Source organism: Anguilla anguilla, chromosome 12 (genome assembly GCF_013347855.1).
Source record: "Anguilla anguilla isolate fAngAng1 chromosome 12, fAngAng1.pri, whole genome shotgun sequence".
Taxonomy (NCBI): domain Eukaryota; kingdom Metazoa; phylum Chordata; class Actinopteri; order Anguilliformes; family Anguillidae; genus Anguilla; species Anguilla anguilla.
In genome coordinates this window covers 18,028,450-18,100,538 of record NC_049212.1, presented here as the reverse complement: position 1 = coordinate 18,100,538, position 72,089 = coordinate 18,028,450, and the positions used below count along the sequence as shown (strand labels likewise).

Sequence of the window (72,089 nt, the reverse complement as noted above, 5' to 3'; positions counted from 1 at the left end):
CCAGAATTACGCATGTCATTCAATCCAGGCACATGCAGTGCTACTCAGCATGCAGTGACCCACCTGACCCCTTTCTCTGCACCACCCACTAACCAGTCAACAACCACCTTTTCTCCAGTATTAAACAAGGCAGCTGTAACAGAGTCTGAAAGTTTTTCTTGTTGTCCTTTATTGTTAAAACATCATACAACAAACTGCTGAATCATAAGTGCTAGAATTTAATGTAAGTGAAGCACCAAACAAAGCACTATACATGCTTACTGTAGTGATACAAAAAGTGAAATGACAAGTGATCCAATAGTCTTTATATAGCACTAGTGTACTACTAATGTACAAATAAGTAAGGTAAGTCAGGAATTTATGGCACAGCTATTTAATCTGTTTTCCACTTGTTTAAAGTGGAGAATTAAAAAATCATGATGCAGTTATAAATAGTTATAAATAGTTATAGACAGGAATTCAGAATTTGTTGATCAATTTTATTTGAGTATAGGCAATTTAATGAATGCAGCAGTCTTGAATTAAATTTTTTAATAGTTTAATTGCATATTTCAATGACTGCACATGAGATTTTATGACATTTGCCGTGTCTTTATAGCATATGTGAACATACAGATGTCAATGATAGACCTGTATGAGGCTCATACGCTAGATGTCTGGTTATGATGGTTGAAATAAATCATTATAATGGACCACTGCATCTGTTACCACTTGCTGTGTCGTGTTCCAATTAGGAACAATCCTGTACTAAACCAACACCTATAGCTTAAAAGGCGATTTGCTGCCATTATTAATTCAGAAAGGTGCCACATCATAAATAGTGTCAAACAGGAAAATGGTATGGTTGAACAAGTTCTCCAATTGGCAGATGGGATTTTTTTTTTTTAAATAGTTGAGAAATGATGCATGACATGTTAAAATCTGAAAGAACGAAAACAGAATGTTTATCAGAGACCATGCAGAACTGAGATAAACTCAGCTGGATCCTTTTATAATTAATTAGACTGATTCTATTGTGTGGCAGGAGATAAAGAGGATGAGTCATGAATACTTTCTTACAAACAAGAACACAGGCACATGCAGAGTAGTATGGTTCACATTAGCGTACTTCAACAAGGGGGAAAAAAACAACTTTTAGCACCACAATCCCCCTTTTTTCTTTGTGGGCCTCTTGTTCTTTACACTGGTAAGACATATCAAGTGTGTTACATGCAGCACGAGTAAGAACATTACACTGATGTTATGTTCTGTAAGGATTATGTCATAGCCGCCATATGATAGTTAATTCATTAGTTCATCAGTTCAAAGGGGGTAAAGCGCTATTTCTCTGAAAATATCTGGGATAGGTCACAGCTAAACTTCATTTAGTGATGATACTCTCAATACCAGTAGTGCGGTGTGGGTTTTAGGGACTTACTACATGGTTATAGGGTCCAGGAGGGACTACTGCTCAGGTAAGTGTACTCTTGAGCAAGACTCACCAAAATCCCTTTTGCAGAATGAGTGGTATATTGAAAAAATATTTAAATAAATTAATTATTTAATTTGGTGTACAATAAGTGTACAGCAAAGTGTCATTGGTTGTTGGTTGATTTATATTCCAGATAACAGGCCAAGTCAGGGTTGGGATGCGGTCAATGAAAAATATCCTGCATTTTCCTCCATTTCCCACTCTTATACAGTGTAAACAGTGAAGGATGTTTAAGTGTTAAATTCAAAATACATTGTTTAGGAACGTTTATGGATGTTTATGGGCAAGCCAACTAAACTTTTTTGTGTTCATCTTAGGGGATGGGGGGATTCTGATTGGTCGGAAGAACATCCCCACCAAAGTGTTAGCATTAGCACGCTATTACAACTGTGACTCGCATTTTACATAATATTTGTGAAACCATTTACATATTTATGAAACCATTTAGATATTTGTGAAACCTCATTTACATAGTTGTGAAACCGTTTAGATATTTGTGAAACCCTATTTACATATTTGTAAAACTGTTTAGATATTTGTGAAACCATTTACATATTTGTGAAACTGTTTAGATATTTGTGAAACCATTTACATATTTGTGAAACCATTTAGAGATTTGTGACTTGCTACAAAAATACCTCCATACGTTTATTGCCCAACGTGGCAAGGATGCTGTGCCACCTTCTCTGGTCACTGAGTTTCAGTCGCCGACAGCTCTGGGGAGAGCTCTGGTACTTCTGCCCGCTTATGGACATAATCTCTCTCGCCTCAAGACCCGTGTAGTGAGATTTGGTCAGGTTAATTCAAAACAAATTAAGTTCAACCAATCAGAATTCTGTATGTCTATAGAACCAAACTTAGAGTGAAATAATGTAGACATGACAATGGTTTGGAAAAATTATATATATTTTATTGGTTATGATAATGAATATATGAATAAGACAATTGAAAACAATAATTTGCATAATATGAGAAATAATATTATAGGATTATTAATCAGAGGAAGTGATCAAATGCATTTCAATACTTAACAGCAATAAAAGGGGAGGCCAGTCCTTAATTCCATTAGGTGATGTATCAGCTGGTCCAAGGTCATGACAGGTGCATGAACTCCTGGGAAACTTCTCTGTTTCCCACCTTGGGTTATTTTGCAGATGGTAGCAGGCTAACTCTGTCTCACTGATCAAGCAAGATGTGGGTTGGGGCACACAGCGAAGTCTGTCAAGGTCGTTAAGGGGTGTGTCTGGTCAGTTAGACTAAACTATCTTTAACCTCAGAGCTGTTTTTGGTGAGTTTTATGCTCACAAAGTCACTGACTCGCCGGAACCTCACATGCATTGGTAGATGATTTTGGGCACCTGAATATTTGATTGGCTCATTGTATTGGGGCTGTCAATCAAATATTTATTACTGCTTTAATGTTTAAAGCATATTGGATTCTCCAATTTGTTCTCAAAGAGTTCCTGCCCCAAACTGGTGCCCAATTTATCAAGCATTGAGTTTAATGCAGGGTCACAAGAGGAAGGGGACAGGCACTTAAATATGCCTTGGTTGACCAGGGATGTTAATTGTGAATGTGACTTAGAGGAGAGTCGGTCCCGTGGTCAGGAAGCCAGAGGTCCTATGTATTGTTACATCATTACACCCGCAGATAGTTTCAAATGTTTCCATTTTGTGAGTGATGATGATCGTTACATGGTTTTTTTTTATTTTGACTTGAAAGTCTGCTTAGCCACAGCGTGATAATTCAAATAAAACTGTAAAGCATTAGACGTCATAGCTGTGGTATACGATTAGTATATTATGGCTATTAACCAATCAGATTGTAAGATTTGCCCTACCCGTTTTATAACATAGTAATATAGAACACTGGGTGAAAAGGACCAGTTTCTGAGTAACTTCACAGCTCAGGTTTGCACACAATGCTTGGTCATCATATTCAATATTTTGCTAAAAAATGGATGGGTCAAATTCAGAGGACAAATTACCCCACGGGGTTCAATAAAGTATATCTTATCTTATCTCTTACCATCTCATCAGTTAACCAAAAATAACTATGGCCAGTCAAATTTTTAAAGAGGTTTTGGCATTGATGGCTTTTCATACGATACATAGGCGCTCAACTGAATGAAGACAGCTTTACTATGATTTTGCTAAGACTGGAGATAGAGGCTGCAATGTTGAAGTAAATGGAGTAGGTGGCTAGCTAGCTATCCATGGCAGAATGGCAAGGCTATTTTGATCCTACATTGAATTGTAATACTAAGTTACACGGGTAAGAGTGGACCTATCATTGCTGGCTTGCTCTTATGAATGAATGGGAGATTCTCGTCTGGCTAGCTAGCTAATTAAAAAAAAAAAACTTGAATCTGTTTGAGAGAATTTTCCAAGTGATTACATATATTTCCTTTGAAAGCTATTTGCCTTTTAGATTTTATAAATATATAAAACTACTGGTAGTGCAGCAGGGCTGCAGCGAACTACTATTGCACAAAAGTGCTGCCTTTTTTCACGACAAACCCCTCTCTTTCATCTCTCCTAATAGCCCTTATCCACAACTTTCTTTGGTGTTTGTCCTTAGGGAACAAATGAAAGGCCAAATAGGGTTGCTTCCGCTTGAGGTGGAGCAATGAATGCTTCTGAACTCAGCCATCTGTGATGTGAAGTTGAGAGGACATTTTTAAATGTTCAATCTTTATTGTGCATTTAAATGTTAATGAAAATAAATCAAAACAAAAGTTTAAAAATATGTCATTTTTGGATGGGCCATTGGTAAAAGTGGGCGGGCCCAGGCCTGTTAGGCCCACCCACATCACCGCACCAATATACCTCTCGTTTTATTCTGAAAATGAAAATTACCCTTTAATCTGACTCAGAATGTAAAAAAAACACTGTTCTGTCTACGGTTTAAATTTACGTTTGAACAAAGTCTGATTTGGCCCAAACGAACTGGACCCAGTCCAGAAAATGTGGCCTACATTTTGAATGTGGAGGTTTTTCTTACACAACAATGCGTCTCTGTAAAAAACCACAAGGGGGAGAAAATAGAAATGAAAAAGTGTTCCTAAATAGAAGCCATATGGCTTTTTTACATTTACATTCTTCCATTTTCTACCCTTTCCCATTTCATTTGTGGAAAAACCTATCTCAGAGGAGTTGTTATTAAACTGTGCATACGCTCTTACCCTATCAAATATCACTCTTCATTGGCTCACAATAAGGCTTAAGGTAGGAGACAGTTCTCCGCTTTCTCAACATGGAGTATACTCTAGAATCCCATGTGTTCCACAGTGACATCGTTAACATAAGCAGTAGCACATTTAATCAAGCTGACTAAAGTTAACCAGGATGTGCTCAAACAGTTGATAATGTGATGATGACAACCTCTTCACGATGAATTAGTTGAATGACTAAAATGTTTTTAAATGTCATGCCACGTCAGAAGGGAACATGCCTTCTGTTGAACACTTATAAATCCAGTCTACCTTAAACTCCTAATTGTCTCAGGATCTGTGACTGATTAAGATAGTTGCACACCTGCTGGTGATTGTAATCAATAGGAGTTAAAAGCAGGTGTGTGAGGCAAGGCTGTTTTGTAAGAAACAGGATTGAAGACTTGTCTGTGAAAAACATGCAGGTTTTTTTTTATTGTTAAATTATTTTGTTGTGCTCTGTATCTGAGTTTTTTTTAATCATTCTGTAAGGGAAAGTAATGGCCAGGTTTGTCACAGAATGGCAGTCATTTTCTTGAGCTGAGGCTCCAATTTAAGTGCCTCTTTTAAGGTGTTTGCCTCTGGGAATCTGAACCATATTGAAAAAAGGTAAAAGGGTGTATTAGGGGAAATGAAATGATTGTTTTAAATGGATTTATAAAATATATAGCTATGTATCCCATGAGCATACCTTTGTGTGCTGCCCATGAATATTTATACTGTAGCCTAAACACCAGCCATGCCCAGAGGGATGTGGGGACTTTTGCCTTAAGTAACGACGTCTGATGAACATGGCACTTCTGTGAAGTTCCCTTGTTCTATAATTGTATTGCAAACACAATAGCAAAAATCCATCTGGCATCTCCATGTTACTCAATGACATCATGAACAAATGAACCTCTGTGTTCCAGTGACATCACAAACACACCTTCTTTTTTTTTTCTTTTGTTTTTTGTACAAACAATGAAAATATTTCTTGGGTGCTGTTTGACATATAGAGGTTATTAATCTCCATAAAGCCTAGTGAGGAAGGAAAGAATGGGTTAAAGTATACATAGTTCCTTTCAGAATAATGTGTAGTAACATATGTGCTGTCTGAGAGTGAAACTAGTGGGCTGGTTGTGAACTCCTTACTTGTGTGAAGATGTCTCATAGACCACATGTTTACATTTCCTTTGTGGTTTCCATTTGCATTTTCCAGATTTATCCCATCTGCCTTCTCTTCTTTCCAGAACAATCAAGATCTTTTGAAACTAAATCATCAAAGCTATTCTCAATTAAGCAATGTGTGATGAATGGGTCTTCTAGGTGGTTCTGAGTGGTTGTGCAAACTCCTTAAACTGTTGATGCAGTATTTTCCCAGAAACAGACTCTCTGAAACCTGCTTGTTTAAATGTTCATGGTTAGAGTTCCTCTGATTTGTTTCAAGGAGTAAAATAAACATTTGACTATTACTATCACCTGTAGCAATTCTATCCTTTATACAAACAGCTACTGACGGATCATGAATAATTACCTCACGCTCTTCATTCATACCAGTCATACTGACTGCCATTTTCCAGTGGTTTGACAGAATTCCCAGCTGTGGTTTCCTCTTTGTTTTTTGCTTTTTTTGGGCTGCGCCCCCCTACCCCCATTTCCTCATAAGTTCCCAGCTCCCATAATTACCTAAATGTACTGCCCAGATGTGGGATCCAGGAACAGGACTTTCATGTTGTTTCCCTGCTGCAGGTAGAAATTACCACTAATGACCCTGAGCACTGCTGTGTTATGCACCCTACAGGCACATCAATAACCACACATGTACGCACACACACACACACAACACACACACACGCACCCACAACACACACACACACACACACACACACACACACACACACACACACACACACACATCTCTCATAGCACAATGATGGGTCCTTCTCTCTCAATATCAAAGACACTCTGGTGGAATTGGGAAGATAGAGTTATAGACCTTCCTATGTGTCTTCCACATTCAGATTCAGATTTAGAGTTGCAAGCATACCCATACCCATAATGCCAAGAATCAGTTCTGTTAGTCAGTGAGCTGACCTTAAACAGGAGACAGATGGGATCCTCCACTCGCGGCCAGAGAGCCACGTGTCTCCAACAGATTTCCTGTTTGCACTCACACTGAGATAATTAAGGGGAAAAATGAATTATGTCTTTAGCTGTAATGTTAACATTAGTCTGTATGCTCATTATCACAGTCGGATACTTCATCCAATAAATTTAAATAATATGCACTGTGGCTGTGAAAACTCTGTATTGTGTGAACTCTGTATACATTCATACGCAGCTTTAAAAAAAATAGTGGAAAACGTCTGACAATTTATGTTCCACATCTTGCCCCCATAAATATACACTTTATAATCCCTTTGTGTATCTATGTATTTCTGATTCTCAACAGTCAAGAACAGCGCTTGGATCTGCTTAACAAAATAACATCCGAGATGTTTTCCAGCTCCTTCATGTACAGTAAACCATGCATTGTAAAGCATAAAAAGGAGGGGGAGTCAAACCTGCCCCAGTGAACATTTTTGTGAAGAAAAGTTGGTGAAAAGTCAGTGTAACACCATCTAGGCATTCATATGAAATCCCAGCTACATTTGGTTGCAAACTGAATGTTTTCTAGCCAACAAGGTTGTAACCTGGTGAAACCTGAGCTATTGACCTAGTTTGTTTATGTCAAAACAACGCTAAATCCAAATAAAACTCAAAATGAAAGTTTAACTTTTTAAATCACACAGCAGGGATTGATAATGCTTGCCTTTGTTGTGGGGTGCTGTTTGTAAAAAGTTACACTCGCTGAAACCCTGCTCAATTTCTCCACATTTGGCATCGCCAAGTGTAAAATAATGCACTACAATTTTTAAATGTCACTTTTTAAAACATTTAGAGAGAAATTGGCGCAAAAAAAATTGCAATTGCTTTTTCGGGTGTAGTGTTTTTCATTAAGTCAAAGTTCAGGGCAAACAGCAACAGTTTAATAGGCTCCACAAATATAAATTTTCCAGGTAAGGTACTGTAAAAGCACAATAAAATATTCTATTGTGGATTCAGATGTCTGTCTTGTTAAACCCCTGAAATATACAGCCTACCCCTGAACAGGATGCCATTTGCATTCTCCCTGGTCTACCAGTTTTTCAGGACAACAAAATATTAACTTTAGAACCCAGCAATACCTGTGGATTTCTCATAAGACAAAGGTTTTCAGTTTAGCCTCATGGGACAGAAACCTATATCAGCATCCAACCAATCCCCTCCCTCGACCTGGTCAGGGCAGACTGTGAAAGGGAAGAACAATCATAAATATTTATGTTGATAGCAATGCCAATGACACTACAAAGACACAGGAGGACAAGAATGCTGATTCCTAATCATATTCCTTTAATTAATTCATAATCAAGGAGCATGGACACCCTAAGCAGTGAAGCTGAGCCTTTAGCTTTGATTATGGCACGCACTCTTTGTGGCATTGTTTCGACAACCTTGTGCAACGTCACAACATTTATTTCCATCCAGAATAGCATTAATTTTTGGCCGAGATCTTGTATTGACGGGAGAGTCTAACCACTCCATAAAGTCTTCTCCAGCACATCCCAAAGACTTTCAATGGGGTTAGGACTCTGGTGGCCAATTCATGTGTGAAAATGATTCCTCATGCTCCCAGAACCACTCTTTCACAATTTGAGCCTGATGAATCTTGGCATTGTCGTCCTGGAATATGCCCGTGCTGTCAGGGAAGAAAAAATCCATTGATGGGATAACCTGGTCATTCAATACATTCAGGTACTCAACTGACTTCATTTTATTGCCGCATAACATTGCTGAGCCTAGACCTGACCAATTGAAGCAACCCCAGATCATAAGCCTCCAGAGGCTTGTACAGTGGGCACTGTCCAAAAAAATCCAAACAGCAACTTTTTTTTTTGGCCAGGCAGTGTATAATTATAATTATGGCTCAAATGTGGGGATGGAAACGCACATATGCAAATATAATCACAACTGTGCTCCTAATGAGCCAGACCAGGGTGTTCAACCACCAATCCAATCTCTCTACGATGGTATACGATGTCGAAATTATTACAGTAATTAGATGGTAATTTACACATGACAGTAAACGTATAACACAGCAGAGGAACACACTATAAAACATAATGTGTAATAACTCAATAGACATAAATTGCTCAAATGGAACCATGGCAGCCTGCGTTTGCAGAGGTCCTACATCCACATCAGTGGTATAGAGTAGTATAGAAGGGTATAGAGTTCCTCTAAGTTTTCTCCATGTAAAAAAAAATGTGTGCACATACAGTACTCCCTCAGGCCGTGTCCTGAATACACACAAAAACTCCAGGTTCAGGCCATCTGGGTTTAATGAACCCATTGAAATCGGAACCAAAATAGTGCTCTCTTTTCCCTTCTTCAGTGCCTGGTACTTCCAGGCAGTCCTGTACAGAGATCATTGCTGATCTCTGTGGTGATCTTCTTTCACTTCCTGTTTTTCTTTACTCTTTCCTTCAGCTCACTTCCTTCTGAAAGAGTTACTTATTTTCATATGTCCAATTGTTTTACAAACATCCTGCCCTGCTGAGAAACATTGTTTACCTAAGAGTTACTTATTGATAGTTTCTCTTTCCACATGTTCTGAAGATCGAATTTTCATATGGGCATTTTTGGGCTGTCCCAATGCACGCAAAGAGCTTCCTGGAATCTGGTGACAATGCTATGAAAGCAAAATCCCAGGAGCCTCTCCTGCTGACATGCATGGGATCTGTGAGATGAAGTGACCCCAGAATGTCAAAGGTCACCCAAGGGATTCAGACCACTGACAGCTTCTGATGGGCATGAGTCAAACAGCCCTGTTCAGGAGTTTGGCTTTGCCAATCTTGCCTTATGAACCCAAACAGAAGGTAAAAGTAGAGTCTACATATACAAGTCAACCATGCCCATACATGCATGCACATTTTAATGTATTTCTAATATTTTTTTTCATCCATATTTCACCATTCACAATGACACATTTAATACTTCCTTACTCCTTGTCTTAGCATGCAGTGCTAACTACAGAAAAGCAGACACTGCATTACCCTATTTATTTTGCCTAAGGCCCACATGAGATAACCTTTAGCCCGGTTTTTCTGTTTAGTTCCTGTAGAAGCACAAAAGTAACCTGTGCAGTGTTGGAAGAGATGAAGACTGATTATGGTAGAATTTTGCAGCATACTGTAAAGCAAATTTATGTTCCTTTGGCCACTAATCCTCAAGAAATAAGTAAGTAGTAAGTGGCACTTGCATGCCAAGACTCTTATTGCTATCACTGATCAGATAAAAAGTGTGTGAAGCACCGGTGACAGCAGGTGGCCTATTGGTGCCTGGCACGTTGTGAAGGAGAATTCACATTGTGGTATCTCAAGAATCCCTGGCTGCCTTAAATCCACACTACCTACTAGCGTAGACTACCAGTCATTGCTGATGACTCTGTTGAGTGTTCTACTCAAATCTGCATTCACAGGGCCCCGTCTGCTCCCCTGGCTGAGAGCCTTTAATAACTGAGCCATTTCAGAGCCCATAAAGTCTGTTTATTGTGAATGAATATTTAGCGCTATGTAGGGAATGATGTTAAGAGTCTCAGAAAAAGGTATCAAAGAACCAGCATGTACTGGAACACATCTCAAAGAGAAAAAAATGTCTGCGGGATCTCTCTTTGAAAGTATTCCCACTGATAAGTAAATACTGTCCAAATAAAAAATGGTGAAACGGCAAGTCCTCCACAACATTCTCCTCCTACACTACCCCACATCTCCCTCGCGCTCATCACTGCTTTTTCACACAGAACCCAGCCAATGCAGTGTGTGCTCACAGATTCCTCAAACCCTACCAGGGAGCTGTGACTTTTAGCATTGACCCAAACCTCCATGCTCTTCTCGCCCAGGCAAAGAAGGGGGTGAGAAGAAGAGAAGTACAGGAAGCTTCAGTTCTGCTCAGCGGACTGACTGGCCTTTCCTGGGTGGGGCACTGTGGTGTAACGTGGATATGAGGACACGCGTGGCGAACTGCCGATTATAAGGTTGGTGGCTACCTTCTTTAGCTACCATTTTTTGGGCCAGGTCAGGCGGTTGACTGCCTGTACTCTCGTTCACTGGAATAATTTGTTAACATGGAGGAGGGAGGCTGCTGAGGATATAGTTTGCGTAGCTTATATAAAACTGACATCAACAAGACGGCTTGACACAGTGTCTTCATTAGGGGTGACCTGTAGCTCAGCATCACACACACTGTGTTCTAAGCTACATCCCTCATGCCACATACACATCATCTCACTTGTTATAACAAAAGCAGAGGATGAGGATGCTCCCACCACAAGATTTCAGCAATGGGATTATATTCTCCATGGCTAAATTTGAGTTAATATTCTTGTTCATGGCTAGATATAATGCAATTAACAGCATTATAATACATATAAAAACACAGGTCACCAAGAAAGGGCTATGGCACATCTAATTGTTGTGCTTCTACAAATGAGCATCATTTAGCTGTTCAAACACAGGCACATGGAATTGTTTCAAGGACATTCTTGTTTAATTATTCTTATACATATTTGCTCATGGTGTATACCATTTTCTTATTGTTTTTAATAGTGACTTCTGTAATGGGAACCTAGAGTGACATTTTAAATAAAATAGATTTATAGTATTCCATCATCTGGATTAAATTAGACCTTAAAGGAAATTCTTTACCAAGTGGAAAAAGTCCAGGTCAGAGCTTTGTGATGAGGATAAAAAACAGCTTATTTCTCTCTTTATCTGTCTGCCTCTGTCATTCTGTCTCTATCTGTTTGCCTTTTGTAAAATTGTAGTTGTAAAGAATTAGAAAATTTAAATAAAGTCAAACATATCATCTAAGCAAAATAAAAGTGCACTGAGAACTGAGCTGTGAAATTGAAGATGTTGGAGGGAGGGAGGGAGGGAGGGAGAGAGAGAGAAAGAGAGGGGGAGGGAGAGAGAGAGCTTTTGAAAGCTCTTCATTCAGCAGTTGTCACTAAAAAGGACAGCGAATGGACTTTGATTTTGATTGCCAGATTGCATCCATCATTCTTTTCACATTCTATGCTTTAAGCCATACCCCTGTTTTGTGCACTCCCGGCTATAGCAGGGGTTTGTGGTTCTGACCCAGCTTCATTTGTGTGTAGTGCAGGCTTCATAGACACAGTATCCACCTTAGAGCCAGGAAACATTCCACAGATCATGAGGGATACATTATATCAAGCCACCATTGGCCATTAAAACCTTTCTCTAAACCAATCACAAGCAGGTTAAATATATTCTTTAGCTGCAAGATAAAACCACCTGTATAACAATAATTGGTTGCAAAGTATTTCACCAAAATAGTAAAAAGCAAATAAATATGTGTGCCATGTTGTTTTACTTTATTTTTGGAACCATCTACTGGAACTGCCGAGACCAAATAACTTTTTCATTTTGTGCCTTTTTACAAATGCAATATATTCATCACTTCTGAGAGTTTGTCTGAATGGTTTCAACAGAATAAAAAATGATTAAACTGTATGTTCTATAGTAAAGTTTGGAAAAGGGGAAGGTTCTTCTGTGGCATATACATATGGTTAAGGCATTAAATGTGTCTGAATTGTGATTGGGGGTAGCAGCTATTTACAAATTTCTTTCTCGAGAAATGATGACCAACTGCATTCCCTATAAATCGCTTTTAAGGCACTAATGTCTAACTGCTCTGTTGTCAAAATGTGTTTGGTCAAAATGCACTCAGATTACAACATACACTCTTTGCATGAAAAGGTATACAATTACAAAATAAAATTAACTTTGTCTACTGGTGATGGATTATGTTATCTACTCCAGATACCTTTTCATGTCTTTATTATTTTAATTTATGTACTTGCGAAACCGATCTGTGTTGCACCTGTGGATGCAGAAGAACTTTCTTATTTTACATCTCCGCTGCCATACATATACAATCACTAATAACACAACAACTGATACTTGCACAGGTCTTGTGTAAGACGCTACAGTCTGGCTGCTCTGTCATGCAATAATTTAATTGTTTTCTCAAAATGCACTTCGATTGCAACGGACACCCGATGTGCACAATTTTCGTATAAAAAGAAATTTCACAAAGTGAAAATACATTTTTCCTACTGCTGATGGACAACGTTATCAACTTCGAAGACATTTTTCCCGTCTTCACTGCCTTTATTTATATGCTTTCCAAACAGGTCTGCGTAGACTGGTCGACAATGACCAGTGTCAGCATTGCTTTCGATCGCTTTAGAAGGATATCTGAGCTACCTAACAGGACGCGCACAGACACACACAGACACACACACACAACAGCAGCAACAACACTTCTGCGTCACGCTTTATATCGTTCGGACTCGCACGTTTGCTATTTGCCATATTTGAATATGAGTGAGAGTGTGAGCTTGTATGCTCATAAGTAGTCTTGCCGACGCACGGGAGTCTTGTCCTGCAGGATTGAAAAAGACCGGCCACAAGGAATATCGGGTGGGTGGGAACAAGATTCTCGCGCTCTGAACATACACGCTACACGTCCTCCAGCATTCACGGTTGTCTGCAATTGAGATACAGCGACAGCGGAGCATATTGGATGGAACTTCTGACATAGTGGCGATTACTTTGTTTGCATCCCTACGGATTTTACAAGCAACTTTTTGAGGAACGAAAAAGTGGATTTATTATATTTTGCCATCTTTGCGTAACATCTTTTTTATGTAAAGATGCAAAGGTGGTGCGGACAGTTTATCTGATCAAGTAAGCCTAAGTATTCATTTTTGAGGAATTGTTATAAGTTATAGTTTAAATATTAATAATTAGGCCATGTCTAAAATTAATGGTGTCTAAATTGGTGTATGGACTTAATTAATGGTGTCCAGATGCACCGAGTCTGATAGCACTGTAACATAAACCTGTGCTGTTTCTATTCGAAGATACCAATGGTACTTTCACGTTAAAGGTTTTTTTTCTGTTGTGTGTCTGCGTGTGTGAGAGAGAGTCGGGTGGGGGGTGGTCTAGGAGGCGTATATGAGTGATGACATCAATGCGTTTTCATTGAAGACTTTGAAGTTAACTTTTAAGTTAATTGGTTGAGATCTCAGATATGCTGTATGCGTGGACACATTGTTTGATTAAGTTTCCATTGTAACGATGATATAGAGCATCTTTTTTTTTCATGGAGTTGAATGTAAGGGCGTTTTGTGGTCAAAAACAAAAAGATAAGACTAATGTGTGGAAATTGATATATGTACATATATCGTATGTGTTGACCTAGCATGTTTCATGTAGGCTATGTATATTACTCTTGAAAGCAGTTCATAATTTCATTATATTGTTTATGAAAGTATCGTTTGTTTTGTTTATTTAATGTAGTTTTATTGAGCAGCAATATTTATTCTGAAGCTGTCTTTATTATATCTAGAAGGTAGAAATTCTCTCGGTTGATTTTTTTTTTTTTTTCTTCAGATTTGCGGTGTTTCGCTTCCTTCTTTGAAATCAACTTAATAATTAGCTGCATATGTTCTTCCCGACAGGTATCCAATTTAATGGCCAAGTGACCCTTTCTCCCATGGTGAATGAAACCCATCTCCCGCCATAATGAACGCCCTCAGTCGAGGAAATCCGTGCCTGCGAAGGGAGTTATTACTGTTTCTCTGTTTCCTTGTGCAAGCAATTCCCACAGGTAGTGCATGCCCCAAATCGTGCGCGTGCTATGTTCCCGCCGAAGTGCACTGCACCTTCAGATACCTGACAGCAATACCAGGAGCGATCCAGCCTACTGTGGAACGTATGAACCTGGGGTGTGTTTGCCACTCGCGCGCACATACGTGATGATACACAGACATTGCGTTCACACACCAGTTTCCTATAAAATGTTTGCTATTCTTTTATTGCATCAGTGCATAAGAATATCTCATGAGAAGGACAGGCAATTCATCCCAAATAGTCTCGCCATTTACCTAATGTGCAACAAGGTATAGAATAGAATTCCTTTACTTCCCAAATATGCATGTTGTTGTTAATGTTGTCATTTTGCATCTGTTTCTTTAATGTCACACACAGTCAGTCAATTTCAATAGTCCATTGCCTTTCAATAACATACCCTATCTTTCTCCCTCCCACATGAGACAATAAAAAATAATTTAATAATAGTGAATATGTTGAATGACTGAACAAAGATCTCTCTCCCTCGCTTTCAGATACAACAGTTTAAGTGTATTGAAAGAGCACGACTTTTCTGGATTGAGGAATCTGGAACTGTTAATGTTGCATAGCAACACCATACACAAGATAGAAGACAAGGCCTTCGATGATCTCCAGTCCTTGCAGGTACAGGATTAGTCATGCTATTCAGTACATTTCACTCAGTATATTCGAATGCTTTCAAATGACACAGAGGAATACATAAAAACTGGCAGCAGTCACTGACACATGTGATTCACAAACTGCATTACATTTAGTTTATTTTTTGTTGTTTGTGGGTTGCCTTAGCTATTTTTCTAATAAATGTATTTGCTTAGCAGAAATATCTGTCAAGAGAAACTTTCTTATATTAGTGCTTCTCCAAAATCTCTTTATACAGCTGAATGTTTTTGCTCAGTTTTTGCATGTGCTCCATTGTACAACAGCTGCTTCCAAAAAAGACTAATGCCTGCAGCCATCTGGATAGCAGCAAATTGCACGGATTTCTCGCACACTGCTGTGCAGCTGCCTTCATGAAACTCTCGCATAATTTATTTCAGGTCCTGAAGATGAGCTACAACAGAGTGAAAGAGATCAACAAGGAGACTCTCCAGGGCTTGAAGAGTCTGGTCCGGTTGCACATGGACCACAACCGGATTGAGTTCATCAACCCTGAGGCCTTCTATGGCCTGACTGCGCTGCAACTGGTGCAACTGGAGGGAAATCTCCTTCAGCAGCTGCACCCTGACACCTTTGTCACCTTGCGCTACAGCCAGATCTTCAAGGTGTCCTCCGTTAAGAACATATACCTGTCTGACAATGCCCTGAGCAGCCTACCTGCTAGCATCTTCTCCCACTGCACCCAGCTGGAAAATCTGTATCTCCATGGCAACCCCTGGTCATGTGACTGCCGTATGGAATGGTTTGTGGACTGGGCAGAGAAGAACACAGGTAAAGTTCAGGCACATTTGTATGTATGTAGGCAGTAATCTGTACAGAGACAGACAGTCTATATCAGGCATCTCTCATCTGGTGGAATTTCTGTGGACATGAATCTAAAAATAATTTTATTTGAACTGGGGGGGGAAACCCCTTCCTTCACAAGGCAAAAGTTCTGGTTATTTTCTGTCCTCACATTGAGCAGGGAGGCATCTAGCAGGCAGATACAACAGGCTGTTCCATGAATAAAAAATAAATCATCAGTTGTGACAAGGAGCAGGGATGAGCCATTTCAACTGATTTCCTGCTTGCAATTTTGCTCTTGTGGTGAGAGACAAAGATCAGGAAAATAAAACAGATTGATAGCATTGCATATTTTCAAGCAATGACTCACTGAATATTTATCATAACTGTTTTTCTCTTTTTATCCAGGGATACTGAAATGCAAGCGGGATAGGAAGTATGCTAGGGGTCAGCTCTGTCCTGTGTGTGAATCTCCTGCAGCCTCCAGAGGCAAGATCCTTGCTCAGGTACCACGTACTGCCCTGTCCTGTACTAAGCCTTGGATTTACCCTCACTTAAAGCAAAAAAACATCACTGTGGATGAGGGGGAATACTCCCCTGTGACCTCCAAGGATTTCATTGCACCCATTGGACTGATGGTGATGAACATGACCGATCAGTTTCATAATGATGCTAGTGTGGTCTGCACTGTCCAGAGGCCTTCAGGGATGGAGAATCTGACTGTAATACATGATGAAGACATCATGACGATGAGTGTATCTGTTGCCACATCCCTTATCTGTAATATCGACTACGAGCACATTCAGAAGCTGTGGCGCATATTGGCCACCTATAGTGACTCACCCATGCGGCTGGAGAGGGGGCTGCTGCTTGCCAAAACACCAGAAATGATCTACAGGTACCAGCAAAGGAGGCCAGGACAGAATGAGGATGAGGTCTTTACTGCCATAGAGACAGAGATCAAAGCTAACCCTGCATGGCTGATGCAGGGTGAGGTCACATTACAGCTTGACCGTACGACTACCACCTTCTCTACTCTGCATGTTAAGTATACATCCACTGTTCAGCTGCGAATGGAGAACAAAGCACAGAGGAAGGACAGATACAGTTGGGCAATGATCAAAAGGGACAACCTCACCAAAACCGAGCATTCTGTTCTAACCGGTGGGGTAGCTGACTTGAACTGTCAGACTTGGGGTGACCCAAAGCCTTCCATCGACTGGATCTTATCTGATGGCAGCAAAGTTCGTGCACCATACAACAGTGAAGACCGAAGGATTGTTATCACAGACTCAGGAAGACTCACCCTGAGGGCAGCAGACACCTCAGACTCTGGACTGTACCGCTGCATTGCAACAAACTATCTTGATGCAGATGTGTTGACTTTCCGGATTACAGTTTTGTCTCCGGATGTGGAAGCAGATGATGTGAATGGAGTGCAGCTCTCATACTCATTGGGTGACAGCTTGCTTCTAGACTGTGAATCTTCTGGTAACCCTAAAGCATCCATTCAGTGGATCTTACCGGACCACACAGTGTTAGACAGGTCTTATGGGAACAAGAAAATATATGAAAATGGCACTTTGGGAGTACAAGAGCTAACTCAGAGGGACCGTGGGTTTTATAGATGTCTTGCTGGCAATTATTTGGGGGTGGATATGGTAGCCTCTCAGATTACCATTTCAGGAACTGAGAAAAATAGCAATGTGCTTTTAGAAGGTGAGGGGTCAGGGAGTGAGCTTGAGTCCAACTCAGAGGAAAGTGAAAGTCACAATGAGCTAACTCCTTCTGGCCCCTCCCACAAAACAAGTCAAGAGTCAAGAACTATCACCTCAGATAGGCCGTACCCCAGACATAGGTTCTCACACAGCAGAACCTCTGGTGATATCACCCAGAGAAGGCATGGCCCCTCCACCAGAAGGCGCAACTGGGGAGCTAGGAGAATCTTTGGCAATACTTCCAAGAAAGTAGACCCTCAGAAATGGGAAGAGTTCATGAAAAGGGCACAAAAAGGTAAGACGACAGAGGATGAGGAAGAAACTCAGACTGGGAGGAAAAACACAAAGACTAATAATCCAGTGTCCGAGATCTCTGGGGATGAGGAGGTGGGCTCAGGAGAAAGCCTTTCTGAAGAACAGCTCATCGTCATTCCAAGCACTGTCATGACAAGTACAGTGAGACCTGAGGTAACTACTAGATTGATGCCCAAAACTACTGAGGCACTGACAGTATCCCCATCTCCCCGTCTCACTACTAGTCGCCGGGAAGCAGAGAGAAATGCAGTAACACCAGTTATAAGTCCACTTTATCATTCTGTTACACCTAGTGCTGTTGATCTGTATGCTCTTGAGAGAAGCACAAACAGACCTCTGAATCTGCCAGTAACTGTGAAGCTCAAAGTAACTGATTCAACCAGTGAGATGCGGCTGAGGATCTCAGGTGATGCCCTGGAGACAGTCACAGATGTAACACCCCTGCTCATGATGCAGTACCCAAATGTGACCATGATGGACAGCCCAGGCCTAAGGTCTGAGCCAGTGATCCACACATCGACTGACCCCGATGGCCAGACCACATTTACGGCAGTCACTACTACTGAACATGAGCAAGATGAGATCACATTCCACACCACTCAGAGGATCACATCACCCAGAATTCCTGCAGGATCCACTATAATCTCCCATCAGCAGATCCACATCATCCCCCCTAACAAACAGCGTGTGGGTAGGAGGCGCAACTTTCCTAACAGGAGGAGGGTTTTTAAGCCCAGCAGAATCAATGACATCCATGCATACCTGAACAAACTAAAGAAGCCCACAGAAAAGCACAAAGGCAATTCCACAGTCCCATCTACTGTGGAACTCACCACAGACAACCCTGCTATAGAGAAAAATGAAAACAGCATAATTTCTGAGACAAAATACACTCTGGCCTACGATACTGGATCAAAGCCTAAACCTAATATTCACAGCTCTTCCCTGCACAATACAGAGAAGCCAACTATGGTGGCTCTGGAAAATCCACTCCTCAGTTCTACCACTTTACCACCTGTGACAAAAACATATTTCCGGAAAGTAAAATCCACCACACAACCACCCACTACTGACTCACATTTCAGATCAGAGGGATTCACTAGATTTATGACGTCTGCAGATGCTCCAGTGCTTCAGACAACACAGGATCCTAGGGAGTTGGAGAGAAACTCAGCACATACTGACAAACTAAGCTCCACTATAAAGCCTACTACAAGACCCTCTAAAGTTATCCGAGGTAGAATTCCCTGGGAAAAACTGTTTGGGACTAAGCAGGGTCAAAAAGAGCTCCTCAGCAGGTTACGTAAGCCTGTGAAGCTAACAACCACAACAGAAACCCTAACAACAGTTAAAACCACACCCACTACTGCCCCAGCAAGGACTACGACCCTCTTTCCCACAACAAGATATTTAGTTCCACTTATAACATCCCAAAGGATATCATCTGGAAAGACACCTATCATTCAGCCTTCACAGACTTCACCTGATGATTTTTCAGGGTCTTCTTTCACTTCTGAATCTCAGACTGTGTCTAGAGTTGCCACTGCTTCCTCAACCATATCACTGCCAGGTGGCAACCAAAAAGAATCAGTGGGTCGGGCTCCTACAACAGCACCTAGCTTTGCATTAAGATTTTCCACCACTACAGAAATCTCACCATTTGCTGAAACCCTAGAAACCCCACCAACAGCAATGACTGCTACCACTGAAAAGAGATTTGAAGGTTCATTTGGCTCTGCCTCTGGTTCAGGGGGGTCTTCTGCTGAACCTGTGAACAGACTTGGGTTCCCTCGGAGGCCAATTGGTGGACCCCGGAGGATAGGCATAAGGCGTAGAAGGCCAGGCAAAAAAATTACTGTGGTAACCCCCAATACGAAAAGAACTATGGTGACAGAATCTCTAACAACATCACCCTCTAGGACGGTTTCACCCATACGCACAAACATTCCCTCCACAACACTGGACCCAACATTGACCATAATAGATAATAGGAAATCCACAACACCTTCTATCTCCAAGACTTCAGGAGGTGATACCACTAAAGACTCAGAAAAAGATAGCTGGAGAGGTCCAACTAGGGCTCTCACCACTAGCCGTCCAAGAGCATACACTACAACTGCAAGGCTTAGAACAACTACAACAAAACCAACAACCGTTAAAACCATAACCACATCAAGGTCTTATACTACATCACAACCGCGCACCACCTCCACAGCAAGCAGTAGTGAAAGTGCTACAAAAGCCATAAGAATAAACACTGACGTTAGGCTCCCCCCAGGAAGGGAAAGTAAACATCCAACACCTTCTGTAAGAAAGGTCCAACCCACTGTATTTTCTCACAAGGACAGCAAATCTGGGACCAGACTTGGAAGCAACCAGCCACATCCTAAACCAACACCTTCTTTGTCCAGAATTAGAACAAAACCCTCAGAATCCAAACAGGATTTGGATCAGTCTGAGGTGACAGACAGGACACAGACTATGAAATTCGATACCTTGATCATTCCTACAACAGAACAGGGCTACACCACTTCCACTGTGCCTTTCAGCAGTAATATGGACAGTGAAACATCCCACAAATATGACCAGCTTAATGGGCATCAGACAACCACCTCCAATATGATAGGACTTGAGCTGTCCACAGGGGACATGCCATCCAAGCCTAGGATCATTGGAGGCAATGCAGCAAGCTTCACTGTCCTGTCTAACTCAGATGCCTTCCTGCCCTGTGAGCCCGTGGGTCATCCTGAGCCGACAATCAGCTGGAAACGCTTCTCTTCTGGGACAGGTAAAAATTATGTCTTCTCATTGAAACGCTGAGTCACTGTCATTAAATGTTCTGGGTTTATCATTTTTGGTGGTTCCTTTAGAAAAATGCAATATTTTATTTACAAATACAATTGGACTGTTATTGTAGAATAAATACGGTGTAAAATTTGGAATTGTTATGGATTTATAGTAGAACTCCATTGCTGCAAAGGATATTGGGAATCAGGGTAACCTCAAACTATTATTATTACTATAACCCTGGAAAAGATATCTTGCAGATTTTTTGTAAATATATTCCTTTTTTCTCCACTGTTCATAACTGCATTTTAGGTTTTACATGAGCTGTTCTGTTGTAATCAATTTCATAAACTTGAGTAAGAGGGTATTACAGTATGTGCTTTTTCCTGTCACGGTAAAATTATTATTGAGAGAGAAAGTGTCAGCTTATTTACACTATCACTGTTAATACATACTGAAGTGTCTTTCTGTCTTTTACCTTGAAGGGAGCACCTTGACCATAAGGGGCAAGATGGGTAAATTTGAGATGTTCAAGAATGGCACTCTTTTGATTCAGAATGCCAACATTAAGGACCGTGGGCAGTACCTGTGCCTAGCAGAGAATGACCATGGCTCAGACAAGCTCCTGGTCATGTTGTCTGTGGTTTCCTACCCATCACGCATCCTGGAGCCAAAGGTGAGGGAGATAAAGTCCCATACTGGGGACACAGTGGAAGTTAAGTGCAGGACTGATGGTCGGCCGACACCCGTCGTCTCCTGGATCCTGGCCAACCAAACTCAAGTGAGAGGCTACAACACAGACCGTGGCAGGGTGAGCGTGACCGCTGATGGGACTCTAGTCATCCAGCAGGTGACTGTATTTGACAGGGGACACTATAAGTGCATCGCCAGTAACCCAGCAGGAGCAGATACTGCCACTGTCCGGCTGCAGGTTGTGGCTGCGCCCCCTGGGATCCTGGAGGAAAAACGGCAGCTGGTCAACGTTGTGAGTGGGGAGAGCCTGAAGCTCCCCTGTACTGCTCAGGGCAGCCCACAGCCTACTGTGCACTGGGTACTCTTTGATGGAACAACGGTCAGACCTCTAAATAGCCATGGTAACAAGGCATCTGTTTTAGCCAATGGTACATTGCTCCTCAGAGGCCTGGCAGGCTCGGACAGCGGAATGTACGAATGCATCGCCACCAGCTCCACGGGGTCTGAAAGAAGGGTGGTCAGCTTGACTGTGGAGCAGACCGAGACCATGCCCCACATTGTGGAGTTGTCTCAGCGTAACACGGAGCTGAATTATGGGGGCCGGCTCTGGCTGAACTGCACTGCTGTGGGGGAGCCCACGCCCAAGATCCTCTGGAGGCTCCCTTCGAAGGCACTTGTCGACCAGGTACACAGGTAAAGTGCAGGCTTTCCCTCCTGGAACAACATTCCCTCAGCACACACAGCCTAAAATCCTGGTGTGGAGTGGTCAGATGACATACTAGCTAAATGAAATCTCTTCAAAAATGTAGCACAGAATAATGCTTCACTTTTTGAGAAAGGCTGTTTTATTTTTTTAAATAATAGTGTTTAAACCTAGTGGTCTTTCCACCTCAATCTGGACTTCTAATTGCACACCAGTTTAAATGGCTAAATACATTTATTCCCTCTCCATCTTGCCTAATGTGCAATTGGAATTTTGATTACTTCCATATACAGTTAAATGCAAAATAATTGGGACAATGACACAATTTCTCTTGTTTTGTCTCTATACTCTAGCACAGATCTGAAGTAAAATAATGAATATGAGGTTAAAATGCACCAGGTTTAGTTTGAGAGTATTTGTATCCATATCTTAGGGCTCCACTAAACCAGACTGAAATGATTTTGTCTACCTCTGGTTGCGTAATGTGATTAGGCATAGGAATTTGTTCCCTTGTGAATTGTGTGTTTATGTAATTTTAACAATAATGGAGGACACATACTGAGTAGGCCACAGCCAGTTATTCCAGTGGTTTGAGCGGTCTTGAATTACCATAAAAAGTGAGCGTGGACCCTGCTGGTGTTGGCTCTGGCCAGCAGCCCTACGGGGCAGTGCGGAATTGGTCATGACTTTGTCCAAAGAGGGATGGAGCTCAGGCAGTGAAGCGTCCATGTCTTACAGTGTACCAGCAGCTCTACAACAGATCAGGTCCCTGCAGTCCTCCTCCGATTCAACATCTGTGTGAGTGTAACTGGTGGACTGTGGGGTTAAAAGAAGCAGCTGCTTGACATGTTGTGGCGGAGAAAGCATGCTGGTCTGGGGAAGGCTCAGCAAAGAGCATAAACACACATGATTGGTTTAAACAAAAAAACAAAAAATTTAAATTAAAAACCACCCTGGAAACAAATTATAGGAACAGGCTGGTTCTACCTCTGCAGTAGAAAAGCCATTTGTAGGAAGATAATTGTTCCATTTTTTACGGTATGGTATGGCAACTCTCCTCTCTCAAAATCGGTGTGTATCAATGGGTTATGAAGCACTTTCAGTACGGACTAGTGTTGATCTATTTAGTCTAAAATTGTATGCTTGGATGAAACTGGATCCTTGGGCATCTTTCCCGTGTTGGCTTCAGCTGACCAGAAACTCACTTGGGCTTTCAGGAAAGTAATTGTGCGGTCAGTGTGTTTACAGTACGATTTAGGTTTACGCAAACCATGTGTTTCATTCCACTTTCGTTTAAATTATGAATTGAGGTGAAGAACAAAAGGGGAATTCATGTATTCTTTTCTCATTTTATTTTCTGTGGTGGTAAAAGGCATGCTGTATACATATGTAGAACCATTATGCGTGAGACATATTTTTATTGATTTGACTCAATAAATGCCCTTTTATTTAAGGGCATTTCTATACATTTTGGTTTCACCATGTAGAAATGACAGGGTTCTATAAATAGTCCCCCCATTTCTTTATGTTTGCGACACGCGGCGTCACAGGTGTTTCTGATTAGTCAGGCGTGTTCAATTGCTTCCTTAGTGCAGGTATAAGAGCGCTTTTAGTATCAAGCGCTGATTCTAGCCTTTTGATTGCCTTTGCAGTCTGTTATGGGTGTTGGTCAACATAAGGACCAGCGATGTGCCAATGAAAGTCAAGGAAGCCATCATAAGGCTGAGAAGTAAGAAAAAAAAACAGTCAGAAGTATAGTCTTTTGTTATCAGGTTCTTTTTTATTTCTGAGCTCAATAGGACTGTCTTCAGGGCTTTCTTCTTAATGACATTCAGAAGAGTTAGTTTTGGTTAGGCTAAGGTTTGGCCTATGTCTCTGACTGAGAACGCGCACTTCGACCACATGTGAGTAATTTGATTACAAATCTAAAATTGTGGAGTAGAGTGCCAAATCAGTTTTTTAAAATGGGTCTGTCTCAAACATAATGGCACTTATTCTATTTGCAGAAATCTTTTGTTTGTATCTTGATATCACTAAAATAATTTACAAGTACATTTTAAACAAAATATGCATTTCAAAGAGGCCTAATTCTTCCTAATATTTAAAATATTAGGATATACTACAACTGAAAGTCAAGCCTGAGCCTGTGATGAATGTAATTCTATTAAATCCAAAAAAGCTATCTAAGCAGGATTTTCCAGTAATTTTCATTTATCGTTGTGCTTAGCGGTAAAGTTGCTTTGTTTATCAAACAAAAGGATGCATTCGTAAGGGATATGTGGAAATGGCTTTTTTAAACAAGAAATGTCTGTATTCACTTGTGAATACAGCCTGAGTTCATAAAAGAGAAACAAAAAAATACCACAATAACACTGGCAGCCTGAATATGGACTTATTTCTCATATTCTGCCAAGCAATTAAGTCAATATTCATCCATGAATGCAGCCTGTACAATAATGTCAAAAAGTGGTCTCAAGAATTACATTTTCTCAATATTGTGGTATCATGAAACAAAACCAATGAAAATTAAATATTTGTAAGTTCTCTTGTCAGTCATTTCATTCTTTGTTGGGTTGCATTCATAGTGGTTTTATGCATGTATGATTCTTATATTTATAATCAGCTTTTTAGTTTTTTCCCCTAAAAATATTGTGATGGGAGATTCCATGATTTCTCTTTATATCTTGGTTTTCCATTTCTTCTTAATCTTCCCTCATGGGCCATAGCCATTAAATATAGCCCAATACACAGAAAAATTGACATTCAAAGAATTCATTGGGAAGAATATAGTCTCCCTTCCTGATTATTGCATGCTCAGTTTATTGGTTTGGAAAACTGCTGTTCACAGCAAAATCATTTGCAGTTTTCAGAAGTATCAACAAATGTTCTATGATGTTCTGTGACCTGTTCATTTTAAGCAATGTCTCTGCATAAATACATGAACTACTCCATATGGTACACTACAGAAATGTGGTGTTTTTACTTATATGCACTATGAAAGTCATTGTCCTTTCAGCATTGTGTAGTGAAATTTAAATGCTGAAAACAAAACAATGCTATTACACGAAGAAAGAATGTTCACAAGTTTCCACAGGATCCTTATAAATGTTGTCTCTATTTCTCTATCTTTAATCAGGATGGGCAGTCGGATTCATGTCCTGGACAATGGAACCCTGATCATTGACCCTGTGAGTGAGAAGGACGCTGGAGACTATCTCTGCATTGCTCGCAACAAGATTGGAGATGACCTACAGCTTATGAAAGTCTCTGTGTCCATGAAGCCAGCCAAGATCATGACCAAACCTTTGGGTAAGAAACAGGTACCCTATGGCAATGACCTGAAGGTGGACTGTAAGGCCTCTGGCTCACCCGAGCCAGAGATCTCCTGGGGCTTACCGGACGGCACAGTGTTGAACAGTGTGATGCAGTCAGATGACAGCAGGGGGCGCACACGACGCTACATCCTCTTCGACAATGGAACTCTCTATTTCAACAAGATAGGGATGACAGAGGAGGGGGACTACACCTGCTACGCTGAAAACACACTGGGCAAAGATGAGATGCACGTGCATATCAGCGTGTTGACAGCAGCCCCACGCATCAGGCCGTCCAGCCGCACCTATGCCAGGGTGAAACCAGGTGGGAACGTGCGCTTCGACTGCGAGGCCGTTGGTGAGCCCAAGCCAAAGATCCTCTGGATGTTGCCCTCTAATGACATGATTGCTGCCTCCAACGACCGCTACCTAATGCACGTGAATGGATCGCTGGACATCCGGGATGTCAAGTTAGTCGATGCCGGGGAGTATGTGTGCATGGCTCGCAATGCTGCTGGGGATGACAGAAAGGTTTACAAGCTGGACATTGATGGAAACCCCCCTGTCATCAACGGCTACCGCCAAAATAGAACTGTCATCAAAGACACCGCCTCCAAGTATTCCAGGAAGCTGATTGACTGCAGGGCAGAGGGAAGCCCGCCACCCAAGATCACCTGGATCATGCCCGACAACATCTTCCTCTCGGCCCCCTATTACGGGAGCAGGATCAACGTCCACCCCAATGGGACGCTGGAGATCCGAAACGTGCGCCCCACAGACACAGCTGAGTTCATCTGCATGGCACGGAATGATGGCGGGGAGGCGGTCATGGTGGTCCAGCTGGAGGTCTCTAGCATGTTGAGGAGACCGATCTTCAAAAATCCCTTCAATGAGAGAGTGGTGGCACGCTTGGGGAAGACCACTGTGCTGAACTGCTCAGCCGATGGGCATCCAACACCAGAGATCAGTTGGTTGTTGCCCAATGGAACACGCTTTACCAATGATGCTCGGACGCCTCACCACCATCTGGGGAGCGATGGAAACTTAGTCATTTACAACCCCAGCAGGGAAGACACGGGTAAATACCGGTGCTCTGCTAAGAACAAGATGGGCTACATAGAGAAGCTGGTGGTCTTGGAGGTGGGACAGAGGCCGTACATAGTGACTCGTCCTCGAGGAATCATCCGCAGTGTGTCTGGGGAATCCTTGTTTCTCCACTGCCTCACTGATGGCAGCCCCCGACCTACTATCTACTGGACCGTCCCGGGGGGCCAAGTCTTGTCTCGTCCGCAGGTGAACGGTCGTTTCCACCTCCTGGAAAATGGGACCCTTGTTGTGCGGGAGACGACCTTCCACGACCGTGGAAACTACTTGTGCAGAGCTAAGAATGATATGGGTGAGGCTGCGCTCACTGTCCCAGTCATCATCATCGCCTACCCTCCGCGCATCACCAATGGGCCTCCGTCAACCATGCGGGCAGCGGTGGGAGTGCCTGTGCAGCTTAACTGCATGGCCATTGGGATCCCCAAACCTGAGATCTCATGGGAGCTGCCCGACCGCTCTGAACTGTCCACAGCTAATAAGGGCCGGCCCACTGGCACAGAGCTGCTCCACCCCCAGGGAACACTCGTCATTCAGAGACCCACCAGCTCCGATTCCGGAGCCTACAAGTGCATAGCCAAGAATCACATGGGCACAGACTCCAGAACCACGTACATCCGGGTGATGTGACAGCCTGAAGAGGGCAAAGATCTCAGGGTCAACAATCGATTTCAGATGGTTGGCACCTGCACATGCACACCCCACTTTCTATACCAGTGCAAAACACATGACTGCAAGGAGGAAATGTAACTTTATCCTGTGCTGACCATTGAGGGTACTACTTGTGGAATGTCTGAGTTTACTTACATCTCACAACAGTGGGCAGGGGATGAATAATGAGTGATCAGACAGAGAAGCAGAGAGAGAGAGAGACTCTACAGTGCAGAGGCTTGTGGCCCGGGAATAGTGTTTTTTCATTGTAATGATATGGGCTCTGGAAACTTCTCAGCTTTCTCATTCACACACTTAGAGGCAAAGATCTGAGAAACACATCCCTGTATCAACTGTGAGTGCTAAAGTGGACATTCCTCAATAGCCTGACCCATGCAACAAATGAGGTAGAGAGAAGAAGAGAGGTTTGGGATAGGCAGAGACTTTAAAAAACCAGTCTAAGGTTTATACTTTTGCAACATTTTAGAGCGATGTTCAGTTTTCTTATATAAAGCCATATCTACCCATATACCTTTGGTGTATGCTGAAAGATGTTTTCTACCAATTGTACACACTGGATATATTTTGATATCAGAATTATTGCATTCTTCACCCAGATGATTTTTGTAAGGCTTGTACCAAATTACAGGTGTTTTTAAAAAAATCTTTTTTCTTCTTTTGGTTTGGCTTTCAGTTCTACATGTGTTGTTTTTGCTTTTGATATAAATCGCCTCATATGGATGTAAATTAATTATACACATTTATTTTTTAAATGCTGTTTATACAATTTTTCAACGACATCACAAAGTAAATTCAAATGTACATCATCACATTTAGTAGATAATATATTTATGCATTTTTATGAATGTCTTATTTTTTTTGTATATATCAATACATTTTTTGGTACCCAAACAGACAATTAAACAAAACGTGATTGTCAAGTTTTCATGAAACAATGTTGTACTTGGAGAGCTGTGGCTAAAATCCACAATTCAGGTTAAGGAAACACAAGATTAGGGAAACTGCATAAAGCAAGGCCACTGTACAAATACAATAAATGCATATCACGGGAGTAACAACATGCACAATATTACATTACTTTATAAATATAGGTGCAGAGCAGTCAGTAACACACTGACATAGAAAGCCTAAGAATTGTAAATAAAAGCAACCATTCTTCATCCATTATAGCAAAATTATTGTATTATGCTAGGTATTCAGTGCCTAAAAGTGACCTTGCTGCTGTTGTACTTCTGTCATGTTTTTGTACATAGCCTGCTTACTGCAAGATTATGTGCCATACAAGCTATATAACTCAGTTCAACAAGAGTCGGATTCCGTGGGGTTGCTTTCCATGTCCCTTCAAGTAGTAGGACAAGGACTTTTGACCACCCTTATGAAAATAAAAAAAGTGTTCTGTGGCCAGTGTGTGTCTGCCTCCCTTTTGGGAGAAAATGGGTTAAATTACCCCTCGGAATTATTCCTGTACTTCAACAATGTCCTTTGTTTTGAAGAATCACCTACCCATGTGTTACATAATCACCTGTAATTATGTACACACTGGATAATTTGTCTAATTCAGGACTACCAGCTGTGATTTGAACGCACAGCCACCTGCTCAAAATCCAGCAGAATAAGGAACCATTACACTGCTGCTGCAGAGGTGTGTGTGTGTGTGTGTGTGTGTGTGTGTACATGTGTGTGCATGCTTGTGTGTGTGTGTGTGTTGGACATAATGAATAATGTTGCAGAACTACAGTGATTTCTCCACTGAGTCTCACTGCTTTTCCAGGAGAAAAAAGAGCACATAAGAATTTAATTAAAGCGGTTATTATTTTCTTCCTGTCTTTTGTAAAGCTGAAGAGAACTGTAGAAAGTGGATGGAATTACAAAAATGAAGTTCCATAAACATTTTTTTTATGTGTCCGATATCTTCAATTAGTTCCAGTTAAATTCAACATGAAGAGTTTTTGTTTATGAGGGGTGAGTTGTTTATGTGAGCAGAAAGTTACGGCTGTCTGAATTTCTTCTGTGAAAGTTCATACACCCTTTTTATTCCTCTCTATATCACTGGCCCTGAAAACCTAAATACATGGTCCTTTGAGAGGAGTCATTTAAAACAAATGTCTAAAAAGGTCTGCGGCTGCAAACAATTTAAGAGGAAATCACACGAATTACAATTTTCTTGATGAGGAGGGTTAAAATGGGCAGAAAAATGTCCTTGCATCTGTTTTCAAGGTGGCTTAACAGCAGGTTTGATCATGGGTTTGCCACACTCTCACAAGCTCATACATGGAAACAATGAAATTATTCTTATTCCCGCAGTTCTGATACAAAATTCACAACGGTATCACCAGCCCAGAGTCAGGGACTGTGAAGGTAACTTGAAAGGCATGTGGAATTCTGCCTACTAAACAGCAAAATGTGGAAAATTCTGCAAAATCTGGAGCATATGTGCATGACAACACACACAGACAATTAGCAAATCTGGCGAGAGTTTCAAAAAGAAACGTGTTTAATAAGTTGTTTTGTGACGGCCGATTAAGTGAACCATTTTAAACTACACTGACCTTGTTTTATAATTTCAGCTTAACATTGAAGGCAGTGGAAGGTTACCTCTTCAGAACGGATATTTATAACAGCACTAGGCATATGATTTTCTCATTCACTCCTGTTCCCAAGGGTGCCAGAGGGGGGAAATGCTGATGTCACATATAACTGCAGTGTAAAAATGACTCTTTGTTGACCCTTTAAAATAACAAAGCCTTTCACTTCACAATTGGCCATGCCATATTAGCTACCTATGTTGGCCTCTCAAAAGGCTTATGATGGGGATTGCCAAGGCATAACGTAATCAATTTCTTCCTTTCCATGCATGTGATGGAAAAAGAAAAGGACAGCATTTAAGCAGGCTGTTCACAGGAAAAGGTGAAAAAGAGGTCAGTCTGGTTTTAACCACCTTGTTTCCTGACTGGAAATGGCTGTCCAGCCAGAGACACATCCAGGGTAATATCAGTTCTCCAGTTGGAGACACAGACGGCTTAACCTGTGCTTAACAAGAGTGTGTTACTTTGCAGGTAACACAATTGTAATGCCCAAGTTGACCCTCTCCCCCTCCTCAAATAGGAAGCCTATTTGAAAGAGAAACAGCCATAGCAGAGCCCCGTGTTCCCTGTGTGGGCCCAGTAATGTTTATTTTCTCTTTCATGATCATGGCAAAGGAGAGCCTCAAACAGAAACCTGGGACCTCTGCTATCATGATTAATGATTGGACCTCCACCCCAACTCCTACCCCCAGCCCATTGCTCAAAACACAGAGCTGGATTCTGAAAGGCTGATTCCTTAAATACATTGCTTTATTAGCATTATACTGTCTTTAAGCAAACCATTATCCTGCTGAACATATAGCACTCAGATTTTAAACCTTACATGCTCTACAACCCATTAGTACAGCTGTAGTTTTTATATAATGGAGAAATTGAGGAGAGTAAATTTTCTCTAAGCAGACAGTATAGTAGCATCACACATTAAATTTAGAGTCCTGATGCCTCACCTCCACTGCTCCAAACTCTTGTTTAGTTCAGTAACTGAACTAAACTCCCTCACACCACTACTACTGTATGTGTCACAAGTCCTCATAAACTTATTTTTAAACTGAAGCAGTTTCCACTGTTTGGCCATTGAATTATTTTGCCCAGTCCTTTCAGACAGCCTCCTCCTGTAACTGTAATACTCATATAAATTTATAGAATTTCAGCCCAGCTGAAAGGTCTCAAACACAGATTCCTGTGTGGACATGTGTGACATCCTATAGCCACTGCTCCTGAGACCCACGTTATAAAAAAGAGCAAGTGAGAAACCCTGGCTGAGGAGGCAGAAGCAAATGGAAAGAGTCAGATTCTAGTGAAGAGTGAGACATAGTTTTGGTTAGTCAAAGGAATTCTACTTCGCATAATTTTCAGACTCTTTAGCCGTTCTACAATATACACAATTCCGTAGAACATGGAAACTTGGGCAATGACATAGGAAGAAGAATTGTTCCGGCCAAGTTAAATACAGTCAATTATCCCGACATTCAGGGAAGAAATGGCAGTAAAGTTCGCAACTACTTATGCAAACTGCTGGAAGAAGAAAAAAGCATGCCGGAGCAATACTTGGAATGAAGTGGGGCATCTGTGGGATCTGTGGTTTCTCTGACGGGGTTAATGACACCCCACTATATATATGGATCAGTGTGTCTCTCTGTACTCCCTACGCTGTCTGAATTTCACACCTGAATGACAGAATCCACACCTTCGCCTTCTGAACACAAAGCAGAGATTCATCAGGATGTTGTCCTGCTGCGATGGCTGGCGGCAGGGATTTGTTCTAAGAGCCAGATCCCTGTCCTTTAGAATGCAAGCATGCAGAATAATCACACTTCTCACTGGGGTAACTTTGCCCCAAAGATCAAAAACACCTCCCATCAGAGTCTATACATCCAGTTTCTGGTGTCACTTTCTCCCAACATCTAAACCTACCTAACCAAGTTAATAATACCTCAGATTTATATAGCGCTTTTCTAAGTACTCAAAGTCGCTTTACGTGGGGGAAAAGATGTCTCAAATCCTGGAAATGGAGAACACTGGCTTCATACTCCTGATGAAATAAGCCAGCAGACAACAGAAACCTTTTATTCCTTTAGCCAGAGTCTGGTGGAGAGGTGATACAGTGTGGATAAATTTCACTCGCAGGTGGTCGAGCCAGAGCAGCACATAAACACCGTCTGAAAACACACTTAGTAAGCGGCCTTCTTATTCTTAGGCCTGTAGAGCTGGCACCCATCCAGACAAAGTTTCCTCTCTGGGAGTAAAGTTGGGTTGGGGCAGTCCATATTTCCTCTAATATATCAAACACTCAGTGGAGCTTAAGTCTCCACAATCCCAGACAGGCTGCTTAATGATACTTGACAATGCACACATGACCTCAAAGATGTGAGTCTTTTCACAACTTACTTTTCCAGGTTCGAAATTAATTCAGCTCCAGTTTTGTTCCAGCCAAATCAAGCTGCGGTTTTGTTTCCTCAATATTTTATGAAAGAAGAAATTATTACAATGTAATCCGCTGTCTGGGATTTGTCATTATCAGTCTGAGGAATCATGTGTCTGAGGTTTTCTCAGTCACAAACACTTGACAGACAAACAGTGATGCACATATACAGGTCAGTGTTTATATAAAATTATTCAATGTTCTTCCGAAATTGCTATCGCTTCAATCACTGCGGTTGCAGCCTACCACTGAAATTCCCCTCCATCAGATTACAGAAATGTGGAGAACAAAGTGCCTGTATTCTTCATTCCTAGGGATCCAGCCAAAAGCAATTATATTACCGATTACTATCTTTTCCCAAGAGGGGAAAGGTCAACTAAAAAGTCGTTCCAGATTTCTGGTAAATAAATTGCCACTGTTTCCATGGCCCTGATGGGTTCTGGAGTGAAACAACACAGAACTCATAAAGTTGATGATTTTACAATGGCAACGTTCATAAAGGATCCTAGTGTTCTGGGTTGAACTCCAGGAGGGAGAGGGGCCAAGAGTACAGCAAGCGAAGCGAAGTTTGCGAAGAAGAATTACCAGTGGTCACTGTCATTAGAATGACAAACAGAGGTTTTCAAGGAGGTAAAAATTTAACTGTCACACGAGGGAGTCAAACCCTGGCCTAACACTCCAAGCCGCACTAAAATGATAACATTGCTCTAATTCTGGGAGTAGTGAAGCATCCTGCTACAGATCTCTTAGCAATATCACCTTGCCTGTCAGACATAACCTCTATGCTGCCCTACCCTTTGAATCCTTTAGGTGAGTGTATTCCTGTGAGTCTGATTAATGCTGGCACATTCCACACATTTTCAAGGAGGCGAAGAGCTTGACGTGGGAAACGGGCCTAGTCTCTCACGCCACAACACAGTGACTTCACCTTGTTTCCAAAAGGCCATGTCTCTTAGCTAAGTGAAATATCATGCTTTCCTCAAGATCATTCTACCTGACAAGGGACTCTGCAACAGACTTTACCTCATTTCCTCTGCTGGAATGTCATGATTCACACAGTCCGAATTTAAAAAAAAAGAAGAAATCGAGGATCTCGATTCCTCTGCAGCCCTGGCCATTCTCCTTGGCCAGAACAATTGATTGACTCTCCTAGGCCAGATCTCTGTGTTCTCACATCTGATCTTCTGTTACACTTGAACTGCTTGTCTCCCTTTCTGTACAACCAGGCCTCTTTAATTATTCAGAACAAATTATTCCTGTCTCAACTCAGCTTATTTCCTTCCATTGGCTGCTGGACATGTCTCACATTAGAATCTGCTCCTCAGTGAGCAGAATAACTGGACATGTTACAGATGAAGTTGAAAATCTTCAACCAATGCACTCATCTGTCTAAGAACTCAATGTAATTCATCGAGCATCTTCTGGTTTTGATTATAAGTACTCATCAGTGTTCTTTGAGTTTACAGGGTTGTTTTAGTGTGCAGCACTTCTCTAAATGTGTTGTTTTAATGTGTAGCACTTCTCTAAATGTGTTTTGTTGTAGCACTGGTTTAGACAACGTGACTTGAAATGAAAAATAAGCAATACTTTCTGTTTATTTGTGACTGTTAGTGGTTGTTGTAGCTTTATTACAGTATGTGTATTAATTTGTTAAGCTAATTGAATGAATATCAATGTCCATAGTTGTGAAATGGATCCATCCTTCCTGTTTTATTTCAATATCAATGTAATTTGGTTTCAGGCTGATTTGCTGTATACTGTAATATCGTGGAGAATAGAAAACAAAAGAAAAAGGTAAAATAAAAATAAAAAATAAAAAAAATATTGTCATTTTTGTGCCTGACAAAAAATATTCCATTTTTAAAAATGAAAATTCTGCAATTCCACTCTGCAAGTATCATATGCATTAGGCACAGAAACTGTGGAAGATGTAGACATTCCAGCAGAAGCCACATTTTGTTTACATTATAGGATGTAAGGCCACACATTGAGAGGCAAGAAATCATGTTTAATAACCATGCATGACATGTGCATGCAAGCCATATATTTTTCAAGATATATTACATGATATGTAACACATGGCTTAAACCCAACAATTCAACTGTATACATATCTTTTTACAGTTTTTGGGAACACTGACAGATCACTGAAGGTAAAGGTTGTCAATGGAAGCTAATTTCATTAGTTTATGTAAGGACAATGATCACATTTCTCCAAAATGTATTATTAGATTTATTCATAATAACAATATCTATAACACTCTTTTTTCATAAAAGGTGCCCCCACACCATTTCTGCATTAGCAAAGCTGCCATTCTGGCCATTCTTAAAGGGTTGAGACCACTTGAATTCTCTTGAATTTGTGCTAAGTTATGGGTAGGTTTAAGATTAAAGCATATTTATACATATCTATTATTCTTGCTGGTAGGAGTATAATTATTAGAATTGTCTTGCACTATGAATATTTACTTTCATCTTCGTAGTACTGATGACCTAGATTGGCATATCTAACCCTATCAATAAACTGACTTTAATCTCCCCTTCATATGACCTCAGCCTGGTTCTGCAATGCCGTGATGGCATTATGAAAAGAGAAAGAGCTGTGTGTGTGTGTGTGTGTCTGTGTATATGTGTGTGTGTGTCTGAGAGCGAGAGAGAGAGAAAGAGAAAGAGAGAGAGACAGAAAGCAATAGGGGTGAGTATATATCTGGGGTTTATTCTGGCATGGAGAGGAAGTGTAAAGCAGTTTTTTTTCATGGAGCTGATACTACAGGCCCTGCAGGCTATGTAAAACTGCAGTATTCCTGCTCTCAACATCAACAGCACGCTTTAGCCACCAACATTACCTCATGAATGCATCAGGGTATGCTTGTGCACGGTCCATCAGAATGCATTCTGCTCTGTACTTCACCCGCCATGCTCCAAGCAATATATTTTTGCTACACATCTGCTTACCGCATATTTTTTGCTCTTAAAGTGCACATTTTCACATGAGCGATGGAGCCCCCTAGGTTTAAATGAGGCCAAAAATATGAGCATCTGCACTCACTGCCTTCCTTGCATGGTAAACGGTTCCTAAAACCAAGCTGCTCTCATCTAAACCCAAGAACAGAGTGGTTTACTTTGTAACACACACACACGCAGAAGTGAAACATCTCGCCTTGGCTTGCTTAGAAACATTGTCCATAGTTCAGGTAGCTGTGAAGAGATATGAGACAGACCTGGAGTGAATAACAGATAAGTATCAGTTTGTTGATGTCACAAGCCTCCCCCTCCTGTCTTTGCCTGTCCAGTCCAATGTGCTCTTTGGCTTTGAAGCCAGGAGTGGGTGTTGTGTTGTGTTCCTTGCCCTCAGAAGTTCCAGCAGGCTTTGCTCCAGCACCCAGTGAAATGCACAGTGTGCAGGCCCTGTCTGAGTACACAGAGGGTTTGTGTCAAATATTTTAAATGCCTTAAACTATCTCCACGCTGCTTTCTGTCAAAGGGTAATGCTGTCTTTCTTTTCTGGGTGCATCATTTATCTCATACACACACACACACATACAGGTGCGTTCACACACACGCATGCACAGGCGCATGCACACACACACACACACATACACAAAATATTAACAATGTTACCAGATAATTATTAAGGGGATCCTTTAGTTCATTGTTAAACTGAAATGGTCATTAGGGACATAATGGCAGCAGTGCTGGGCACACGCAGAGAGAGAGAAGGGCACTGGGCAGGGTGCCAGTCTGAAGAGCATAATGAGGAAGTGACTGCACCTGAAGACCGCAGCAGTGCTGCCAGCCCCTGGTCACAGCCAGAGTCACACTGCGCTGCCAGTGTCTCTCACTCAGCCATGGAAAGGCCACAAGCCCACAAGAAATCCAACTCGACACTGTTCAAGAGTAGCCCAATAACTGACACATTACTCACCTATGTCACCTACTCACATATGTCACCTGCATTTTATTTGTGACATTTACTGTGTCTGTGTGTGAGTGTGTCTGTGTGTGTGTGTGTGTGTGCTTGTGCGTGTGCGTGTTTGTGTGCGTGTGCATGTGCGTGTGTGGATATGTTTTATTTTCCTGATTCATGTCAAAAATAAACACTTCCTTGAAAATGATCCCAATGCTCGACTGGAGTTTGTATGAATGACGGTGCTGAGGCAGGCTGGTTTTAGTAGAGTGCGCATGTGTGTTTGTTGTATTTGTGCTTGTGCTTCTTATGTGACATGAAGAGAAGAACAGAGTGAGAGCTGAAGAGATCTAAGTTTGGAGAGTCAAGGAGACACATTAAGAGATGGGAGACAGAAGAATACACAGAAGAAAATGAGACTAGGGAGATAATTATGAAGTAACAGAAGCAGAATAAGTGGCAGACAGTGCACAGGTAAAATGTACCGCACAAGGACAGAGGACAACCAAAATGAACCAGTGCAGGAAAACCAGAAGAGATTGTACTGTGCATCCACACATCGACTCAGTGCACAGTATGCTATATCCCAGCCCCCACACAGATGATGGAAATGTCAGGTCAGGGGTCAGGGGTCAGTGGTGTGGGAAAGATGCCAACATTCCTGTACCTGTGGTACTTCCTGAGTGATTTGGATATTCCTGCCATGACTTTATACCAGTGTGTGTCCACTTCCAGAGAATTCCACTCTTACGTTTAAAGGAGATTTATTGATACAGACATCAATGAATCAGCCCAGATGAATCCTCCTGATTGCACAAACAGACACTGACACCAGCTGTGGAAACATGCCTCCCATCCACGGTAGAAAAGAGTCATCAGCTACTGCTTTAACAAGGTCACATAGCAACTTAACATGGCATAAACAGCCATTCTCCAATAAGAAATCCACACAGGGCACTCAATGGAGGGGGTGTGAATGTGTGTGTTGGGGGGGGGGGGGGGGGGGGGGGGGGGGGGCAGGACACAGTGTTTGAATAGGGGCAGCTTCCTGCTCTGAATATGTGACCAGTGGATTTGTGGATTCAGATCCCAAATGGATCAGAGCTACTGAGCCATGCAATGAGGTAGTTTACCTGGGTTGATGCAGTTCGACCCCAGCTGTGTAAACACCATTCAGCTTGCATGCAATTTCGGAATAAAAACCGCTGCCTATGGCAAACCTTTTTCCATATCGCCATATAAAAGGGTTGCCATGGGCACACGCTGTGTGCTTGTCTGTCCGCCTGTCTGCAGCCGAGTGAGGTCTGTCCCAGTGCAGTGTGGTCCGGAGCCAGCCCGACTGGAGCAGTGGGGGAACAGGCCTGCTCAAGGCTGCTGTCTGTCACTATTACTGGACGCTTGGGGCCCGTCAATGCTGCCTGAATGGGGCTGTTAGCCATTACAGAGGGCACTGATTACATAATCTTTTTCATGGCCGTGAATCTTTCAGTAGCTACTCAAACAATTTCTCTCCTTGTTCAGTCTGAATGTGTGAGAGGCAAGTGGGATTACTGCCCTTAGAGAGGAGAGGATAGTGTTGGCCTTAGACTCCCGGCTCCAACTTCAGCTATGCTGCAGTGGCATGAGACGGCTCTGAGACATGGTGGAGTATTCCTTATTCTGGGAGATATTCTGCAGTGAGGTATCCACATGGAGAACAGGCCTGTGGCACTCAGCGTGCTGCCAACACCAGTGGAAGAGTAACCATATCCTGCACAAACATACAGCTATGGCATGTACAAGTCACATTCAGAAGCCACAAACCGTCAGCCAGCCCAAACACACACACATACACACACAGACACACACTCACACACATGCACGCACACATTGTAATCACAAATACACACGTAGACACACAGACCACTTTGTACATACACTGACTACTCTAAGTTCACAGCCAATCACTTAAAAGTTTTTATGTATTTTTTGCTACCCCTTTGCCTCCCGATTTGGAATGCCCAATCTATCATTACCGGATCCTCCACTATTAATTCGGAAAAGCACAGATAAGGACATGCTCTCCACTCCTCACAAGTCAGGCAGATAAGTCGGAGGAAGACACTTCATATGCAGCTTCGTTTTAATAAGCTTATTTGAAAGTGCCCAATCGACCAGCAGGGGTCGCTAGAGAACAATGAGATGTGGATCCCAGCTGACTGAACCTTCCCTAAACCTCAAGTGATGCTACCAACAATTAAGCCCTGCTGGCTACTGGCCACAATTAGCACTGGTACAGTTAGGACTCATTCCAGGCCCCAGGGCTATGACAGCCTTTAGCCTCAAACCCCCAGCTCACATCTCAGAATTACTGCTGTGGTCACAACTGAGCACAACAGAGGAGCCAACCAAACATGAACGCATAATCACTGCACTGCCCATAAGCCTACTTCTACTCAACAAACAGCTCACACATGAAGAACACGTCAATTATAGCTTACAGTCAATTGCAACTCAATAATATAATCAGCAGCACAACAATACTGCACACTATCAGAATACACAATGAGTCTAATACAAATGAAAATGTACAGCAACAAAGAGCGCAGGCCTACATAGCAGTGGAGCCACCTGCTTATAGGTCCAGTGTAGTCTCATAGGCCTAATAAAGGACTGGTGACCTGTCCAGGGTGTATTCCTGCCTCTCACCCAATGCACGCTAGGATAGGCTCCAGCACCCTCCGCGACCCTGACCAGGAATAAGTGGGTTAGATGATGGATGAATGGATGGACAAACATTTGAAGTACGTCAGAACTTTATTGAAACAAAAGAGGGATGGCCTACCAATCTAGAAGCTGTTCTCTCTCCCATTCCCTTTTTCGAAGTCTGTAATGATAGCACTGAAATCCAGGGTGCTTAACAAGTTACTTTCTAACGACATGTGATTGAGGTTGCTCAGCCTTTCTTGTCCCATGGTAATCTCACTCTGCTCTTTATCAAGGAGAGTTTCAAAAATTAACCCTCCCCAGAGGCATCACAGGCAAAGGTAAATAGATTCTCAATGCAATGTTGAAATTCCATAAAAACCATACAACATTCCTTCTCCTTGTGAGCTGTTAAAAGTTCCCTTGTGCCTTGTTGTGGCTTTTTTGTGCAGTAGGGGTTGATGAACTAAATTTGACATTTGCAGGAAATTTGTCTGTGTTTGTGTATGTGTGTGTGCGTGCTTTGTGTGTGTGTTTGAGTGTGCTGTGCTAGCTAGCTAAAAAAAACAATATCAATTGCAGAAGCTGAAATGTAGACTATGATAAAGAACACATGAATGTCTTGTTACATCAGCACTGAACTAGCTAAGCAGTTTGGTGTAAATATGTGCAGCATTCATTCAATTTAGCAAGTGTCCACTAAGTGCTATGTTGTTAGGCTATATTCACTATGATTTTGCTTCGAAAGTAGCTGTAGTTTAGAAGCAAATGGGGTAGATGGCTAGCTTTCTATCTATGAAAACATTCTGAGAAAGTTTTGTGTCAAGATCAAATTGAATACTGATACTAAGTTCCACAAGTGATAGCGAACCTAGCGCTGACTTTCTACTTGATTAGAATGAGAGGACTAGTGGCTGGCTGTTTTTTCGCATCAACGGTTTGGGCTATTTGCAGGAATTGTAATATAACATTATACTTCATTATGAACTTACGTTTATTAAGGGATGGCAGTGGTTGTTTCCAAGTCTGACCCTAATGTGTTGCCAGGGAAAGGGCACCATTAACAAAAATGCTTGTGTTTTAATTTTGTGCGTATTACCATGGTATTAATTGCAATAGTTCACCCCGAAATATGAGGTTATAAGATTTTAATGTACTCCACTTCAGATCGGGTGGTTCATATAGCCTGTCCGCACACCAGGTCATGAATTTGGCTATTCTTTGCATAATAAATTACAGTACGGCTGTAAATACGTGTGCACCTCTGTTCTTATAAAAAATTAAAAATAAAATCCCTGCTTGCTGGTGTGTGGATAGCCTACCATTTTTTTGGCCATAACGATATACCATGTTGGCGTCGCACTGCTGTCCAGTTTTCTTGGCGCTGATATTTTGCTAGCTAAGGTGATCAGGCACATCCTTTTATTTTGCGGAGAAACGCCGCTACCACTGCATGCCAAAAAGTCAAAAATGCAAAAGAAAAACAATGGTAATGCATGAGTCATCATGTCGCTGAGTTTGACTTAAAAAATGTTTATTTTATTGATAACACTTTCACTGCCATCTTGAGGGCCAGGCTTTGGCCTCTAAAGTGTGGTGCCCATTGGGATAAGACAGAGATATTTTGATTGGTTGAGGGGCAGCAGGGCTGGGAGGCTGGGGTAGAAAGACGTTTAAAAACATTTCCAGCTTCCTCATTTCCCCAAGGGGCCCCCCGTGTTTGTTTTGGCGCGGGCGGGAGGACGGTAGCCGAGTAGACAGGGCTTGGCGGCGGGGCGCATATAAAGGAGAGGGTCTAACAGTGGAAAGCTTCCTTGATTTAGTCTCTTTAACTTTCCGTCGTCTGTTGATCCCACACAGCCGCTCCAGCAGGGCGTCGGTTTCATGTTTCACACACACGGTGCGTTCCTGTGCGCTCTCTGGGCCGCTCAGAGCAGCGCTCGGCTGGCCTCAGAAAATGCGCTTTTCCAAAGGAAGCGAAAGTCAGACGCTTTTATCGGGAAGCGTGCGGCTCATCATGTGACTCAACCGAACAGCAGTTGGTAGGCGGCTGTCGTTCTCAATTCTCAGCATCAGCAAATAGTGTAAGCCTACCGTCTATCAGGGAGACCCTTGGGAAACAGAGGAGAAAGACATTAAGTATACTCTCCTATGTTGACAGTTCTCCATAAAGTTGAAAAAGCACACTGAGAAGCACTTTGCAAAGACCTACTCCACCATCTTGGACCTAATTTCCTGCCTTCCCAGCAGTCTGATTATTCAATGAAGAATGGATCAGTCGCTTCAGAATGCAGACTCCACTAAAACCGGCCTGACGCAGCACCAGCATTCATATAAACTCCAACCGAGCATTGGCGTAATTTTCAAGGAAGTGTTTATTTTAGACATGAACCAAAAAAAAATTAAACATATCCACACACTCACTCTCACTCACACCTACGCAGAACCGAGTTGAGGGGCGCTGTGTTTATTCTTCTGCTATCTACAAAGGACAGAAGGTCAGAGTTTTATTATAAAATGGACACTTCAATACCTCAAGCTTATAGGTTTTGACCAACATTATACTGGTGAACATACCATAAAACCATTGTTCATTTCACTCCCGAGTTCAGAATTGCTAAGACGTACAGCACTGTGGTATATATACACACAATTACCTGGAAAGGAATTCTAATCTTTAGGATTCAGGATCTGACATTGCCAGCCATCCTTAAACTGTAGAGCAGTGCACACTATTTAGGATGCATGAAGCAGTCAAAATCTAAAATCCTAATTCTTTATTTTGTGTATTGAGTCTGGCCCGGTCTGATGGCCAATGACATATTTACACATTGAATTACTGTGAGGTGGAAATAAAGTTCATTTACTCAGATTTATCAGGTCCTTTGTATTGCTCACTTCCCCTACACATGATTAATAGCTACACCACATCCAGTCCTAATCATCATGCACGTGCTGTTATAGCTGATGAAGAAATTGTCTATGCAATCGTCTCACAGAGAGCAGAAGCCGCAAACAAGGTAGGCGGACCAGCCTACTGAATACAGTCTGCAGCATATGAAAGCATTCAATAAAAAATCCTGAGGCACAAAAACTAAAATAAATAAATAATGGATTTTTGGTGTTTTTCTTTTGCGTTATGTGAACCATGTCTCCAAAAAAAAACTATTCCTGCAAAGATTTTTTTGTTTTGATAAATTGTTTCAGTAAGAAGAAAATTACGGTCAATTGTTTTTGCATCTGTTCACCAGCAGGAAAATCTTTTAACACATAGCTTACACAGGTCGACAACCACGGGGCACTGAACTTCTAATGGTTCCCCCTAACACACCTGATAGAAATCTGATCCTGCAGATGTCTGGATTTATACAAGCCCAACGAAATAGGGCGCTGTTAATATTTCCACTTGCTCAGCTTGGCGCAGAGCAAAGGTGCTTTGAACTTGGAGTTAAAAGCTGAACAGCCTTAACATATTGTAGCAGCTTTGGTTGTTAGGTTTCCCCTACGTGTTAACTGTACAGTGGCCAAGCCATTGAGAAACCAATGTCCTCTGAGACACTGACCTTTGTCATCATGGCAGCCACACAGGAAATCGAAAACACAGGATGCCAGTCTAGAAGCTGCAGAACGGCAATTCTATTGTTAGACTAGAAGTCGATGTGCCAACTGTTGGCTCACAGAGAACAAAGGTGATGACAAAGCAAGATGGCCTCCCACACCTACCCTGTAATGACAATGAGGTTGAACAGATCAGCAGGGCAGTGATACAGCAATTCATTCATTCACATTTTGATTTCTCATCAAACTGATTATGCTGAGGCATCCCTAACAGATTGGACTGTCTCATCAGTATGATGACCCATCCTTAATTATTTTCACGCTTCTTTTTTTCACACTTCCCTGTGCCTATTCGCATTGCATTGATTGTGAAGGCACTTGAACAGTAACCAATCTGTAATTCATAAAAGAAAACCCCCACATACAGGTGGTAAAAAGTTTATTCCCTTTGCTCGAGTGTTGCCTGTAGCCTATGGCCTGCCCCCTGGGGCTCTGGTCCAATCACTGAGAGCGGTTTATGTATCTGTCTCCATAAGGAGTACAGCAATGGAGTCTGTGACATACTGTTCCCAAGGCAGGAGGGGATTCCTCGGCCCACATCCATTACCCGTTTTCACGAAGCGCAATGAATCACCATGTCTCCGGGGCAGTTCTCTTTGAACCCCTCTGTCTCCCCATGGTGACAGTCATTGGTTTTCCTCCTCTTAAACATCAGTCATTCTCTTTGCCTGACAAAATGTACATGCAGACACTTTTTAGTCAGGTTGCCCAGACTGTTGTGGTTTGGGTTAGTCTCACTCCATTCTCCTAGTTGAAATGCGCTTATGTTCCACCTTCATACAGTACCAGCCCAAGTTGCAAACCCAATCTCACATGTGAAAAAAACACAGTCCCCCAACACTACGCCCCAGCCTGGCTGTCATCTCTGTCTCTTCCTGAAACACTGTGGTCGTCCACGCAGCCAGAAAGGGGGATGGTGCAGCTTCCTGAGCCAGTTCTAGCGCACAGCTATGCAATGCACTGCGGTAACCTCATCTGGAAGCATTTACCACTCAAGGTCCCTTGGATTCTTCCCCAGCGGTCTGTGTTTTTTCCCTCTCTCATATAGTTTCAGATCCCCTTCTACTCCAATACTGTTTACATTTACATTGATAGGTCGTATTATGTTTGAGATACGATTCTGCAGGGGAGTAGTTCCTATTTTGAAAGAGCAAAAATGGTAAATAAAATTTTGAAAACTGAAAAAGAGAGAATTCCTACTTTCTTGCTTAGAACACAGCCTGTTCCAGAAAAACATGCTGTGGCCACATTTGAGGCATTTACTTGTTGTCATGGTTGTGCCTCCTTTGTGCCCGCCTGCTCCCGCCTCCCCGTAGTTTTTGTCCTGTCTCACGTCCCTTAGTTTGGTCTGCCTTTGTATGTCTCATTATTCAATTATTTTCTGTCTCGTTATTTAATCATCATTCCCACCTGCCTCTCGTTGTCCCTCGCTTCTGTGTTAATTGTGCATTATGTTCTCCTGTGTCTTGTTAGCCCCTGTCTATTTAAGTTCTGGGTTTGCCTGACTCGGGTGCTGGTTTCCGCCTGCGTATATGTATCTGCCTGCTTGTGCTCTTGTGTTCTGCCTGCCTTGTGTTCCATCTGCCTGTGTTCTTCCTGCCTGCGTTTGGACCTGTCTATGCTCTGCCCTGTCTGTGTTCTGCCCGTACTGTTTCTGTTCCTGCTTCTGAGTTTTCAAGAGTTTCAAGTTCTGCTTGTTATGAGTGCTTTGAGTTCCATTATGTGTTTTCTGGTTTTTGAGTTTTCTTCTGGAATCGCCCCTGGTGGCCTTTTGTTTGTTCTGTTTTGTAAGTAAAATCTTTATTTGAATCTACATTTTTGAGTTTTGTATTTTTCCCACTCTGCGCCTGGGTCCTAACCCCCGTTGTGTGACACTTGTGCAGTTGCCTATTTGTTTAAATAATTCCTGCTAAGTGTGTTTCTCAAATACCTCACATCAAAATTGACCCAATGCCTAAATCAGCACAATGCTGTCCAACTCAAAGAACCAAAGGCTTTATACAAAATAAAAACATAATTTGGAGATTAGACTTAAAAAAAAAAAAACATTTTCATCCAAAAGTAGAAACCTTGGACTGAAAAGAATTGGAAGAAAAGCAAATGGGTGCACACAACAGCAAACAGACAGGAGCAAAAAAAATCCTGTCACCCAGGAATAGAATATATGAATATTCACATTTGGGCCTGTCAGTCTGATCTACTCAGACAGAATCAACACAAAGAGCCAAAATTATTCATTCATATCATAAAAAATTACTTCCGCTAATGTACAGGTATATGGTGCTGTCAGTTTGATTTCTGCACGGGGCTCTGCCTGCTTCCCCACCCATGTGACTGCACCGTGACCAATCACTACAGTGAGAGCATATCATGAGGTATAATTTTACACGAGCAAATGCTATGGAATGCATGTTCCCAGAATGCCTTGTTCTGGACTGACAGACTCACTTTTGATCACTGTCCTGCTCCACTTGGCATGGCCCTGGAGCACATCTGTGCTCTTCATGCAAGAAGAACTGTGTAAACACCCAACCTAAATGAGTTTTAATGCAGCCAAAGCTCCTAATCCCCAGTTTTCTTAAATTTGAAGGGATGCTGCTACATTTTAATATCACATTAAAAGTATATGGCTTCTTTCTTCTCCTGAGAAAGAAGCCATATATTTTGATTACCCTGTTCTTACACTTTTCCCAGAAGTGCCTGAAACATAATTAACCATGTAATAGGTGCATATTGAGATGCCCTGTTGCTCCATTTGAGAGTGACAGCTTGTGTATCACCAAGCCATATCATTCTATGTCCTGAATCAATAAGATATCCTTTCACTGTAAACTTGAGGCAAACATCAGAGGTTAACTGTTTCATCACAAATATTTTCTTCCAGTTACAGGAAAATGTTTATATTGAAATCCAGACTTCTTTTGCAAAAATCTAACTTATCTGTATGAAGGAATTCAGGTTGTGAATCTTGTTATATTCACAGATAAATTAGATTTTTGCAAGTCTAGATTTCAATATAAACATTTTCCTGTAACTGGAAGAAAATCAGGCTCTGATGTTTGCCTCAAGTTTACAGTGAAAGGATATCTTATTGATTCAGGACATAGAATGATATGGCTTGGTGATACACAAGCTGTCACTCTCAAATGGAGCAACAGGCCATCTCAATATGCACCTATTACATGGTTAATTATGTTTCAGGCACTTCTGGGAAAAGTGTAAGAACAGTGTAATCAAAATATATGGCTTCTTTCTCAGGAGAATTCAAATGTCCGAACTGTGTGTGCGCGTGTGTGTGTGTGTTCTTTGATTTTGATGGAACTACTAAGGAACAACTAAGGTTGTTTGAGGCAGACACAGAGGTCATCAGGGGTCATTTAAAGGTCAAAGGTCCAAAATCTCTGTTTAGAGGATTTGAAGATCCCATGAAAACCAACAGTGGTTGTTGGCCACACACACAGTTCTGACTAACGGTTACGGCTATTTCTGAATAAATCCCATAAATTGAATTCTTTTTTGTTTGTTTCTGCTTCTTCAGTCTTCTTCTCTGTCTCTGACCCATAACTACGGTAATCTTTGTGAGTGAAGCTCTGGTAATGGAAGGTTATCATGTAAAGAATTCTCAAGTGAACACACCTCTTACAAGAGCTTCAGGACAAGCAATCTGTCTGTAGGTAGACTCCGTGCAAAAACAGGAAAATATCATCGTTAAAAACACATCACCTCCCTCCTCTCGAATCACCACTCAGAAGACCAGACCAGACAAATGAGTGCGGTCACTGAATTGTTCCCACTCACGAAAGAGCAGTCCTCACGAAATCCCTCTGGCTTTTCCCACAGGTCTAATGAATGACTGCAGAGGATGATAAAGACTGTGGGGTGATAATGATCCCAAGGCAGAGAGGATGGTTGGAGCTAAGGATGAGAGTCAGGTTGGGAGCCATAAAAAGAGAAAGATGGATGCACACTAGAGACATGTTGGCATGTCTGTTTACACAGCAAACACACACCTGTTCACCAGTAAAACCATAATTACACTCCACCTGTTCATCTGTCATTTCTATGAAAGCAAATCCCTGCACACAGTGTTGGGCTGTCGATTAATCTTTACATCAGGTTAATTTCTCATTTCCTCAATTTGCTTAATTACAGCTGTAGTCAGAACTAAGGATGATTATAGCCTGATATTTATATTGGCTGCATTTTGAAAGATATACTACTGTGTATTATTTACTTTTGTACCTCTGTGAGTGTGCATGTGCGTGTGTGTGTGCTTGTGTCTGCATGTGTGAGCGTGTGTGAGATTGTGGGTGCATGGGTGCATACACACATGCCAACACTTCAAAGATTACTGGAATGATTACTGGAACTGATCGCATGAAAGGCTGCAGGAGCATTCACATGTAATGCTGAGGAAAACACAAATTATCCCCAAATCCCTTGGGAGCAGCCCCTGTACTTCCTGACACAGCAGAACCCACACTGTGCTCAAGCGCTCTTTGTCTCACAGTGGCACAGATGGAAACCGGATCATCTTCTTGAGCCACTGCATTGGGCAAGACTTATTTTAAGGAGACGTCTGGCAATGAGGGTATTTTCATTAGAAGGAGCTTCCTCCGTCTTTCCATATGTCTCCCTTTAGGGTGTTGCAGTCTCCACTGCTAGACTGTATATCTTTCACATTTTTATCAGGTATCTCAGAATGAGCTGCTAGCTCCTTGAAGAACTTCTGTCTCTGTTGGCAAATTACTCTGGTTGATTTGTGGAATTAAATAATTTGCTAAATGCACATATGATGACACATACAATACCCTATACTGTAATTCTGCCATACCATTTTTTTTATATAAATGTCAAACCAAGTAAATTATGGGTTTAAACAAAAATATATGAACAGATGGAACAAGTAGATCATAATAATGATGATGATGATGATGATGATGATGATGATGATAATAATAATAATAATAATAATAACTCAAAACTTCATATTAAACCATAATTCAACCATACATTTTTAATCAAGCTTACTTGTTGAGTATCTTTGAAAAAGGTTTAGTTCAAATCTAACATGAACCATAATACACAACAATCGGAGCAGTGATCTGTTTACACATGAAAATCCTTCAAACTGAAAAAAATAAAAATAAATTGATAGCCTGATCCTCACGCACAAATGTCAAGGACTATATATATGCATTCCACATACACAACATAGGCTTAATTATACAATTTTATTTCTTTTTAATTTTATTGCCTTATTTTGAAAGCAAAACGTTCACTGCAGAAGTCAAACAGGAAACGAAAAGCAGAAGGATAGTTTTCCCCCGCCCCTCAATGTCTTTTTCTGACATAAAAAAGGTGCTTTCTTTCACTTCTAGTAAGACTCTTAGTTTATAAAGACCTGGGGCCTCCACCAACCTGACGACAGACTACTCAGCACGACCAGAACCAACAGCTAGATGGGTGGATGAATTCCCAGACACCCCTTAGGGAAAAGGTAAGTAATCTAGGCAAGGTCGGCTTACTGAACTACTGAGAAGATGCACTGGTCATTTTTGAGTTTATTTCAAGGAGTATTTAGATAGACAACTTGTGGCTTTCACTTCTGTGTTATCTACAAATGGAAGGTCTAAGGTGGTTTACAGAAGTGGGCCCAGGGAGTCAGCAGGGCCTGATAAAAAGACTCTGTTGCTCTCTTGCAAAAAATCCTGCTGAATTGGCAATATGTAAAACTGAGGTTCTCCACAATACAGCTTAATCATTTTTCACATTGACGGAAAGCTAATGTCATGGGGAACAAGTTTGTGCCTTTGGTGGTGGGGTGATGACTAAAGATCTTGATATCTATGGGTCAGTGCACCGCCAGATGCAAAGGTTAACCCAGTGGGGTATGCTTGCAGAGACAGAGCAATCAGGATCATTAATGTACTGTTTTGTTATTGTTGTTGTCTCCATTTTATGACTTGGTGTTTTGCTTTGATCTTCGAATATAAGAGGAAGGGGGAAATGGTTCAAGGAGACTCGTCAATGCAAATTCCTTCGCCTTATGCGTATAGCCATTTCACTACACACACACTCTTTTTCATCTGTTTCTTATTGTCATAATGCATACTGTAAAATAAACTGCATTCACTTTAACCTGCCATTCCTGTTACCGCTGCACACCGAGCAGTTTCAGGGTTCTAACATAACGATAGAAATTAGGATATTTGCACCCCGTAGTCACTCACCTATACACTAGAGCTGTAGCAAAATACAGTACTGTATCTAAGCAGGCTACTCACACCAGAGACACGTACGCATCTACAACACTAGGAAAAAGAGATGCTATTTGACTGTTACTTTACCAAAAAAAAACTGTTAAAAACAGTTTTTTTGGTGAAGGTTCCTGTTAACTCCGGTTTATTGAGTTTTTGTTCAATTTGCCACAATTTCTCCCAACAGAAAGTCTAGAAAATGACTGCGGTGACAGGATTTTCTGTGGTGATTGCTACTCAGAACATGACCAATCACAGCCAAGCACCTGAAGAGTGTTCCCGAAACAATGTGTTGAAGACAGTGATATTCCCAGTGCTTTACTCAGTGCTCTTCCTCCTGGGGATGTCACTCAACAGCCTGGCAATGTGGGTCTTCTTCAACACCCCCAGCAAGTCCCACTTCATTATCTACCTGAAGAACATTGTGGTGGCTGATGTACTAATGACTCTGACCTTCCCCTTCAAGATCATGTCTGACTCCAACCTGGCATCCACGGAATTGCGTGTTTTTGTCTGCCGGTTCTCCTCCGTGGTCTTCTACCTCACCATGTACATCAGCATCCTCTTCTTCGGTCTCATCAGCATCGACCGCTGCCGCAAGACCCTCCGGCCGTTTGCTGGCACGGACCACACCGGCCTGGCCCGGCGCAAGCTCCTCTCTGGGGCCATCTGGTGCTTCCTGTTCACCCTTGGCCTCCCCAACATGATCTTGACCAACCAGACCCCGCCCTCTCCCCACTTCAAGTGCAGTGACCTGAAGAGTGACCTGGGGCTCAGATGGCACGAGGTCGTCAATCATGTGTGTCAGATCATCTTCTGGGGCAACCTGGCCACTGTGGTGCTGTGCTACATCCTCATCACCAAGGAGCTGTACAGCTCCTACGCCCGCACCCAGACCAGCCAAAGTGGCGGAGTGGGGCCGGGGGCGGGGCCAAGGAAGAGCAGGGTGAGGGGGAACGTCTTCCTGGTGCTGGCCGTTTTCTTTGTCTGCTTCGTGCCCTTCCACTTTGCCCGTGTGCCCTACACCATAAGCCAAACGCGGGGCACGTTTGATTGCGCCCTCAAGCTGTTCCTCTTCCAGCTAAAGGAGAGCACGCTCTGGCTGTCCGCCCTCAACGCCGTCCTGGACCCGCTCATCTACTTCTTCCTCTGCAAGTCCTTCAGGACGTCCCTCTTCAGTACCCTGCGGCTGTACTCCAGGCTACGCCGGACTCTGCGAAGGTCGCCCGCTGATCCCAACACTGGAAGCACCCCCCTGGGAAACTCCTCTTCCTCATAGGAGGCCGGAGCGTGGGGTCACTCAGAGCCTCACTGGACTCTCTTCCGGCCCACACGTAACTGAAAGTGACCTCAAATGCTCTGAGCGTTAAAAAGAGCATTTCTTCCCTGTCAGTAGTAGCAGAGGAGCAGCTTGTTGAGGTGTGTTTCTAGCACCATCTGAGTGCTGTTATGACATAGCCTATGTGAAACAGAGCAGAACACAATTTGCCATATTACTATGTCTATAGTGAGACAGGTTGTCTGATCTGACACGTGTTCTACAACATGAAATTTGTATCACCTTAAGACAATGCAACCATAACACTTTCTGTAAAAGCTGGAGAGGTAATTAATTGAGTCATGTATATATTTGGAAATGACTGGACACTCAGTCCTACAAAGACCTACGTAGCATCTAAATTTGTTCCCCCATGCAGTTGATTTTTTACTAGTCAATACAATATCACATGGTAAAATGAAAAATGGGATCCCTATCAGTATTCAACAGGTGTGTACCATAAATGAAAGCATTTCTAGGACAAAAGAAGATATGCATTCATATCTTAAAGAGACCAAAATTATTCAGATTATTTCTTCATTATCCAGCATATCCAGAAATTGTGTTGTTTGCTTTAATGGCAGGATCAAAAATAGCTATATTTAATTCATTTAAAATGGATTTAATGTTTTGCACAGCCTGATTTCCTCAATCTTTCCTCAACCACTGTTTTCTCATTATGTTTTTCTCAAAATGGCTTCCATCCGTGTGCTTGTAATTGAATTTTCTCTTTTTTCCGAAGTGCTTCTCACAGCCTGCCTCCACCTCCAGTTCCCAAATGAACACCTCCAGCATCTTCACAGCTGTGATGCACACTGTTTAAGTTCAATCTCAATTACCATCCCACTGCAATTATATATTACTTACAAGTACTTAACCATCTCTCATTAATGCTTGTGACCGCTGAAACCACTACTGATTTTTATTTCACTTAGCGTCCTCACTGTCTGGACCCATTGTGGTAATCAGAACACTTACTATGATTACACTGTGAGTAACAAGTCTTAAATGATACGATTCTTTAAACACTTTGGCCATCCATTGTTCTAATCTAAATTGTTGAGAAAACTCAGATGAATTGAGGATTAATAAATGATTTGTTGACTGACTAAACAATGAATTCATATGTCTGGTCTGTGGTCATTATTACATGGTGATACACTATATAGCCCAAGTACTGTGTCTGCAATGTTCTTTTTGGAGATGCCATTTGGAGAGCAATATAATTTCGAGCCATATAGTTAAAGAAAGGCTAACTAAAGTTTACAAAAGAGCCAAACCAGTCCATAGCTTGTGAATTTCTTACATAATATGTGGCCCAAAAGAAACCCTTACGACAGCCCCTTTTCAACAGTCCGGCACTACTGCCTCAAGGGGCTACAGGAATAATACTATTCAGAAAGAAGAGGGTGCCTGATTTAGCAATAATACAGAGGAAGCAAACCAAATGAATAGACCACATGGATGAGGCCATAGGCCTATTCTATGGGCTTTAGACACATACAAAAACCAGTCAATAACATTGACATCTGAATTCAGTCAATGAGTCTGACCTGAAACTGCAGCCAAGACAACAACCTTATTGTCCACACCATATTCCATTATAAACACTGATTTTTATAAATGTGCTGAACCGATTCAGGTGACAAAGAAAACCAATGTGTTCTAAAATGGCATGTTAATGTACAAGCTTTTAAGTATTAATACATCACAAATTTATAAATAGAGGTCCTGTCTATGGTAGCTCACGGTGGGAGACAGAGTGGTAGATTTTTTGAAACTCTGCTAAAGAACTATCCCTACCCCTGGTGGCCCGGAGAGGAAACTGTGACCACAAGACATTAACATCAGGAAGGGTTTGGCATCTCAATACTGGATTGCTTCAGTCCAGCAGGAGTCACAGTTTCAGGTAGGTGAGTTGACCTCCCGACATGATAACTGACTTAATACGACTGTGAATAATAATAATTATTATTATTATTTCAATTGTTCATTATTATTATCATTAGTAGTAGTAGTATTAGTAGTTGTAGTAGTAGTAGTAGTAGCAACAGTAGTTGTAGTAGTAGTAGTTATAGTAGTAAAAATATAAATGAATAATGTGAAAATTAATCATATTTACAAACGTAATTTTCTACTTCACATGTCACCACAAGATTTCAACAAATCCAATTAATATATTTGTTTAGATCACAATCACCGAATGAAGCTTGTATCAGATTAGCAAAAACAAATACCACATGGTGATAATTTAATGTATACCTTACTTGAAAACACATTATTAACATTGTTAACAGAGGCTTAACCATTCAAAACCATTCCGTATAGATTCATTCTCATGTCAAAACTGTCACCTATATGTATGTATTTGCCAGAGAATGGGTCAAGTTGCCATTGTCAACCAATGTAGTTGGGAAATTGAACTCCAGCTCACTACTGCCCTCTGAAGGATATTTCAGTAACTCACATTCATGCAACACATGCACTGCTGTTCAAAATAATTTGAATAGAAATGAATGAGACTGTTATCAAATATTGACAGTAAACAAAACAAAAAAATTAAATGCAGACTTTTTGGAAGGGAATTCAGCTATGAAATTATTTATCCGTGTACATACATGTATATACGTGGACGTGAATTTTTTTTTTTTTTTTTTTTACAGTATGTTATCTTATTGCAGCTGGTTCTCATGCGAATTAGATTAGATGACAATTCAAGACATGTATACAGCAAAGGGTTAAAAAATGCATTTCGAAAGACATTAGGATTTCAAGCATCCTGCATTCCTTCTTGTAAATAGGGTATCTATAAATATCGGAAATCATAAAAGCTTCAGGCAGTAAAGCAGTCACCTGTCAGGCATATTTTTTATATTTTTATATTTTTTTATATTTTTATATTTTTCAGATGCCCATCATATTTTTTCTATCTAACATATAATTGAGTTCCTCGGTTATGTCCTTAGTTCATTTGTCAGGTTTAATATCTGTTAAAGTATGACATAACAAAACTAAAAAATTATTTCTTAAAACATTCAACCACTTGAAGGGGAGCAGTAATCAACTACAGAATATAATGCATGACTGAGTAAATGTCGGAGCAGGAGGAATGTTGGGAAAGTGTCTTCTGTGGCATATAGATATTGATGCATTACCACACACACACGCACAAAAACACACACACATACTCAAACTCACCTGCACCCACATGCACCACATAATTAAGGCATCATTTTCTCTAATCGTAAGATTCCATTGTCTCAGTTTTCAAACACTGCACCCATTACATTGCGTTACATTGCATCTGTTTATCAGTGTCAGATATTGAATCCTGACCATACTGGTGCTGCCAGTTGCAGAAGCCCTTCAGAAAATTGGCTGTACAATCCCCCCGTCAGGGAGGATTTAAATCCCCAGGGTGTTCCTTGCCTCATCACGTAACAGCAACTGTTCTTATTTTAGTGTGTCTACACTCGCTGTACTCCTTAGGCATTGGACTACAGTGAAGGAGCTGTCAGTGTGCTAGACAGCGGATCTTACAGTGATGACACTGGGCTATAATTACCAACGGACATTCAAAACCAGGAAAAAGGAGAACATCAGAGGTAAAAAGAGGTCACTGACTTCTGTTAAACCTATAGTTGAACATTTAGTGATTTCAACAGTGTACAGGCTCTATTATGTAAACTTCCTGAAATTAAAAAAATAGTTCCAATGTGTTTCAATCACGGGAGGTCCATTTATAAAAGACATGGAGGACCATTCTCCTCAAGAATTTAAATGGGCGGAAAAAACAATTGAAATAATTCTATAAAAATAACAATGGCACAAAAATTAATTCATGTCCATTTCTAAGCATCTAGGAAACACAAAACCCCCTATAGCCAGTGTTAAAAACTCAACAGTGGCCTCTAGTGCAATGGAAAAATGTAGTAGGGACTTAGCCTCCATAAGCATCCATTTAAATGTTACCTCGCTGCCGTGGCTTCTCCTGTCCTGTTTGGGAGGACGTTATAACCAGCCATCAAAATAAGAAATGGCATGGAGGATGGCCAAATATTCTATAGATTATATAGATTGTCTATTAGATAAACCTGTTTAATCAGTATAAAAAATAAAAATAAAAAAAATACTGTTGGTTGGGAAAATCTAAATCACCTTAGGGCTCAGCTTGGGTAGTTAATGACTTTGTTTTTCATTTAAATGATGCACATTGCATTTTTTACTTGTACTTGGTTGTTTGGCTGAACAGTTAAGGGCTTGTAATTGGGGGGTTGGTAGTGTGTGTGTGTGTGTGTGCAGTGAAGCATCTATTATCACAGTGTGCATTTTCCCAGCCTTTCATATGAACAGATGGAGGACGGTGTGCATGCTACCTAGCCTATTGTGTGACCATATGTGTTATGATGTGCATGCTACAAAGCCTATTGTGTGAACATATGTATTACGACATGCATCCTACCTAGCCTATCGTGTGAACTGATGTATTATGGTGTGCATTCTACCAAACCTATTGTGTTACGGTGTGCATGCTACCTATCCTATTGTGTGAACTGGTGTAGTGGGAAACCCCCCTTTTATATACTGCCCAGACTGTGTTGCCAGTTCAACCATGTGTTTTATCATTGGACACATTTTAGACATTGTAATTCTTTTTGAAGCTGTCCTCATTCCTAGGTTGCATTGTTGCCACTGTGGTACCATAATGGGGTATTCTCACCGAATCCGGCACTCAAGGTGTCCAATTCATTGTCTATGGACAGGCTGCACGTTGCATGATGGAAGTGGTCCGGCAAGTGCTGTGTTGCTGTTGCCAGTTCTGTATTCACATAGAATGTACTCTTGTTCTGTGCAAATTAAAGCATCCAACTTAGCTTGCTCAGGCTCACGAAATTCGGATCCAACTTTCAAACTAGGCATTGCCGATCAATAATAACCAAGATTCAGCAACTACTTGGTCTAGTTTTCACCTCGTTTTCAGAAATATATTTATTTTAGTGGACAATTTATGTGGAAAAACAGAATGCTGATCAATGCTCCACCATGTTCTCCAGGGGACCCCCTCATCCCCCCACCATAGTAAAGATGGAAAAACATTATTTGTGTTGTTTGTGTCTATATAAGCCCAGCAAATCCTTAGTAATATGGCCCTACGTCTCATTTTAATAATCTTTTAGGGTTTAGTTTAGGGGTGATTTTCAGAAAAATTTTCTCCCTCACTGCACCAGCTTGCAATTATTGCACAAAAATATTTCTGTCCTCCCCTGTCACCACACCCAACAACCACCACTGGTTTGGCATATATTTGGCTCATCTACCGAGTCCCTTAACTGAAAAAAGTGAATAAACTACAGACAGTTGTTTGTAGCTCCTGCTTTAAAATGGAACTGTAAATCTTGGGCAGAGTATTCATTTTAATGTGTTGAATGTGCCAAGGTTTATGTAATATCAAACCCATTATTCTAAATTGGTGACATTTTGTCAACAGACGGAGGCTGTTTTATGTAATTTGTGGTAGACTTTTAGCTTTTCATTTCATTTCAGTCAATAAATGATTCTTTAAATTTGTGTTTTCATATCACTTTCAAAGTCTGAAAATTTGCTGAATTTCAACATTAGAAATTACCTCAATTTCTCCATTCCCAATGATTATCTCAGATGGTTGTTATTTGGTTATATGCGTAATACTTGTCACTTCCCCATTATGTGCTGCTCCCTTTCACTTCAGCTTTCTGTAAGCGTCTTTGCAGACAGAATATGCAGCCTGGTGGAAGGGCCTGAGCCCTACAGATAAAAGGTAGCTGATACATTATGGAAAAGAATGAGGGTACAAGAATCAGCTGGGTTGGTGAAGCCTCTTGGTTATATCTTGTACTTTCACTTTTTCACAAGCTGTCAACTACTCTTTGCAAAAATGCATTCGTGCACCAATTGGATGAACTAGATACCAGTACCATTTTATGAGAACAATGACCTTGGTCAACCGCACAATGTTTTTTTATCAGACTGCACAGCCGGAACCAACTGTGAGAAAAGGAAATGCAGACCACCATACACTGGTGGAAAGGAAAGATACCACATATGCACACATGCACACACACAGCCACGCAAACACACACATGCACACACACACACACACACACACACACACACACATTCCCTGAAAAAGATGCCTTGTTCCTCACACACATGCAAACACACACATTCGCTGAGAAAGAGGTCTTGTTCCTCATTCCTGGGTGCAATTATTTGCAATTTAAGTGCTTTCAGTATGTGTTTTCCAGCTTGAGGGAAATTCATATACACTATATAACATAACAAACATTTCCACATGACAGAAATTCTACAGATCCTCAAATGTCATCTTCACAGGATGTGAATTGATGCAAACTAGGAACAACTCCAGGAAAACAGAACTTGATTTGGTGCTGCATATAGAAGCTGAGAAAGAGGATGATATTCAATTCAACTGGTGTCTCTTCAAAAAAAAAGGGCTGATATGGTGCTCTGTGATGCCACAAAACAGGAAGTTGAGCAAAAACATAGTCATTTTCGCACACACACACACACACACACACATACATCGCACACACACACACACTGCACACACAATGTGTGGTCAATAAGGGTAATAAGAGAGAAGACATACGTTGTGATCTGCCACAAAAAGAATCCATGAGTTGGACCTTTCAGATCTGTACAAAAACACTGGTGAGTCTGTTTTTTCTGTCAATTAACTTTACTTAAAATGACAATGGAATACATATTATTTTACTTGTTCAATTTAATCAAGTACATGCTATATGCTAATTTAGTTTATATATTATATGATATACATCAGGTATTGTCACAAAAATTCAAGCTGAATTCATTTCCTGTCCAGTACTTGACTGCAGATTATTCATTTGTGAATATGAAAGTATAAAATAGATTTATTGAGCATGTGTAACACGTGAAAAATATACCTTATGCTTTGACGCTAAATTTGTGGATAAGGTTGTTATACATATATTTCTAAAGGTGTATGGGAATGTAATATTTGAGTATTATCTTTATTTCTACATGTCAGTGGATTTTGTGTCCTTGGAAAATGATTTTGTGATTGCTGTATTAAGTCTATTACATATATCCAGATAGCGAGCAGACTTGATTTCATTTTTGTAAATGTGCTTTCTGCGGTATTGAAAACACATTTAATTGTAATGTGTCTGGCAAACAGTGACCATAGCCTCAAAGAACACAGTACAAGTCAAATTAATTTGATAAATGCCTTTGCTTTCCAGACTGACTTAAACATAGGGCAGTTATGACCCTTTTATTTGAACTACGCTTGGTCAAAAAAGGAGAGTGAAACACAGCACAGAGAACACAGAAAAATATCTCCCCCTCTTCTCTGAAACTAAGATATTTTAAGCACTAATTGAATAGGGAGTAGTACATTTTTAATGCAGTAACAGGTGCTTGGCTGTGCCAGTGACAGATGCATTGCCAGCCAGTCTATTTAACATTAAGGTGCAGTCAACAATTCTGCCAGTGGAGATCTGATTGTGAGTCTATATAACATGACGTGGCAATGTGCCTGCTGTTCCATGTTGGCTCTAATATGGAATACAGCCAGCATAGACCTGCCGGCACAGCTGCCCACAACCCAAGCTTACGCAGGTCTCGGCATAGTTTCTTTGAAGGATGTGATGAAGTTTCATTTTGTTTTTCGCTCAGGGGCACTGCGAGCATGAATGTGAGCCAGGTCAACTCCACCAAGTGTGTTCGGGACACGAGTGTGACCTCCGTGGTCTTCCCCTGCCTCTACAGCGCGGTCTTCCTGGCAGCCCTGGTGCTCAACTTGCTGGCCACCTGGATTTTCTTCCAGATTCCCAGCACCTCCACCTTTGTGGTGTACCTGAAAAACGTTGTGGCAGCAGACCTGCTCATGACATTCAGCGTGCTGGTGAAGGTGCTGAGCGACTCTGGTGTGGGCTCCTGGCGGCTGAAGGCCTTCTACTGCCGCTACTCCGCCGTGCTCTTCTACACCACCATGTACATCAGCATCCTGCTGCTGGGCCTCATCAGCCTGGACCGCTACCTGAAGATCGTCCGACCCTTCGGAAAGTGCATCCTGCAGAGGGTGGGCTTCGGGCAAGGGCTGAGTGTCGCCGTCTGGCTCATCATGTTCTCCCTGGCGCTGCCCAACGTGGTTCTGAGCAACAAGGAGCCGGCCCAATCCGCCAAGCTGAGGTGCTCTTCCATGAAGGATAAGGCCGGCCTGCTCTGGCACGAGGGGTTCAACTACTTCTGCCAGGTGGTGTTCTGGGGCACTCTGGCTCTGATGGTGGTGTGTTACACGTTCATCAGCAGGAAGGTTTATGAGTCATTCCAGGCCTCTCGCAGTAAGTCTAAAGCCGCAAGCAGGCGGACCAAAGCCAAAGTGTTCATTGTGGTGGTGGTGTTCTTCATCTGCTTTGCTCCCTTTCACTTTGCCCGTGTACCCTACACGCTCACCCAAACGCGCAATGCCAACCCCTGCTGGGTGCAGAACCAACTCTACATTGCCAAGGAGACAACGCTCTGGCTATGTACCACAAACATTTGCTTGGACCCACTCATCTACATCTTCCTGTGCAGAATGTTCCGCAGGAAGCTGGCTGCCACTCTAAGGCGTAAGCCCCTCCCCCTGGGCAGCCCAGAGTCCCCAACAGACACTTCCACTAAATTGGAGATGTCTTCCGTGGTGCACAATAGGAATATCAGAACAGAACAAATGGAAAGAAACATAAATGACAGTCCATAGAGTATATAAAAAGAGCAACAGGAATCAAAACCCATGGAGAAAATCGTTGACATTTCTTAGAAGTTTTAGAACATTAGGACAAATGCTGTAAAACATATATGTCAAGATCACAGAAGATGTTCCAAGTTGCATAAACATTTGATAACATCCTCTGATGGTTATCATTTAACCATGGGGGAAAACACTGTGGATATCAACAAAATTTTCAGGATGATGCAAATGTAATTGACAAGTCAAAGTTTTTAACAATATTTTTGGATTGAATGAATATGGATTACAATATACATTTTTTAAAACTTCAATAACAAAATTGAATGACATTTTGAAACCATTCCTTCATTGCTCCTAGTGACTTTAAACAACCATTCAAGGGACATCCATGGAACCAGACAAAGGTCATTCTTAATTGTTGAAATTTTCTGGGAATCAAAAAATGTCAGTTGGCTTAGGCATGATTGGCCTTGCAGTAAAAAACAACCATCCATATAATCCTGTATGATTTGCATTATCCAAAGAACTAAGGAGACTGTAGTCCCTCATTGGGACTTCGAGGTGCTGTTTCCCAGATAGCATATTAATTATCCTGTCACAAGTTTCCTTAAACTGCAGCTAGCCTGTGATGTTGTATCATTGTACATTAATAGCATTGCTCAGTGGCATCCTGAATTATATGGAGAGGCCACATCATCACTGCCATTCAATATGAAACAATGTACCCTCCCAGAGAAAGAAGGAGAGTGATTGGCTTAAGAGGTCATCCTCACAGGAAATGGAAAAACGTCATGCCCCTGTTGCTGTTCGCCTGAGTGAGGTACTTTACCTTAGCTTATCCTGCACTTTTAATGGATGCAAGAATGGTCGTTCCACACCACCATACCAAAATTTCCATATGTATGTGCGTGCTACGTACTTACCCAGCAGCGTGTGGATTCGTTGTATCTTCACCACCTGTAATGAGCCTGTGAAAATAACAGCTTAAAATGCAGACAATCTATTTTTCAAATGTGTAAAATGATATGTTGCATATATTTCAGAAAAATATATTTTTGCCATTTTTCCTTCTTATATGTATGCTTATGATTTAGTATGCTTTGAACTTTTAAAACTTTTTTTTTCCACAAGGTGAACATCATGATCAAAATATATGAAAAATATCAATATACAATACGATATATATAAATAGAATAGTGAAATATGCAATAGTAAAGAAACTTTTACTGTGAAATGCTGTCTTAAGCATGTACTTAAGATATGTGTTTCATGGGATTGATTTTATACAAATGAGATGTAAATTGAGCGTTCTGGTTCTGTTGTGTATGTGGAAGTCAGTACGCATCTTCAGCTTCTTTAAAATTCAATTTTACTTTAAAGTTTCATGCCCCTCCCTTCCACTTTTCTTCCTTACCGGAATTAGGTCTCTTATTCTACACAAAAATCTTGAACTGTGATTTCGCTACGTAGCATACAGGAAGTCATACTGAAATACTGAAATTCACGAGTTTAACGATAAGACAGGAACAAGGTTTTCGATGACACAGGCTCAAGGAAAAGTGTGGTTCAGGGTTCTTCTTGAGCCTGAGTCATCAAAAACCATTTTTTTCCATGATGCAGCCTCATGAAGAACCATGTTCAACTTTTTGAATGACTTCTTCACTTCCGGTATTTCTGATAGTGAATGCAAATTTTACTATTGCCTATCAGCCATTGCTAAGCCTGTCACATGCCCACCAACAACTGATTGGCTGGACCTGGTAAAATTAGCATGCTGCTTCTGAGTTAAGCATTGTACATGTATGGAAAGTTTCATGATGATTGGACAAAGCACTCACAAGTTACAGCTGTTCTTGGAAAAATAGCCACACCCACAACTGTTTATTTGCATAAGGAAGTCATATTGTTTTGAAAGTTCAAAATTGTTTTGATAATTATTCAATTTCAGATTCCACAGATTCTTTCAAGCCTAATTTGGTGACACTCAGCTTAATGGTTTAGGACTAGTTTGTGAAAGCTAGTTTTGTATAAAAATTTAAAAAAATAATAATAATAAAAAAGAATTAAAAAAATAAAAATCAAAATGGCGGAAAAACAAAATGGTTGCTGATGTTGTTTTTTGAGGAAAAGTTGTTCACTGATGAGATCTTTCACAGAGATGTCCCTTGCAAAATTCCAGCCTCATTGGCCAACCTGTTGAAGAGTTATAGGCATTTAAACCTATTTGGTTTTTATAGCGCCCCTATTGGCAAACATGCCAAAACTTTAATGCTTCTTCAGAACCATCACTTTTTACAATTATTGAGGTTCAGACTCCAGAGATTCTTACAAGTCTAATTTGGTGATGGTGGGCCAAACTGCCCTAGTCTGCAAAAGTCGGTTTTGCAAAAAATTCAAAGCGGCGGAAAATTTTGTCATACACAAATGAAATCGGGAATATACGTTTTGTTTAGCATGAGCCACAGAATCGGAGGAAAAATGAATTTTGCTTCTATAACACATGCTTCAGGAGTTATGGGCTGTTACAGTGCTACCATCTGGCCACTAGTCATTGCAATAACCTCAGTAGTGGGGAGGTACAGAGTACAGCAGAATACAGCAGTACAGAGTGACAGCAGTGCAGTGACAGAAGTACAGAGTGACAGAAGTACAGAGTGATAGAAGTGCAGAGTGATAGAAGTACAAACTGACAGCGATGCAGAGTGACAGCTGTCCAGGATGTGGAGAAAGAAACATCTGCCTCATTCTTCCCCTTCACCTGTGGGCCTGGCAAATGAAACAACATGAATCCCTTAAAAGCAGAAGCCACTTGTAGATGTTAAGCAGAAGTGTGGGGTTTATTTTCAGAGCAAATGAAAGAATATCTTAGACAGAATGTTGATCTGAATCTTGGCTTCTCTTTGTGTAAATATTTGACCTGGGAGGGTTCCACAGGAATGCAGACTGATCATTTAATAAGATGATTGCCAAGTCTTGAAGACTGTTTGGTATGATTAAAAGGCCAGCAATGACTAATGCAGGCTGACCAAATAAAATCCTGTTTTCAAGAAGGAATTTTTTTTTTTTACAGATTTCTTGCTAAATCACAGTAATTCAAACAACAGACCAAACAACTCCCGGTAGTAAAATTTGTAAAATAAATAAATGAATAAAGAAATGTTTTATGCTATGATAATTAATATGAAGCGTGTGGATTGAATCAACTGTTCCTCAGCTGTGACACCTGTATCAGTGGCTTGCCCTTTCTACATTGTTGACTCAGTGGCACACCCTTTGGGTGGAACAGTGATAAGAGAAATGTATAGGTGGTAAGAATCTCTCTCCCTCTGTTACACAGAAACACACACACCACACACACTCACACATGCATGCATGCACGCACGCACGCACACGCGCACACACACGTGCACACACACTCACTCACACACACACACACACACACACACACACACACACATGCACAGATAGTGTGAAACAGGTTTATGATGTGAAGAAACAGCCCAGCATGCCAATTTGGCCAAGACTAGAATGATGTGAATGGCACTTTGACCCCTCACCGACATTTACCAATTCAGGATGAGGATCAGAGTACAGAGTTACAGTTATAGTTATACAGCTTTAGCCATGATGAAAGGTCTTCCATTTCACAGCTACTGAATCACAAGAATAAAATGCATCATTCAGGATTTTTATTTTTCTCCCATGGTCAAATAGTGGTTTAGTGATCAGAAGATCGTGAGAGAGCAGTTGATTGAAGTATATTTTTAGATGTCTATTTACCATAGAAATGTGGGTCATTACAAGTCGCAGCAATGCCGCTGAGAACTCCAGCGAGGACGTGACTTCCTGTAATGGATCAAACGGGTTAAGTGAGTATTTCCCTGGAAGCATTTGGCTGTGTGGTGTAGTCACGTTGCATTGTATTTCCTGGTATTTAATATTGGTTGAGCGCTTCAGCCCCAGATCAGACCTACCTGGAGAAGGTGTGACTTCTGTGAGTCAGCTCCTCAGCAAGTCCTTTCTGATAGCCTCTGTTACTGAGAAATAAGTTCAATCAGAAGTCACTTTTAATTTCAGGAAATGCACAATTTAGAAAGAAACGGACGTGTTTTGTTTCTCTTGGGGTTTTTTCAAGCCCTTTTGCTTTCATTTAACTGCCTTATTTGGGCCTGAGGTGGTCCCTGTCCATGTCACTGATGGACATAACATCAAGAGCAGGAACTCTTAAAAGAGGAGCTGCGCAACTCTTTCTCATCTGTCAGTGAACTGTATGTCGACACGTTTCTCTCCTACCGGAATACTAATTCTGAGCCTGCTCCAGCTGAATGTGTGGTAAGTCTCAGTTTCCTGGGGATAGTGCATGAATGGTTTTGCTTGGTATGTTTCGTGTTTCAGAAATGTATAAACAAGCAATTATGATGAATAGATAAAAGTGATTGATAAAGATGTCAGTAGAAAGATACACTTTTGCTTACATCTATAGAAAGTAGTGCAGGCAAAATATAGTTCCTTAGAACTTAAATAGCCTCCTCTGACAGATTTTTGATGTATATACATTTGACAGTGAAGTTCTTGTTTTACTATCAATTAAATGTTTTATTGTATTGGAAGTTCTGATATAGATCAAAACCAATAGTGCACTTCACCAATGGTCCAATTGCATAGATATGTGTGGATCCAAAGATTACAGATAACAGTTATGTTATGTTGTTTTTAGACATCAGTGTTTCACATATTTTTGAGCCAAGAGCAAAGCACCACTGTGTCTTTCTGCTTTGTTCAATATTGACATTGAGATAAATGTACACCAGATGGTACAGGTGTTTTAGAGCCAGAGGATGTTGTCTTTATAACAAGGAGTAAATGGACAAGTGATATAGGTGCGAATGCGAACACAATTACATTTTATTACTATATAATACAGTAATAAATAGATTTAAAGACCTTCATGTCCTGGTGGTAACTCAAAAAGGAATCAAATAACACCTGTAAAATGTAGATTTTACAAATATCTACCAAGCCTAGGTCTCCTACCTTAGAGTTTCACAGGAATGAAGCCTGGAAATTGAACAATGGATTATCTTGAAAATATTTTTTATACTGTATTGTGTGGATGAAATTATTTCCAACAGTAAAATTTGTGCAGCATGAAATCAATATCACCTATCTATTTATTTTGTAAAAACAATTCATTTCAATTCTACAACCAAACAAAATTAAATAGAAAGATAAATGGAGAAACAATTATGAATATTCCCAAACTCTGACTCTGACTTTGATGAAAAAACTGCAAGTACAACAGAAGGCAGAAATGAACATTGCCAAGAGAATGTGGCAAGCAGTGGTGCCTGTTGGGAACAGGACTACAGTTGTCGTTCTCTCGTCATAATCGATTTTTTGAACACAGAGATGAACAATGGAAACCAAGATGCGCTGCAAGCATCTTATGATAAACTGAACTGAGACACACTCTGGCTTAGAATAGAGACACAAGACAAATCTAAGATATCTGCACAAAGACCCTGTACTGACTCCCTGTAATCTGTTCACTGTTTCACTTGAGTGCACATCACAGAAACAGTCCGTTTACCATGTGCCTTGGCAGGGAAATGCAAAAGACTGTTAAACCAGATAGTGTATAGAGATAGTGAGGGTACGGCTATTCACTGTTTATAGTGCTTCCTGCTCAAACGGGAAAATTGTGGGGAAAAAGATGTTGGAAAAATGATATGCTGGGGGGCTCATACTGTCCGTTACGACACTGTCCCACTGTGCGGATGCGTCAGAGGGCCTCCAATGCAAATTGATCAGACCAAAGTGATTCCTAGGTGGCAGCACAGTGGCCTTACAGCAAGAGTTTAACTGAGGCCACATGCTGTGTGCTGTATATGGCCTGTGCCTGCTGAGCACAACGTGCAGTCTTCCACACAGTGACCGAAGGGCACAGGAAGCAGCTGCTGGAAACAGTTCACGACCTCCCGGGATGACTGGGCGCTTGCCTGTAAATCGTAACTGGGACGTGAAAATCAGCCAAAAAATCTATTCATGAGTAAATTTACCGCAAGGATTTAAACTTTGTCTTTCTTTCCTACTGCCCAGATGTGAGCTGCAACATGGCTGCAGGAGTCTTCAGCAACCACACGTCACAGAACTCTGTGGTGCTCACCGTGGTCTTCCCTGCCCTGTACTCGCTGCTCTTCGTTGGAGGACTGGTGCTGAACTGCCTGGCTGCCTGGATCTTCTTCAAGATCCAGTCCCGAAACAGCTTCATCCTCTACCTGAAGAACATCACGGCAGCCGACTTTCTGATGATCCTCACCTTCCCTCTTCTGATAGCCAAGGAGTCCGAGCTGGGGCCCTGGTGGCTGCACGGGCTGCTCTGCCGCTACTCCGCCGTGCTCTTCTACGCCAGCATGTACGTCAGCATCCTCTTCCTCGGCCTGGTCAGCCTGGACCGCTACCTGAAGATCGTGCAACCTTTTGGACACTCTTGCCTCTACAGCTACACTTTCACCCAGGTGCTCTCGGCTGGCGTGTGGATTAGCATGGTCGCCCTCTCCCTGCCCAACACCATTCTGACCAACAAGCCACAGAATGCTAGCGACGCCCACAGCTGCACTGCCCTGAAGAGTGAGCTGGGCATACGCTGGCACGCTGCCGTCGCGTACGTCAACATACTCATCTTCGCAGTGGTCCTGGTCACCCTGCTGGTCACCTACGTGTCCATTTATCGGCACATCCACCGCTCCAACGCCCAGTTCATCAGCTCGGGCGAAAGCAGAAGCCCACGGGCCGGACAGAACATCTCAGTGGTGCTGGTTGTGTTCTTTGTGTGTTTTGTACCCTACCACCTATGGAGAATTCCCTTCACCCTCAGCCAGGTTGAAGGGCAATTCAGCAAGGAGGCGAAAGACATACTGATGTATGGGAAGAAGGTTACACTCTTCCTTTCCTCCTGCAACGTCTGCCTAGACCCCATCATCTACTTCCTCATGTGTAAATCCTTCACGCGTCGGCTCAGGGCACAACTGGGCATCAAACGCAGCTCCAGCCTGAACGACTCTCCCTCGATCGCCCGGAAGACACAGGTGAGGCGGTTCCGGGAGTATTCCATCTCTGCTTCAGACTGTCCCGAGCAGGCTTCAGCTGCCCTCACCTGACACTGTGCCTTTGGTCTGTTTGTGCCTTGGCTCCTGACAGAAAGGCAGCTCAATCTGTTTCAATGCCCTCCTTATGTTTTCGAAGAAACGCTGACTCTTGACCTACCATCGCTTACTGCCAAGTCTCACTTTCCTCTGGCAGACTACTTTTTTTACCTTTGTCTCAAAAACACCACTTCACCAGACCTGGGGCAGATATGTATTTGAAACACTAAAACTCCTCGATGCTGGTAGAATCCTGTAAGTCCTGGAGAATTTATTTCAGTTTATATCATGGTCGTGCTTCCTTGGAGAAGAAATATGTAACTGCCTCCCACTGTTTTAGTGAAGCAATAAACAAGACGTTTGTATAAACTGCAGAGATAACTGAATAGATCTAAAAGTCAACTAAGCATGATGAATGTGTGATCAAAGGTTATTCTGGTATGATACAGATATCCCACTTCCTTTCTGGTCAGTGTTTATATGTGTATATATTACTGAACCAAAAATGTAAATATTGTATTTTTCGTATGAAAAACATTTATAGTCCTTGTCTTGTCTTGAATCTTACCAGCTGTTTTCTGGAGCCTGACTCACGTTCAAACTTGTCTTAATTCTTTTGAAGGGATCTACCGAACCTTTCGATCTATTCCATACTGAGATAGCAGAATCAACATTAAACATACACATGCGTGCGCACACACACACACACACACACACACACTCCCAGTAACACATAAAACATATAATTGTGTCTTACTCCAGGAGTGTTCAGAACTGATTTGAGTTCAGAAGTGATTCTTGATCACTCATGTGCATTAGGCTCATAGGTGGTGAGGTATTGCGGTAGTACAATCTAGACAGTATATTGGTTTATCCACATGTTGTTTAGCAATACATTTGTATATTGGTTTCATTTGTAGAAACTGAGAAAATAGCAAAAAGAGAGAGAGGGTCACAGCAAGCCAAGTCCCAGAGGTACAGTGGGGTAGTGCACTAAATTTCAGTCTATTGTTTGCGCTATGAATTGAATGTGACATTAAATTTGGGACCGTTTCATCTGCTCTGAAGAGAAAGAAATTGAGAGAAACTTTAATCACAGCTCTCTCTGGTGGCAAGTATTCAATATCTCAGAAACAGACTCTCCAGAGTAGCCTGATTTAGGGCGGGACAACATTGTCAAATATTGATAGCTATGTTCACACACAACATTCTACTAATCAAATATTTGCAATTAATTTGAGGCTACCTTTTCAGTGGGCTTTGGTTTCATGATAACATGCCTCTCCACTCTAGCACCAGCAGTGACAGGCAAATGCAAAAGGCACAAAATTGTACACACTAGTCAGAAATGCAGCTTTGTATGTGAGTTGAGAAATATGACAACTTAAATGGAAATTCATGTTGTACGTTCTGGTTTAATATTACACAACAAGTGTGCAGAACATGTGACTGCAGGTTCCTGAGGAGGCTCACCAACTTGTGCAACCAGATTACGGAATCTGCATGAGTGAAGTCATTAACAGGACGTAACAGGGCATACACTTCCGGTTGTATCTATATTAAATTACATTGATTCTGAAATGTTTTATATTTAACTAAAGTTAATCAACAGCTTATACTGAACCATACATTTCCTTAGAAATATGTTCATAGATTTTTCTTAGCCTTTTAATCTTTCTAAATGATTATCTACTCCCTGCCCAGACTGCTAATCCAAGTCCTCAGGAGATAGTGAGCGTAGGATCATCAGTAGCTCAGAGGAACAATGAACTACTGTCTGGTTGATTGTGAAAACTGCTCCTCCCTTCTAGTGGGTAAATGCGTGTTCCTAAGACAACCACCACTGCTGAGTGACTATCAGTCTGTAACTGTGTGTGTGTGTGTGTGTGTGTGTGTGTGATGTTACACATCATTTATAAGGAGGTCTATTTAGCTAGCTTGTCTGTGTTAGCACAAATAATGTCAAGTTGATGTTTCAAGTATGCACAATGTTGCAAAATTAAAAACTGTGTACTTTTTTTATGATAATAGGAGTTGTCACTGCACAGATATAGCTATCTCATCATCAATGCATTTTAAAGCATAACCAAATAGTTCATGCACATATTTTCTGGTTTGCACCTTACTTCTGTATTGTAACTACTGTATCGTCTAATACCATATGCCCTAAGAGTTATCCAGCTAGGTATCCCTTGGCTTTAGTGTATTTTTCATCAGTCTTCCTTGATAGCAAGTCATCTAAACAAACATTATCTTTGTCCTTTGGTGGAAAAATAGATATCTTGCTAAAAATACACCTGCTTTCTACAGATAAACCACAAAACAGCAAAAAATATAAATTCTACAACACAAAGCACTTTCTCTGCCTCTCCTTGTGAGGCCGTATTGAACTGTGTCTGAAGCGCATCGAAGGCATTGGTTTTCAGTGCCAGGGTTCTAGCCTCTTCTTATTTAAATGACTGACTGTTTGTCTTCAAACAATGTATTTTATTGAATGAGGAATTAAATGAGTCACTAGTATTTTTATCATATAACTATGAGGCAAAGGTGGGACAAAATGGCAGCTAAAAAGAATAAAAAATGGACACGTACAATCAACTATATAAATTACCTTAAAAATAAAAGGCATGCAAGCTATTTTCTTATTTTAATAAGTTTTTATTATGTTCTGACAGTTTGATACAAGAACTTAAAGTAAATTATAACCGTTTTTTGAAATTCCATATTTTTGTCATAAATGTAATAAAATATTGGTTCAAATAACATGTTTATTTTATGAGAGTATCTCAAAAACAAAGAATAATGCATGAAATAAACAAATGTTAAGAATGGTATTATTGTTTTTGCTCAAGCTCGTTACTACATAATGTGCCAAACCTGAATCTTGAGAGCACTTCATGATTTTTGATATAAATGTAAGTGGCAAATTTAGGTAGGTTACTGGAGCCTGTGTCTTCACGCATCTCTTTGTGGACCAGGAATTGTCTATTCTTTTGTTCTATTGGTTTACATTACAACTATAAAATTACTTGAGGAACCTGAGGCATGTGCGGTCATGTTCAATGAATGACATTTGCAACAGGTAGGCTACTGAGAAAAAGAAAGAAAGAAAAACCTAAGGCACTTGAAGTTATGTTTTTACTCTATGCCCAATGACAGCTATATCAGCTGAAAAGATTTTAGTACTTTTAATTTAGTATTTTTTTACTTATATACATTTGTATAGTTGGCTTTTGTATATCATTTTGTATGTGGTTGCAAATTAGAATGTAATTTAATCACTAAGATTAAATTATAGCATTTCTGACACCTACAGTACAGTAATGAATTGATTAGAAAATTCAAACAAACCCTGAGCATTGCTACTTCCCCGGCATAGCCACGTGTTCCTCAATGTAGCATACTCACTGAATCAATGTACCAGAAGCGAGTGGAAGCTACAATTCTAGCATGTTAGCAGATGCTACAGAGGCCACAAAGCCTGCTCTGCCTCTGCTTCCACCTCCTCTTCTTCTTCTGCACCTCTCCTCTGCCAGAGCCAGGCTTTCTATGAGGGATGTGGTCAATGAGCTCATACAGTGTGAAGATGCAGAAGGAGATCTCGTCATACGCCGTCTTTGAGCCGTTCTCAAAGAGACAAGCGAAGGCAGTGATGGGCGGGGCTTCGGGGGCTGGAAGCTCCAGGTAGGCCAGATCGGAGTAGGCGCTGGGCCCGTTGTAAATGACCCAGGGTTCGGACCAGCTGTCCGGGTCGCGAGGGAACAGGCTGAGGTACACGCCCAGGTCCCGCCGGGCGTTGGGCCAAGTGGGGTGGGAGTAGGCCACCCACGTGGGTGTGAGGAAGTTTCCAGAGGTTCGAGGGTCTGCAGGGGGTGGGTGAGCACTGAAGGTCCAGTGTCGGGCCCGAGCAGGGGCCGAGCCACGGGGGCCAAAAAGCAGCGCGCGGCGTTCCTGGGGCAAGCGGAGAGGAGCGGGGAAGCCCACCACGCTGCCGTGGCAACCGTTCCGCGGCTCCACCAGCTTCTGCACCAGCTGCCCGTTCTGGAAGGTGGCGCCATCGTCGAGGCTGAGCGCCTGAACCCTGCACCCCAGTGGGCTCCGGGCGTTGCAGTACACCACGCTACCGCCGTCCTCCTCGTCCACGGGCACCACCTGGCACTCCACGCTGTCCAGGGCGGGCACGGCCTCGCCCAAGAGCCAGCTGCGCCCGTGCGTGTCGCTGCGGAGGCAGAAGGAGTGGGGCGTGGTCACGCAGAGCCGCCCGAAGCACTCCCTGCAGTCGATGTGGTAGGCGTAGGCCGGCACCAGCAGCCGGCCCGATTTCACCTGAACCCCGTGGCCAGGGCCGAGCGCGAAGGTGGCCCAGTCTGGACCGCAGGACAGATGAAGTAACAACAACCAGAGTCGTGGGGTCAATTCCACAAATCCAGATCCTAATAAGTGCCTCAATTCTCATTCACTTCCAATTAAAAAAATTTACATTTCTCAATCCCCATTCAACTTCCCTTAAAAAGGTCTAAATGCAATATTATTCAAATTCAAAATTACAAATGAAATGGCTGTTGAGCTGGCCTCATTAAGCGTGTGAAAATGGAACTAGTGAATGGAATTAACTTGTGTTCAAAGTGAAATTAAATCAGAATATGCACACTATTACTAAAGCATTAAGTCATTAAGTTTTGCTAAAACACGGATAATGTTCACAAGTTCCCAGGTGTCTGCTTGACACACACATTCTTACAGGTACACACACAAGTAGCACATGCTTGCCACAGAAGGCGACGCTCATGCAGAGACACAACAACACATATAAATCCACACAGAATTTCTGACATGCCCACCCCCTCCACGCTCAGGTACACACACACATAAACTGACAAAAGCATCCACTGTGTCACATGGTCACACAGACGTGCCTCGCGTCCACTTTCATGGATAAATCAGGTCTTGGAGAGCCGGGGAATCACCGCACCTTTGATGGTGTCTGCAATGACACTTTTGGTCAGGTCGGTGACGGGACTCCATGTCTGCCCTTGGTCGTGGCTGGACACGAAGCACAGACGGGTCACATTCTTCCCTGTGACCAGCTGGAAGGACTCTGTGATGTTGCCCAGCACAGCGATGAAGAATAGGAAGACGGTGTTGGTGAACTCATCGTAGACTGGACAGGGGTTCATGGAGCGGTGACCTGGCAGGCGAGCAGATTCCAGCACCCTGATGTCATCCCACTAACGGGGAAAAGAGGGAGAGAAAGAGCCTTTAATTATTACTTTCCATGACCATAATATTTGTCAAGTGCATCTCTAAGCACATAGATCTGTAAAGTCTGTTAAAACTAGGGAGGGAGGAAAGGGAGGATACAGAGCGAAGGGAAAGAAAGGAGGAATATAAATCTAAATGTACTTATTTCAGGGTCATTTCCATGTGGCTGCTGACCCCTGACCCCTGACCTGCTGCTGACCTCCACATAGTTGCGGTAGAAAGTCCCCCTCCGCAGGACCAGCAGGTGGGCTTGGGAGTCCGCTGGGCTGAGCCTCTCCTCACAGAAGGCCAGGAAGGAGTTGGAGATCGGCAAATAGAGCAGCGCCGGAATTCTGTAGGTCACACCGCTTGGCTCCTTCCGGAACAGAACTGTGCGCGCTGGGAAATATGGGGACCCCATTTCTTCTGTATGCTTGTGTGAGAGAAAAAAGAGAGGAAGCAGAGCCACACTAGAGGGCCAGTTCTTGAATGTTGTGTGTGTGTCTGTATGTCTGTGTGTTTGTGTTTGCGTGTGTGTGTGTGTGTCAGAGAGAGAAAAAAAGAGAGAAAGAGAGAGAGATTCGTACCTGTTTTGTGGAGTGTTACCAGTCCTTGACAACGCTTGGGCAGTAGATCAGTGTGTTGGTCTGTGGGCTGGACATTATGGTTAACATACAGAGCGCAGGCCACAGAATGCTGTCCATCCCACTGTCAGCATTCTTTCAAAAGGCCAGTGGCTTTAAGGACAATTGAGAGTTGAACTGTGACATACAAACAGATTTTGTAAGCTGAAAATAGCGCCTCAAATAGATATCTTCTTTGCGCTCTCTCTTTCTTTTCTCTCTCTCTCTAGGTCTATGGGACTACAGGAATTCTACAAATATTACATTTTGAATCCTTCAGCTCTAACTTTATAATTATT

The 72,089-nt window shown here is 41.7% G+C and overlaps 5 protein-coding genes across 7 annotated transcripts; 4 read left to right on the top strand and 1 right to left on the bottom strand.

The window, feature by feature from the left end:
- Window positions 1-13,105: 13,105 nt before the first annotated feature.
- Window positions 13,106-28,600, top strand: igsf10 (immunoglobulin superfamily, member 10). 3 transcript variants are annotated; one of them, XM_035384252.1, is made up of 7 exons: window positions 13,106-13,250; window positions 14,294-14,560; window positions 14,939-15,089; window positions 15,503-15,893; window positions 16,314-20,726; window positions 21,211-22,111; window positions 25,258-28,600. In XM_035384252.1, exons 2-7 carry the CDS (start codon window positions 14,358-14,360, stop codon window positions 27,164-27,166), a joined length of 7,968 nt encoding a protein of 2,655 aa, XP_035240143.1. In that variant the 5' UTR covers window positions 13,106-13,250; window positions 14,294-14,357; the 3' UTR covers window positions 27,167-28,600. The 3 variants fall into 3 exon arrangements, with proteins under 3 accessions (XP_035240143.1, XP_035240144.1, XP_035240142.1); XM_035384253.1 differs by having other exon boundaries at window positions 13,106-13,517; window positions 14,960-15,089; XM_035384251.1 differs by having other exon boundaries at window positions 13,106-13,517.
- Window positions 28,601-47,793: 19,193 nt separating this feature from the next.
- On the top strand, window positions 47,794-51,122 carry LOC118208923 (P2Y purinoceptor 12-like). Its single transcript, XM_035383911.1, has 2 exons — window positions 47,794-47,924; window positions 48,872-51,122. The coding sequence occupies exon 2, from the start codon at window positions 48,884-48,886 to the stop codon at window positions 49,961-49,963; it is 1,080 nt and encodes a 359-aa protein (XP_035239802.1). The 5' UTR covers window positions 47,794-47,924; window positions 48,872-48,883; the 3' UTR covers window positions 49,964-51,122.
- A 5,184-nt stretch (window positions 51,123-56,306) lies between these two features.
- p2ry13 (purinergic receptor P2Y13) lies at window positions 56,307-60,816 on the top strand. Its single transcript, XM_035383882.1, has 2 exons — window positions 56,307-56,713; window positions 57,722-60,816. Exon 2 carries the CDS (start codon window positions 57,735-57,737, stop codon window positions 58,788-58,790), a length of 1,056 nt encoding a protein of 351 aa, XP_035239773.1. The 5' UTR covers window positions 56,307-56,713; window positions 57,722-57,734; the 3' UTR covers window positions 58,791-60,816.
- Window positions 60,817-62,667: 1,851 nt separating this feature from the next.
- LOC118209061 (G-protein coupled receptor 87-like) lies at window positions 62,668-66,472 on the top strand. The gene is made up of 2 exons (XM_035384187.1): window positions 62,668-63,113; window positions 64,881-66,472. Exons 1-2 carry the CDS (start codon window positions 63,107-63,109, stop codon window positions 65,939-65,941), a joined length of 1,068 nt encoding a protein of 355 aa, XP_035240078.1. The 5' UTR covers window positions 62,668-63,106; the 3' UTR covers window positions 65,942-66,472.
- Window positions 66,473-69,379: 2,907 nt separating this feature from the next.
- On the bottom strand, window positions 69,380-71,588 carry neu4 (sialidase 4). The gene is made up of 3 exons (XM_035385674.1): window positions 71,388-71,588; window positions 70,899-71,154; window positions 69,380-70,293 (listed from the first exon to the last, which is right to left on the bottom strand). The coding sequence occupies exons 1-3, from the start codon at window positions 71,586-71,588 to the stop codon at window positions 69,380-69,382; spliced, it is 1,371 nt and encodes a 456-aa protein (XP_035241565.1).
- Window positions 71,589-72,089: the final 501 nt, after the last annotated feature.

Excerpts from the sequence above, each read along its gene's own strand:
- igsf10 (XM_035384252.1), top strand. The coding sequence starts at position 14,358 with ATGAACGCCCTCAGTCGAGGAAATCCGTGCCTGCGAAGGGAGTTATTA. Across the intron at positions 15,894-16,313 it reads CTGGGCAGAGAAGAACACAG|GGATACTGAAATGCAAGCGG; the intron begins GTAAAGTTCAGG and ends CTTTTTATCCAG. Across the intron at positions 20,727-21,210 it reads ACGCTTCTCTTCTGGGACAG|GGAGCACCTTGACCATAAGG; the intron begins GTAAAAATTATG and ends TTTACCTTGAAG.
- LOC118208923 (XM_035383911.1), top strand. The coding sequence starts at position 48,884 with ATGACTGCGGTGACAGGATTTTCTGTGGTGATTGCTACTCAGAACATG.
- p2ry13 (XM_035383882.1), top strand. The coding sequence starts at position 57,735 with ATGAATGTGAGCCAGGTCAACTCCACCAAGTGTGTTCGGGACACGAGT.
- neu4 (XM_035385674.1), bottom strand. The coding sequence starts at position 71,588 with ATGGGGTCCCCATATTTCCCAGCGCGCACAGTTCTGTTCCGGAAGGAG. Across the intron at positions 71,155-71,387 it reads TCTACCGCAACTATGTGGAG|TGGGATGACATCAGGGTGCT; the intron begins GTCAGCAGCAGG and ends TTTCCCCGTTAG. Across the intron at positions 70,294-70,898 it reads CATTGCAGACACCATCAAAG|ACTGGGCCACCTTCGCGCTC; the intron begins GTGCGGTGATTC and ends CCTGCGGTCCAG.